This window comes from Boleophthalmus pectinirostris, unplaced genomic scaffold, assembly GCF_026225935.1.
Source record: "Boleophthalmus pectinirostris isolate CB_2022bp ecotype Guang Dong unplaced genomic scaffold, ASM2622593v1 HiC_scaffold_19, whole genome shotgun sequence".
Taxonomy (NCBI): Eukaryota; Metazoa; Chordata; class Actinopteri; order Gobiiformes; family Gobiidae; genus Boleophthalmus; species Boleophthalmus pectinirostris.
In genome coordinates, this window is record NW_026571140.1 from 42,501,992 (window position 1) to 42,574,080 (window position 72,089).

General features: G+C 40.8%; 2 protein-coding genes across 2 annotated transcripts; both read right to left on the reverse strand.

Annotated features, from left to right (window-relative positions):
* Positions 1-8,835: 8,835 nt before the first annotated feature.
* On the reverse strand, positions 8,836-32,883 carry LOC110164024 (casein kinase II subunit alpha'-like). Its single transcript, XM_020929035.2, has 13 exons — positions 32,647-32,883; positions 23,463-23,722; positions 22,097-22,208; positions 19,337-19,438; positions 18,196-18,246; positions 18,036-18,095; positions 16,742-16,825; positions 16,063-16,173; positions 14,910-15,011; positions 14,729-14,829; positions 13,207-13,355; positions 12,916-13,000; positions 8,836-10,364 (listed from the first exon to the last, which is right to left on the reverse strand). Exons 2-12 carry the CDS (start codon positions 23,567-23,569, stop codon positions 12,930-12,932), a joined length of 1,050 nt encoding a protein of 349 aa, XP_020784694.1. The 5' UTR covers positions 23,570-23,722; positions 32,647-32,883; the 3' UTR covers positions 8,836-10,364; positions 12,916-12,929.
* A 10,254-nt stretch (positions 32,884-43,137) lies between these two features.
* Positions 43,138-49,565, reverse strand: LOC110164026 (zinc finger protein 319-like). The gene is made up of 2 exons (XM_055154921.1): positions 49,279-49,565; positions 43,138-47,555 (listed from the first exon to the last, which is right to left on the reverse strand). Exon 2 carries the CDS (start codon positions 47,483-47,485, stop codon positions 45,773-45,775), a length of 1,713 nt encoding a protein of 570 aa, XP_055010896.1. The 5' UTR covers positions 47,486-47,555; positions 49,279-49,565; the 3' UTR covers positions 43,138-45,772.
* Between the last annotated feature and the right edge of the window lie 22,524 nt (positions 49,566-72,089).

Below are 72,089 nucleotides of genomic sequence, written 5' to 3' on the forward strand. Positions count from 1 at the left end.
GATCTACACCTACAAATAATCGTGTCGTCTTTACTATAAAATAATTTCTCACACCTGAAGTTGAAATCAAAATGAGCATTAAACAGAAATAAAACCCCACAGGAGAAGTTTGTGTTTAAATAAAAACATTTATTCTGATATATCTGGTCTCTGAGCTGATCTGAGGTCAGCCGTCACTTCACAAACTCCTCTCTCTCTCTCACACTCTCACACTCACACTCACACACACACACACACACACACACACACACACACACACACACACACACACACACACACACACACACACACACACACACACACACACACACACACACACACACACACACACACACACACACACAGGGGCAGAGCAGGGCTGCACAACGTCACTAAAGTCAAGTTAAAGGTGATAAAAGTCTGAACCACGACTGGAACAAAAGGCTTGAAGCGCACGTGACAGGTTTCCGCGTTTCTCTGATTCTGGCTTGGTTTGGCGAGACGGCACCTGGGGTCAATATTTCTCAGAATGTTGCATAAGTTCTGAGTGAGTTTGAGGAAGTTGCAAAGAAAAGTAGAAAGAGGAGTTCTACAGCACAATCCCTCCACCTGCTGTACCCAAAACTCCATCCAAAACGCCGAGACATTTAATAACATAACATAAAGATACCGACATTTACATTTATTTGTGTTTAATCGTAACTGTTGACAACGAAATTCACCTCTGCTGCCAACGTCCAATTATAACTGCACCAAAAGCAATAAACTAGGTCAGATTTTTAGTAAAGTCTTAAATCTGATGTTACGTTTTAGTGAAATGAGCAGTTTAACCCGTCACGTGCACTTAAAAGTTCCCATATAAAGCTTTATTTTTAGCAAGCCTCTGCATATTTTATGTAACTCTAACAGTTTGAACTTATATAAGTGTGTATGAAAACAGTAGTTTGACTTGAACACATGCATCACGAATCTCAAGACATCCGGTCATCGCGCGATTCAACCTGGGAAGGATCCTCTGAAAAAGTGAGCATCAAACCTCCATGTTTGTTTTCCCAGTGGGATGTGTCTATTGTCAAAGTTGATTTTTTCAAGTCTTTTGAACCATATCACTTTTGTTCCTGGTTCTGATCTTGTCATATTTTAGTTTTGGGATTTGGACATAGTTAATTTGTGGTTGTTGGATCTTAACAGTGGAAAACGAGCTTCAGAAGTTTGTAAACTCCGTAAGTGCAAAAGTGAATCAGATGTGTGTGACTCAAACCTCTGTTCAAACTGTTTCTCTTCCCAACAGAATTGAAAAATAGTGAAAGGTGAAGGTGATGGGCAGGATTGATCCACAGGAAGAACCAAAAAGGAAACATTTGACTGTCTAAATCAGGCAAACTATGGCCCGGGGGCCAAATGCGGCCCTCAGACAAATTTTTCTTGGCCCTCAAGCTTCCAGGTGAATTGGCCCAAATGACCTTGCATCAATTAAAAATTTACTTTTTACTGCAAGTTTTTTGAAAATCTACCTTGAGAAAGCCAATATTTAATATTTAGTGTTTAGTGGTTTTAAGGATCTTAGCGTGAATAAAGACTGATGGCTCATTTTAACATGTTTAAACATGCACATATTTCAGTTATTCACTGTATTGAGCTCCAGTCTATGGCCCTCGATCAGTCCTCTGCTTCATCTGTGTTTAGATATGTGGCCCTTGATAAAAAAAGTTTGGACACCCCTGGTCTAAATCATCCCAAGTTTGCAGAGAACATTTTGTATGTGGAGCGCCGACAAAGCAAAATCCCGATCCTTCGCTCAACCTCAGTTTACAAATTTAAAAAGTCAACACCAAAGTGAAAAGCTCCAACTGTTCACCAAGAAACACCTTCCACTGCAAAGAGACCAAGACGTGATGTTTCTGTAAAACCACAAGAACAAGAAAGTGCAGCTCAGTCTGTTTGTCTTCTGCTCCTCTACATTAACAAACGGGATTTTGTTTTGTCGTCGCTCCACATACAAAATGTTCTCTGTAAACTCGGGATGATTTCTTAAACAGTCAAATGTTTCCTTTTTGGTTCTTCCTGTGGATCAATCCTGCCCATCACCTTCACCTTTCACTATTTTTCAATTCTGTTGGGAAGAGAAACAGTTTGAACGGAGGTTTGAGTCACACACATCTGATTCATTTTTGCACTTATGGAGTTTACAAATTTCTCGAGCCGTTTTCCGCTGTTTGGATCCAACAACTTCACAATTACGATGTCCGAATCCAAAACTAAAATATGACAATATCAGAACCAGAAACAAAAGTGATATGGTTCAAAAGACTTGAAAAGATCCACTTTGTCAATAGACACATCCCACTGGGAAACAAACATGGAGGTTTGATGTTCACTTTTTCAGAGGATCTTTCCCAGTATGAATTGCGCGATGACCGAAGTCCAAAATTTCGAGATGCATGTATTATCTGGGAGCTTAAAAGGTGTAAGTAAATATATTATACAGACGTCTTTTCTTCATTCACCTTTTCAATGTCCAGTGCAAAAAATCACAGAAATCTACACAAATTATTCAAAATATGCAGCTTCATTTGACAAGCTTCAATCTTTTAAATTTTTAATTCTGATTTAACTTAATAATTCTACTATCCTCAAATTTTAATTAAAGCTATTGTAACTTAAAGGTGAACTGTGTAACTTTTCTGGTGGAGGGTCCATCAAACGCTTTTCTCTCTCCATCCATTTTCTTCCACGTGGAGGAGCAGCGGCTCTACTCCGAGCTGCTCCAGTCTGACTGACTTTTCTCCATGGAGATATTGTTGCTTTCTCTGGAATGTTCCAAATTCATGTATCATATCATTCATTTTTCAAAATAAAACCAAAAATAATGAAAAAAAAAGTATATATATAATTTTATATATAAAAAAATTATTATATATATTATATATATATATTTTTTTTTCTTCATTATTTCTCTCCAAAACCAAAACGAAAAAAAAAAAAAAAAAAAAAAAGACCCGTTTACGTGACTTAAACTGCAATGCCGGACTGAACCAGGACTGAACCAGGTTTAAACCAGGACTCAACCAGGACTCAACCGGTCTCACTTCTGGTCTGGTCCCAGCCTGGTCTTGGTTTCAATCCTAGACTGGTCCTAGTCTCAGTCCTAGTTTAGCCCTGGTTTAGTCCTGGTTCAGTCCTAGTTTAGTCCTGGTTCAGTCCGGCATCACAGTTTAAGTCATGTAAAAACAGGAAACCATTTTTCATTTAAACACAAAAATCAGAAAATGAAAAAACAAATTGTTATCAAATTTCATTTTATTTTTTTGGAGACAAATAATGAAGAAAATTGTTGTTGTTTTTTTCATTTTCTTATTTTTGGTTTGACTTTGAAAAACAAATGAACGAATGACACACAAATTGTTCCACAGTACGGCATTAAACCTTTCTGTCGTCACGGAAACCAAACCGGACGAAGTTACAGGTCAGATCTGTGGAGAGGCGACCCAGCTCCGTCGTTTTTGAGCTATAAAATGTGAAGTAGAGACGTTTTAATGTCACACCGTGGAACACTCCAGGAAAAGCAACGACGTCTCCATAGAAACAAGCAGCAGGGGACGGACGAACCTCCACCGGAAAAGTTACACAATGCAGCTTTTTTTTGTTTGTTCTCCAAATTAAGGTAAGAAAAGTGTATAAAAGCATCGTGTCTCCTATTTTTGTACGCAGTTTTAATTAAAAGTTTTTAGTTTAGTCAACACAAAATATCTGATTGGAAAAGGTGACGCAAACTTTTATTTTCAGAGGATTTTTTTTGTTTTGTTTTGTGTTTCAGTGACGATCGTGCAGCCCTGTTCGTGAAAAGGTCTGAAAGCATCGCCCAGTCCCTACGAGTCTAAACACTCAGCGTTTATTCACTTAATTAGAACCATTTTTCAATTAACTCCACGAATATAAGTTTTACACTGAGGTATTTTAAGATAATTTAAATATTCTTGGTAAATAAAATGAATTTTTAATGTAAGAAATCTGATGTTAAAGGGTCAATATTACACCGTTTTCTGATCTTTGTTCTAATGTCGTTTCCTCGTCACAAACAGACCTGGAGTTGTGTTTTTTTTTTGTTTCATTCACGCGTTTAAAACACAAACCTGGAACATTTAAGTTTACGAGATCTTCTCTCCAACGGAAAATAATTCATAAATAATTCATTCAGTTGTTTTTCAAAATAAAACCAAAAATAAAATGAAAAAAAACAACAACTATTTTCTTCATTATTTGTCTCCAAAACCAAACTGTGATGCCGAACTGAACCAGGACTGAACCAGGACTAAACCAGGTCTAAACCAGAACTGAACCAGGACTGAACCAGGACTAAACCAGGTCTAAACCAGAACTGAACCAGAACTGAACCAGGACTAAACCAGGTCTAAACCAGAACTGAACCAGGACTGAACCAGGACTAAACCGGGTCTAAACCGGTCTCAGTCCCAGTCTCAGTTCTGATCATCCGATAGTCTATGCATGTGCACGTCCAGGCCTGTCCCAACACTCTTGGTTTAGTCCTGGTTCATTTCTGGTTCAGTCCTGGTTTATAACTGAAACCAGAACCAGACCAGGCCTGAAACCGGAACCAGACCAGGAAGTGAGACCTGTTTTAGACCTGGTTCAGTTCTGATTTAGTCCTGGTTTATAACTGAGACCAGGACCTATCCAGACCTGAGACCGAAACCAGACCAAGAAGTGAGACCTGTTTTAGACCTGGATTAGACCTGGTTTAGTCCTGCTTTAATCGTGGTTTAGTCCTGGTTTAGACCTGGTTTAGACCTGGTTTAGACCTGGTTTAGACCTGGTTTAGACCTGGTTTAGTCTCTGTTTAGTCCCAGTTTAGTCCCGTTTTAGACCCGGGTTAGACCCGGTTTAGTCCGAAAACTGAAAAAAAACCAAATCATTATCTGTTTTTCATTTTAGTTTTGGCAACAAATAATGAAGAAAATCGTTGTTTTTTTCATTTTCTTATTTTTGGTTTTATTTTGAGAAACCAATGAACGAATGATACAAGGACGTGTCTGATGAGTGTGTGAATGTTTGTTTTGTGTGTTTGTCTTGTCTTGTATAACACACGAGTTTATTAAAGAGCTGAAGTGTCGTCGTGTGACATTTGGGAGGTGATTGGAAATGTCTTCGCTTTGCTTCATCCATCCCCTTTTCAAACCTGGACGTTTATATCTGCGTCTGTACTGTTACGTTTTTATGTGAACTGTGCAGGTTTGAAATAAATAACTAATTAAATATGTGGTAATACAAGTGTCTGTCTGCATCACACTGAAACGTATCATCGTAAACAATTTGCGTCCAGACACGTCATTTCTGTGTCCGCAATCCTTCCCTAACTACTTTTTACAGAAATTGAACTTAAAACCACATCAGACTCATTTGCATAAACTAATCGCTCAAAAAAAAAACTGGTGCGGTTCAGCTTCTGTCGGACATAAAAAGTTCACGACTCAGTGGAATATGAGTGTTGTTTCTGTGACAGAGGGGTTCTGCTGATGGTGAGTCTGTTCTGTGTTTCTGTCGTGTTGGAGATGGTTCATGTGAAACTTTTCAGAGATTATACGTCTGCAGGTCGAACACACAGACACACGTTTATATGAATGGACAAATATTCTAGTCTCTTTGTGTTTTGGAGGTGAATTGCTCCGTGGCTACATCAGAGTATCAGTGTTTTCAGGAGTCCACACGGCGCTGGATCAGATCTGTACTCAGGTGAATTCATGGGAGCTGGAGGCACCAGATCGTTCCGTCTCTGGAGCAGTTTTCAATTGGATTAGTCGTTCCTCGCTATATCACAATCTCGCAGATTTCTTTTTTTTTGTGTGTGCAATTTTGTATGCTTTTTTTTTTTTTTTTTAAACACAGTGTATGAACGTGTGTTGTGTTCGTTAGTGATTACACACGGGCGAGACCAGGACTAAACCAGGACTACACCAGGACTAATCTCGGACTTGAGAGAGAGAACCCCGAGCGGTTTGTCCGCAAAGTGCAATCGGGTAATTGCAGCGATTAGTTCCGTGAGGTGCGGAGCTCTGAGCCGGTCCTTTCTGCGGTCACCTCCGAGCCCGTCCCAACAGTGAGTCCTGGTTTAGTCCTGCAATCAGTCCTAGGTTAGTCCTGGTTTAGTCCTGGTTTAGTCCTCCTTTTCAGTCCTGGAATCAGTCTTGGAATCAGTCCTGGAATCAGTCCTGGGTTAGTCCTGGTTTAGTCCTCCTCTTCAGTCTTGGAATCAGTCCTGGTTTAGTCCTCCTCTTCAGTCCTGGAATCAGTCTTGGAATCAGTCCTGGAATCAGTCCTGGGTTAGTCCTCCTCTTCAGTCCTGGAATCAGTCTTGGAATCAGTCCTGGTTTAGTCCTCCTCTTCAGTCTTGGAATCAGTCCTGGTTTAGTCCTCCTCTTCAGTCCTGGAATCAGTCTTGGAATCAGTCCTGGTTTAATCCTCCTCTTCAGTCCTGGAATCAGTCCTGGAATCAGTCCAGGAATCAGTCCTGGAATCAGTCCTCCTCTTCAGTCTTGGAATCAGTCCTGGTTTAATCCTCCCCTTCAGTCCTGGAATCAGTCCTGGAATCAGTCCTCCTCTTCAGTCCTGGTTTAGTCCTACTCTTCAGTCCTGGTTTTGTCCTGGTTTAGTCCTGGTTCAGTCCTGGTTTAGTCCTACTCTTCAGTCCTGGTTTAGTCCTAGGTTAGTCCTGGTCACTCAAACATGTGAATGAAACAAAACACAACTCCAGGTCTGTTTTCGAGGAGGTAACAACATTAAAACGCGACTAAACGCTCACATGAGTCAGTTTTGCGTAACATCGGACCTTTAACGTTTATCAGCATCAGTGTAACTACATAAATCTCTGCGTAAATTTGTTTAAACTTGTTATAAAAAGGTTGCGGGTTCGACTCCCTGTGCGGCTCGTACTTCAGTCTCCTCTCAAACGTTAAAGCTCGACTCCTGATTTAAAGCTGCACTGTGTCACTTTTCTGGTGGGGGATCGACCGCTCGCTCGTCTTCACTGAGACGCCATTGCTTCGCCCGGAACGTTCCGCAGTACTAAAGGTGCGCAAAAATATCGGAATACTAGTAACGGTGTAACGATATCTAAGTCTCACGGTACGATATTTATTGCTGATATCGTGGGAAAGCTCACAATATGTCGAGGAGGCTCACGATTAGAGATGAGAAAATACCTTGACAAGACTTAATCCAAAGAACTAAGACTTAAAAGTGTTAGAATTGTTATTTAATAAGGATCATGGTCTATGTAGTTCCCTTTGTCTTTTTGAGCTGTTGCTGCACCAAAACTCTTCATTTAAGCAGAGACTTGTAATTCGATATATTGTGATGGTCCAGGATATTATTGTGACTTTGACGATACGATATCACTGTATTTCGATTATTGTTACATCCCTGCAGAACACCAATATATCGCATCATTTAATTTGATGATACAGCATCGATATTGTCGGCTGCTGTATTGATATATCGCCAAGAGTATTTTTAAGATATGCAAGGCTTTGGAGGCAGGAGTGCAACTTGGATATACAAAAAATGTGAAGAAATGTCCTTTTGGTGCTCTTCAGTGTAGGGACCAGTCTCAAATACAAAGTGGGAAAAAAAACTGAGGCACTCAAAAAGTAGGCCTAATATAGGCCTACATGTCCCATCATGCATCTAGGGGACTGTGGACCAGCCCACTGTGAACATGTGACCTACACCTATTACTTTAAATCTGCACTGTGATAACCATCTCGAGTTTGCCCTGATGAAGGCCGAAGGGCCGAAACGCGTTGGCGTATTTTAACTATATCTGCCATGTGGTATTAAAGGCTTTTAATTATTTTGTACTTTTTGAGTGCCTCAGTTTTTTTCCCACTTTATTTTTAAGATATATTTTAGGAAATTATTTTGTTACAGCTACAGTTTTGTTGTTTATTTAGTGGAAGGAAACTCTTTTATGAGACACATTTGACATTTACACTGTTTTGAGGATTAAAATGTTTGTGTTTCATTTGAACTTTGCACAAGACATGGTTTAACAAAGACTTTTAGTATCACAGACATGATTTAGCCCAGGGGTCTCCAACCTGTAGCTCAGGAGTTACCAGCAGCTCTCCACGCCCTTCCAAGTATCTCACCATGTGATTTCTAATTACACGTATTGTGCTGAACAACTAAAACTGGACAGATTGAAGGCTTTTACTTTTTAAAATATATTATTTTGATGACTGATGCTGTGCACGTTGTAAATGTATAAACATCTAACTGTGCCCCATCTGAGGCCGTGAATCTTAAATTTACTCCATTTCTTGTGACCACTAGAGGAGCTCTTTGGCATTTTCATTTTGTAAAAGTAACTCGTTGGAGGAAAAAGGTTGGAAACCCCTGATTTAGCCTTTATTTTTTATTGAACCGTATCAAATCGATTTGAAATATATTGTATCGTTTAATGTGATGATACTGCATCGATATTGTTGGAGTATTTTTTTTACATATATTTTACAAAATTATTTTGTTGTTCCAGCTACAGTTTTGTTGTTTGTTTAGAGGAAAAAAACTCATTTATGAGACACATTTGACATTTTCACTGTTTTGATGATTAAAATGTTTGTGTTTCATATGAATTTTGCGCAAGAAGTGGTTTAACAAAGACTTAGTATCGCAGACGTGATTTAGACTTTATTTTTTATTGAACCTTATCGAATGGATTTGAAATATATCGTATCGTTTAATGTGATGATACAGTATCGATATTGTCGGCTGCTGTATCGATATATCACCAAGAGTATTTTTTTGGTTAATTTTAACTCAATTATTTTGTCACAGCGCTACAGTTTTGTTGTTTTTTATTGAACTGTATCAAATCGATTTGAAATACATCGAATCGAAAGTGCACTGTACCGAGATAAATATCGTATCGTGTCCCATGTATCGAGATTCGTATCGTAACTTCTTCTTAACGACACCCAGCCCTTAAACATTAACGGCATTAAACATCTCTGCTTTTCTTCATTTACAGGTGATTTACAGTTATTGCTACAACATACTTGGAAAAAACGTGGACTCTGCTCTCCACAGATCCGACCTGTAACTCAGCCCGGTGGCTTCTTCTAGTCGTATCCATGCAGGGTTATACTGTACGTTTAATGCCAAACTGTGGGATATTCCGGGCAAAGCAGCGACGCCTTCGTGGAGACGGGACGACAGCGGACCAGCGCCACCAGGAAAGTTACATGTTACAGCTTTAAAAAACGAATCAACTCCTAATCTAAACGCGATGGCGACACTCGTCCGAAGAAAACAAATGAAAAAGGAGGTATTACACTTCTACGTTACACATTTAGAATCACCGTGTTGCTTTTTATCGTTTTGAAAATGCCGCGTTCGCCGAAAACAATGCATTAACATGATTTATAGGTCTCCCCCTCTGTTTGCTCTCTGCGCTAACCCACTCCCCCTTCAGAGCGCCGTCACAACACCGTCAGCGCGCGCCCCTCTAACGAAACTACTCAGGTTTGTGAAGTCGTCGCGAGTAGTTTTTGCATCGCATTTTTTGCATCACATTTTTGTACATTTACAAAAAATTTTACAGAATCTTACAGCTAAGGGGCATGGGAAAGATCGCTAAATGACTCAAACATGCACATACGACTCTAAAAAACACTTCGGACGCAGTTTTTCGATGAGGGAGCGACGTTATAACACGGCGGAAAGCTACGAAAAGTCAAGCTTATGCGTAATACCCCCTCTTTAAATAAAATAGTTCAGCTCTAAACAAGATTTTTCTTTCTTTCTTTCTCTGCTCCTTCTTCAGTAAATAATGACACGCTGCCCCCTAGAGGCACGAGTTCCCGACGCAACAGAATCAGACTCATTTGAATAAAGTCTATTCAACTAAATTTCAACAACGTTTTGCCCTGAATTTCAAGTCCCTGTGACTTTTTGACACTTGTACATGTAAACAATCTGTAAACCTCTGTAACAATACATCTGCTTCTCCTATATAATATAAATATGTAACTACGATCTCATACATAAAGAATAAAACTGGTATACGCCGTTCATTGCATTTGTTAATAACAAATGTACATTGGAATAAGATTATTGCCTAAAAATAAGTCACTCTGTACAGTGTAGAGTTATAAATACGCGGGTTGATAAAGTAGAGGGACTGGGCGTGGTTTCAGACTGGGTCAGGGTCTATGGGGGGGACTTAAAGAGGGTACTCGGGGTACTTTAAGGGGTATATCTGGGGTATATTTGGGGGTATTTGGGGTACAGTCCTGCTCTGTTTATGGCCGTCGAGTTGAACCAGAGGCTGTTGGAAACATCACAAGCTGAGGTAACAAAGATTCATCCTACGGAAAAAAACAAACACATAGAAAACAGAACGGATTTTAGTGAATTAAATTGTGATAAATACATGTTTTACAGTGGGTACATTTACATGGCCAGTATTAATCAATGTCAGTGAAATGTGTCAGTTAAAGGAACTGTAAGACAATCCCATCTGAACCTGTGTCTCTCTGTCTGTGCTTTCACCTGCAGATAAACACGTCCGAGTTTGTCTCATTCTCACTACGGCAGCGTCTCATTTCTCTTTCCTCGCTTCCTTCTCCTTGATTCCTCTCCTCGATTCTGCAGGAAATGGGTGAGGAAGTCCCGCCCACAGAGGAGGCACAGGGAGGAGAGAGGATCTAAACTCCTCACTGTGACCAATAAAGTTTGGTTCTTTCCTCTGGCGTCTGCTCCTGAAGTCTCCCTCAGGTTTACTCCTTCATTCAGTGGTTTTCTTTGGGACAACACTTAAAGTGCCACAAAACAGCAAAATCACTTTTTTTCTTCTGATTCTCTGTGTAAAAGGGTCTAAAATAGAAGTGTATCTCTATCCCTGGCCTTATTTTGGCATTTTAGTGCAGACAGTGTTGGGGAGTAACAGATTACATGTACCAGAGTTAAGTAATCAGAGTACAAATTATGAGTAACTGTATTCAGTTACAGTTACTGTTTCAGTGAGTGGTCAGGACTAAACAAGGGGAGTCAGCGTTTCAGGTTCATGCAGCTAAAACCTGGAACAGTCTGAACATGTGAGACAGACTCTTCTGTGACGCTGTTTAAATCCAGACTCAAAACATTTCTGTTTAACTGTGCAAATAACTGAAAGGTTTTCATTCCACACTCTTCTCTCCAATTTATGTCTCTCTTTTTAATTTTAATCTTCATGATTATTTATGTTTTGATTTGTTTTTATTATGATTTTAATGTATTTCTTATTCTGTAAAGCACTTTGAATTACTTTGTGTACGAATTGTGCTATACAAATAAACTTGCCTTGCCTTGCCTTGCCTAATTGGATTACAGTTACTTTGTTGAAATAAATGGATTACATGGTGGTATTTTCCTGTTTTCACATTTTGGGCTATATCTCTTATTTATTTATTTATTTATTTATTATGGAGTAATTCCACTCATTGCCAGACAGTAAACCAGGATTAAAACGAAGTCTAAATCAGGATTGAACCAGGAGTGAACCCAGGTCTAAACCAGGACTAAAACCAGGTCTAAACTAGATCTAAATCAGGACTAAACCAGGACTAAAACCAGGTCTAAACTAGATCTAAAGCAGGTCTAAACCAGGACTAAAACCAAGTCTAAATCAGGTCTAAACCAGGGCTAAAACCAGGTCTAAATCAGGACTAAACCAGGTCAAAACTAGATCTAAACCAGGTCTAAACCAGGTCTAAACTAGGTCTAACCTAGATCTAAACCAGGACTAAAACAGGATTTAACAGGACGAAACTATTCTATCAACAATATATTTTAATATGGTTAAGGAAAGACTGGGCTTTTTATTGTCTTTTAACAGACAAAATACCTTAAGTGAAGATATACGAGTCTTTGTTTCTCTACAGAAAATCAACTAATCCAAAGTATTCAGATTACATTACTCACTTTAAGTAATTTAATGGATTACGTTACAAACTACATTTTGGGATATGTAATCTGTAATCTGTAGGGGATTACATTTTAAAAGTCACCTTTCCAACACTGAGTGCAGATTTCTTAAAAATAAGACTTTTGGGTGATTGCCGTGTCTGTAACAGCCTCTTTAGGATCAACTACGGCCAGGACGTTAAAGTTTCCAGGTTGGACTAATGAGTCAGATGCAGGTTATTACGTAAGTGCAGCTGCTCATGATCAGCTCACCGTCTATTGGTGGTACGTGAGAAGTCCCTCTTAGCCCTGCCTATACAAAGCTGCGCCCTTTGGCCAATCTAATCTCGCTGTCACCCTCCATTGGCAGTATGCCATTGTTAGCGCTCGCTGTCGGCGTTGTCCCCAGGCTGTCACTCATAGGTCAAGCCCCACCCCACACCATCACCCCACTCGCGCTCCCCAACCCGCTGAGTACTGCCCACTTTGTTGGATTTTTCAAATTTTGACTGTGGGCAGAGTTAACTCTAGCACACACCTTTAACGGGTCTTTAATATGACACATTTGATTGACAGATGAACAATGGAGGCTCGAGGAGAGGAATGACGGAGAAGGAAGTGAGGAAAGAGAATTGAGATGCAGCCCATGCCTGAAAGCTCAGAACCTCCAGAATTCACTCAGTGAGCTAAAAATGGATTGAAATTGATAACAATTATCAGTAAAAGCTGAATTTGATTTGAACATGTTCACTACAGACGCAAATAGATCACGTTTATGACATTTCAAATGATACAGTTACATACAATTCCAATGGACTTTTAGAGTAATGTCTGTATTTGTAGGGCAAAGTACAATTAATTTGATCATTTATCAAATAATCTATATCTATATCTTGTTACATAAGACACTTCCTTGTGCTCTACTGCTGATCCTTTGCAGTTCTTGGTGGGACTTTGACACTGCCCTACATTTACCTGTTGAGTAAGTATCATGTGGCGTTCGAGTTCACTGCCTTGGATCCGTCTGAGTTGGCGTTGGTCTGTTCCTTCACAACAGGAACTGAAAAACACAGACTTTTCATCAGCGCTCGAACACGTCACGACCAGGTTGTAAAAGTGGATGTGACGGTGAACAAACGTAAAACTCCACATCCGAGCAGGTTGAAGTCCCTCTGTACGCGCGTTTGTACAGGGCGTTGGTGGTGCATTCAGGAACTCTGTGTGTGTGTGTGTGTGCATGTGCGTGTGGTGCGTTCAGGGACTCACAGAAGTACGGGTGCTGCATGGCCTCGGCTGCGCTCAGTCTGGTCTGATGGTCGTATCTCAGGAGCTTGTCCAGCAGGTCCAGAGCTTCAGGACTCACCAGGTGCTGGTTCTCCGGCTGCACAAACTGCTCCCAGCGTTTACGGGACTGTCTGAGGGGAGAGAAAACACTGTAAGTGAGTGTGCAGCGTGAGGACAGAAAAGTGCCCCCTGCTGTCCTGGTGTAACACTGACGGACGCCTGACCAAGGACTTTCCTCTCGACAAACTGAGTCAGAACAGGGCCCACAGCGAGCGTGTACAGACGGGACTAAAGAGGCTAAAGCTGCTGCCTGTTCTGCCCCCTACTGCCCTTTTCTACCTTGTCTTTTTTACAAATGTCTAAGGCCCCGTCCGCACTAGTTCATATTCGAGTTGTTTTCGTTGTGGGTGCAGAGTTCATTCACATTAATCCGATTGAAAACGGCTCCAGAGACGGAACGATCTGGTGCCTCCAGCTCCCACGAATTAATCTGAGTACAGATCTGATCCTTGACTGTGTGGACGCCTGAAAACACTGATACTCTCATGTAGGAGCTCTAGTCTCTTCTTTATTGGACCACGTCACTGTGACTCGCTCCTTCCTGATTCTCTGGGTTCGTCACATCGGTCATGTGACGATATTGCGGAAAACAGTTTAAACAAACCACAGACAAGACTGTTTTCATGCTTGACATCTTCCTCGGCTCAAAATCAGCTGCTACAACTTCAGACACAGTTAGGAGAACACCCCTCTGTCACAGAAAGAACACTCAAATTGCACTGAGCCGTGTCCTTTAGTCCGACAGAAGCTGAACCACATTAGCGCAGAAGGAGTGAGATGTTTTTTTGAGCACTTAGTTTTTGCAAATGAATCATGTGGTTTTAATTTTTGTTTCTGTAAAACGTAAACAAATATGCTCAAAGCTGTGTGGACTGAGTGCGGACACAGAAATGACATGTCTGGAGGCAAAATGTTTCCAATACGGTGATACGGTCATTTGTTTCAGTGTAAACGTAACATAAACTACAAACAAAGGTATCCCTCTATTTATATAAACATCACATTTTGAAGTCTTGACAGGTTTTCTATGCGTGCCCTTTTATAAGTCTGAGTTCCTGCCCCCTGATGCACATAGACTGTTTATATAATTGGACATAGCTAACCTGCCGGCTGCCGTGTACCAAACAGGAAGTGAACATGGGCGCACTTCCGGCTCCATCAGATCTGGCTCCAGTTGACTTAATATAGAAAAATTGTCACCCCTCTCTCTGTAACAGCTGTAGTGAGCTTCATCATTTCAGTCTTAATACTACTACTAATAGTAATAATAATAAGTATGCTTGTATTAACCTACTCCATATGATCCTGGTGTCTCCAAAAAAAAAGCACTTGTTCGTCAAATACTTCTCTTGGTCAGTTTTTATATCATTATTTTTATTATTAAAGCGACCTGTATGTTTTATATTCGTATATTTGTGTATATCTGTCTGTAGTCTGGACTCACTGTCCGAGCAGGTCCTTGAAGCGCGTGTCCAGCTCGATGTGGTACTTGTGCAGGTATCCAAACAGCTCATCTGTGCCCAGGACTTTGGCAATGCGCACCAACTACACACAGAACAAACATTCAGTAACAGACAGTCCCAGAATATTCAGTGTGAGCTGGGACCACAGCGCAGTCCCGGTACCTGGTCGTAGTTGTCTTGTCCGTGGAAAAATGGCTCCTTCAGGAAAATCATACTGGCCAACATACAGCCCAGGCTCCACATGTCCAGACTGTAGTCATACATCTGTCACACAGAAACAACAGCGGCTCTCAACAAGTCTCCAGCTCCCGGTGCCTAAAGGTCACCACACACTACAGGATCTTTTGGTCTTAAATGATTGTTAAACATGGGGTCTGATCGTAAAGACTAGAGCCCGACCGATATATATCGGCCGATATCAGGGTCTGGGGTTAGATTGACTATCGGCCGAAATTCTGTTGATCAGGACCGATATTTTTCATTTTGGTCTATTACAGCCCTGTAAAGCCGTGTCCCCACCAAATGTGAATGGTGAGAATAAACTGTGCTGAACGCCCCAAGTTTACCACTTGACTTTTTTGAGTCATTTGCTTCATTTGTGTGTCCTGGTCGCTCGAGTTTGGGAATTTGGTCACGTGAGTAAATCCGCTCTATTCACTCCAGAAAGATCAACTGCAGCTGCGCAGTGTCCTCTGCATCTGGTTTCATTTGGAAAAATGGCGGACTTGGACTACATTGAGATGACCAGACCGGGACCAGACCGGGACCAGACCGGGACCAGACCGGGACCAGACCGGGACCAGACCGGGACCAGAGCTTCTATGCCGAGTCTCTGCAAGCTCTGAGCTCCGCCCTGGAACTAAAAGCCCACGGCCAGAAACTGTACAAACTGGAGATTATTGAAGCAAAAACAAGTGCAGTTATTTTTGTGCCTTATATTTTATATAGAGATATTTATTTTTTGTTATTTTGTTTTCAAAGATTATCATTCTGGTTATTGATCAACATATTTTTATTTAGTATATTCAGTACATACATATTTTATTATTATTTAATTAGATTCTGGTTAAAGTTGTTTCAATACGCTAAAAAGTAAAACATTGAACCTGATTATTATTAATAAAACTTTTTCGAAAAAGGTGAAAGTTTACAGGATTATTAAACTTGCATATCTCATACAAAGCAGTGAATTTTTTTTTTTTTTTAGTTTTAAGAATTACCTGCTATTATATGGGTCGGGCTGTAGTAAAGACTGCCGCAGGATCTGACTGCGGACTAGAGAAGTGTAGATTACAGGCAGAGGTGAGGGTTGTACCTGATAGTCGACTAGCAGCTCGGGGCCTTTGAAATAACGCGATGCGACCCTGACGTTGTACTCTTGAGCAGGATGATAGAACTCCGCCAAACCCCAGTCAATGAGACGCAGCTGAGGACAGAGCACAGGAAAAGATCAAGGTACAATGTGTATGAAAACTTTTCCTTCAGAGTCTCTGGGTTGAGCCTGTCAGGAACCATCTCCAGATCTTGGTCTAGTCTTGGTCAGGACTTTAGCTGGAGGATTTGACGTTTGTTGTACGTTTTGGGATGATTAGGAAACCCCTCAATTTTCCTCCTTTCTTCCCTCAGGTTTACTACTTTCTTACTTCCTTCCTACAAAATTTAAGCTATAAACACTTAAGTCAAATCAGAAAATGAATTAAAGGTGGTGAAATTATCTGTCCATACAGCAAAATCATTTTACTTTAAGTTCTCTTAAAATAAACGACCTCTAGACTAGAATGAAGAGTCTCTGGTCTAGTATGTAGATAATAAACCTGAAAAAAAGATGAATAACATCATATAAGTTTTAAAATCTTGGCCAGATCAGAAAAAGTCGTAGTGTTGAACCTTCCTGGTGTGTGGTGCGAGTGTTTGTAGAGGTCAGGGGTGAGAGGAGAGAGGACGGGGTGTTGATATAAAAAGGAGTTGACAGGGAAGAGAAAATAAAGTTGTACCTTCCTGAGTTGGTGGTCGATCATGACGTTGTGCGGCTTCACGTCTCGATGCATGATGCCCATACTGTGACAGTAGTCCAGGGCCTGGCACAGACACGGCACAGTTACACACCTACACAGAATTCTATACAAACTTTATCCACATTTTACCGTTCGTTTTTACTTTTTACTTTCTTATATTTGTCAGATTATATTTTCCATGTAGATTAGAGAAGTTTTACAGAATTCCCTAGTGTGATGTGATGATTTCCAACCAGGAGGTACAATTTTAAACCTAGAAAATTGCCAAATTGGGAAAATAAGTGTGTAGGTTTTTGCAAAAATATAAAAAAATATAATGATCTTAACTGTATTTTAGTAAAATAAGTATTCTAACCTGTCATATGCCCTTTAAGGCTCATTGAGAAAAACATCGAGAAAAACCCCACGTTTGTTTTTGGTGAGTAAACAAAAGGGTAACGATACTGGACGATATTCAATACCAATATTTTTGCACTTCCCCCGTTCTCTGAGTGCCCTTTTTAATCAGACTAAAGAGTAAAAATGGAAATAGAGTGTTTATAGAGTGTAGAGTGTATTAGGCTGGTCCATCAAAGCACCGTAAAAAATTAAGTTTCAGAAAACCTCGATGAGAACCCTGCATTAGGTTTTAGCTCCAAAAGATGATTTAGGAAGAAATGCGGAAGAAAAAAAGACGTTTTAGAGTTTGCTCGAGCTGCATGAAGTTTTCTGGAAATGTACTAATTTAGTATTTTCAAGTAACTCTTTATTGACTTAATGGATTTTCTAAGCAACTTTCAAGGACTTTCTAATTATTTTTTTTTTTTTGTAAGTTTCACTTTGTGTTTGCAGAATAAAATGACAAATTATTGAAATTTGAATTATTTATTATGTTATAGTACAGAGCCTATAGGGCAATTTCCAAGTGTCTTGAGCAACCTCTAAATATTAATAAATGTGCATAAAATTTGGATCCAGATCCAGATATGGAACCAAATGCAAGGTTCTAAAAACCCTCAAAAAAATTCTGGGTCACCCTAGTGTTGTACAGCTGAATCTTTACACAAACATGGAACTTATAAAGTATAATTTGTTATTATTTTTACAAAAGTGAAAAGGTATTGTTTGGTGATCTTTCTTTCAATTTAAGAAAAAAATTCTAGCATTTGAAATAGATTTTAAAAGCCAGATATGTGTATTGGCAAATATGAGATAAATAATAATAGTAAAAGGACCTATCCCTAGTAAACTACATTATAAGATGATTGACAGCCCGTGTATTTTCCACACTGACCTTTAGCAGCTCAAACATGTAGAAACGAATGTCATAATCTGTCAGCTTCTGGTACAGCTCCTACAGACCACAAGGGGGCAGTGTTACAGACACACAGGTGGATTCACACAGGACGTAAGAGACAGGTGGAGATCGGCAATGTGTTTAGTGGCAAATGTACCTTAAAGTCTGTGTTATTGATGAATTCGAAAACAAGCGCTGGCGTTCGAGACTGCAACAGACACAGGGTTAGAGCGAGATCATGAATCCTCTGCATCGTCTGACCCTCTCTTCTGCAACTTTTACTCCTTCTGACCCTCTCCTCTGCATCTTCTGTTTCATCTGACCCTCTGACCCTCTCCTCTGCATCTTCTGCTCCCTCTGACCTTCTCCTCTGCATCTTCTGCATCCTCTGACCCTCTGCTCTGCTCCTCTGCTGCTTTTACCCTCTCCTCAGCTCTATCTACATCCTCTGACCCTCTCTTCTACATCCTCTGTACCATCAGACCCCCTCCTCTGCATCTTCTCTCCGTCTGATCCTCTCCTCTGCTGCACCATCTGACTGTCTCCTCTGCTACTTCTGCTCCTCTGCACCATCTGACTCTCTCTCTCCTCTGCATCTTTTACTCCATCTGACCCTCTCCTCTGCATCTTCTGTACAATCTGATCTTCTATTCTGCATCCTCTGTTCATCTGACCCTCTCTTCTGCATCTTTTTCTGCATCTGACCCTCTTCTTTGCATATTCTGTACCTTCTGACCCTCTCCGCTGCATCTTTTACTCCATCTGGCCCTCTCCTCTGCATCTTCTGACCCTCTCCTCTGCTCCTTTTACCCTCTCCTCAGCTTTATCTGCTTCATCTGACCCTCTCCTCTGCATCTTCTGCTCCTCTGGCCCTCTCCTCTGCTCCTCTCCTCTCCACCCTCTGCTTCATCTGACCCTCAATTCTCTCCTCTGTGTCTTTTACTCCATCTGACTCTCTCCTCTGCTCCATCTGACCATGTCTGGAGCATCCTCTGTATCCTTTGACCCTCAAATCTGCATCTTTTACTCGATCTGACCCTCTCCTCTGCATTGTCCGCTTCATCTGACCCTCTCCTCTGCATCCTCTGCTCCTTCACTACATGAATCAACCTTTTCGCTTTCCTCTCGGCCTCTTTTTTCCTGGCAGCTCCATCTTCAGCGTCCTTCTACCCACATATTCACTCTCCCTCCTCTGTCCCACTCACTTCTCTCTCCCTCCTCTGTATCTCGTATTGACAGTCATGACACTACGACGCCCTCTAGTGGTTCATGTGGAGCGGTGCACGTCCTGGACTCACCACTGGATCTTTCACTGTATCCACCAGTCGGATGATGTTGGTTCCTCCTTTTAGATTTTCCAATATTTTGATTTCTCTTTTGATTTTCTTCTTTTTCACCGGCTGAAAAACAAAAACGGTTACGGTTCTACAATTACACCACGTAACTTTTCTGAAAGCCCGTCACATTGTCTATGTAGAATGTTCCGCAGTACAGCATTAAAGTCATCTACCTTGCATATTTTTAATTAAATGTGTTGATTTGCTAATAGAATACTTTATAATCATGCATTATTACTGTGGGCAGGGTCACCTCTCCACGGATCTGACCTGTAACTTGACCAGGTGGCGTCAAGTGTATTTCTCCACGGTGATAGAAAAGTTTAATGCCACACTACGGAACAATCCCAACAAACCAGTTAACTTTGAGACAAGCAGATGCAGAAAACTTACACAGTGGATATTTAAAGCCCCAGTGTGTCACTTTTTTGCCAAAATATAGACAATAAAAGCTTGTTTTTACTGCGGTGAAAACACAGGGCTTGCATCTCCACAAACCTGACTCTTATTTACCCTGCAGGAGAAAGGATTTGGCTATAATATTCCACTGTACGGCATAAAAAGTGTATCTCCGTGGAGAATCATTCCCATGGCTGGTTTTAATCTTCTATCTCCATGGAATCATACAGTTTTTTTCAAACGTTTCACCCCAAGAAAGTTACATACTGTATTTTTCGGACTATAAGTTGCATTTTTTTCATGGTTTATGTGTTTCCTGTGACTTATTCTCCGGTGTGACTTCTATATTAAAATGTTTCTGGTGAAGCGGTGAGAGTTTCTAGTCTTGTGTGTGAGTATCTGCTGCTCCTGTTCCTCCTGTGCCACTGTCACTTGGCTCTACTGCGCATGTCTCCTGCAGAAAGAGCCTCTGTCCTGTCTGTGTCATGTCAGTCGATCGCACCGTTACTTCTGCACCACTGAACAATTTAACATTTAAACCAGGCGTCTCCAACCTTTTGTCCTCCGCGAGCTCCTTTACAAAACAAAAATGCCAGAGAGCTGCTCTTTTAGCGGCCGCAAGGAACGGAGTAAGAGCCACGGCCTGAGATCGGAACATTTAGAGGCCTATAAAACCTACACTATTATCCATTTATTAATGCAGAACGGAAAGTTTGGCATGAACATGATACATTTACAATTTTAAGTCATTCTATTCATAAAATTTTTGTTATTCAGAACAAAACTTATAATTCAGAAATTCTTTGGCGAGCTACTTGGAAGGAGGTGGAGAGCTAGTATCTGCTGCTCCTGTTCCTCCTGTGCCACTGTCACTTGGCTCTACTGCGCATGTCTCCTGCAGAAAGAGCCTCCGTCCTGTCTGTGTCATGTCAGTCGATCGCACCGTTACTTCTGCACCACTGAACAATTTAACATTTAAACTTTAAACTTATAAAGATAAAGACTGAGAAGACTGAACACAAATGCAACCAAAAAGAAAATCAGATTCTGCAGATTACAAACTGCAAGTCGTGAAATCTGCAGCTGAAAACGGAAATCGAGCGGCAGAAAGAAAGTTTGGAGTGAGAGAGAAACTTGTGACACCGGGAGCAACTTTCCTGAAGTCACTGGATGGACGGACAAAGCCTGGACTTCAGTGACACCGAAACGTTTCTGTCGGACTAAAGGACACGACTCAGTGGAATATGAGCATTCTCTCTGTGACATAGGTATGTTGATGATGATGATGGGGAGTGTGTTCTGTGTGTGTGTCGGGTTGGCGATGGTTCATGTTTTCAGAGATCAGACGTGTGCAGGTTTAGTGCAGCTTTTTATTTATTTTATTTATTTATTTGAGACAGGGACAGCGCACAGTTTTTGCATTAACCTTAACAGGAGAGATGCACTGTACATCAGGTTGCAGCATCAGTACTAATGTCCACCTGTCGTCCCTGGGCAGGTTCATTGATTGATTGTATTTAACTGACCTTGACTATCAACTGTTCTTGGAGACCTGGAGCATGTTTTGGGTTTATTTATGGTATTTAACATCAGTTCACTCACTTTATGTTGGTCACTTTATTTATTTTGGCTTCTATTGTGGTGAAAAGACTGAAAAGTGCATGCGACTCAACTTTATGTTGCAGTGACCGGGATACTGCGTTAACATGCACCATGACGAAACCGGGACACTCCAAAAACCCGATCGTACCCGGGACACTGATGTACACGGCCATAACTCCAGTGTTTGTGTCAGACGCAGCCTCGTCTCTTTACGCTAGCACGGCACAGCAGCCTAAATTCAGTTTGTCGATTAAAAATGAACGTGATCGATGAAATTCTTAATGATCAATTACCGATTAGTCGAGTAATCACGCCCATCCCCATCAAAAACAGACCTGGAGTTACGTTTTGTTTCTTTCACACATGTTTAACACACAAACCTGCAGATTTAGGCTGAGTTCTTCTCTCAAACTGAAAAAATCTCAACTGAATTAAAGGTAAAAGGAGCTGTTAACCTGAAAACTATTACTTCATGACATCACAAGGAACAGGGCAAGTTGAACTTTGGAGATGTAGACAGACTAATAACTTAATTAAACATGTGTGAATGAAACAAAACACAACTGCAGGTCTGTTTTTGAGGAGGTAACAACATTTTAACCTGACTTAAACCTCACAAGAGTCAGTTTTGTGTAATACAGAACCTTTAAAAAGTCAGTTGAATTTCATGGATGAACAATGGCTCCGTGTTTTAAGGGTCTGTGTCGAGTCCGATCTCACCTTGAGTATTTTGACGACCACTTTGTCGTTGTTGGTGACATTTATGGCTTCGAACACTTCGCTGTATTTCCCTCGGCCCAGTTTCCGCACCAGCTGGTAGTTGTCCTGATTACTGCAAAAAAAGAGAGAGAGCGTGTTTTATATTCACCAGGCGTACTACAAAAATACACTGTTCTCACCTTAACGCTCTAGTCCGTTTACGTTTAGTCCACGTTCAGTCCACCTTTATTCTATGTTTAGACCACCTTTAGTCCACATTTGGACCACCTTTAGACCACCTTTAGACCACCTTTAGTCCACCTTTAGTCCACCTTTAGTCCACGCTTAGACCACGCTTAGTCCACGCTTAGTCCACGCTTAGTCCACGCTTAGTCCACGCTTAGTCCACGCTTAGTCCACGCTTAGTCCAAATTTTGTCCACCTTTAGACCACGCTTAGACCACGCTTAGTCCACGCTTAGTCCACGCTTAGTCCACCTTTAGACCACACTTAGACCACACTTAGACCACACTTAGACCACACTTAGACCACACTTAGACCACATTTAGTCCACCTTTACTCTACGTTTAGTCCATCTTTAGTCCACGTTTAGTCCACGTTTAGTCCACGTTTAGTCCACGTTTAGGCGACGTTTAATCCACGTTTAGACTACGTTTACACCACGTTTAGTCTGTGCTTAGTCCACATTTAGTCCACGTTTAGTCCACGTTTAGTCCACGTTTAGTCCACGTTTAGTCCACGTTTAGACCACGTTTAGACCACGTTTAGTCCACGTTTAGTCCACGTTTAGACCACGTTTATTCCACGTTTATTCCACGTTTAGACCACATCTAGTCCACGTTTAGGCGACGTTTAGTCCACGTTTAGTCCACGTTTAGTCCACGTTTAGTCCACGTTTAGACCACGTTTAGACCACGTTTAGACCACATCTAGTCCACGTTAGGCGACGTTTAATCCACATTTAGACTACGTTTACACCACGTTTAGTCCGCGCTTAGTCCACGTTTAGACCATGTTTAGTCCATCCCAGCTTTAGTCCTGCTTTGACTACAATAGGCCAGACAGGTGTCATAGTTCCAGATTGGTCCTGGTTTAGTCCCGGTTTAGTCCGGGTTTAACCTCCAGTTAGGCAGGTAGTCCCGCCATTTGTAGTTCTTTTGTGTGTTGACATCTGCATAGATGCAGTTTAGACCTGGTTTACACCCAGATCAGTCCTGGGTCTGTAGTCCTGATTCTGTAGTCCTGGTTCTGGTTCTGTAGACCTTTTGTGTGTTGTTGACATCTCCATAGATGCGGCTTAGACCTGGTTTACACCCAGATTAGACCTGGTTTAGAAGTCCTAGTTCAGTCCTGGATCAGTCCTTACCTCCAGTTGGGCGTGTAGGCGTCGTAGTCCCAGTACTCGCGGTTCTTGTGTGTGTTGACGTCTGTGTAGACCCGTGCTTTGCTGGAGGCAGGAGTGGGACCGGGCATCGCTGGCTCTAGAGCGCGGCGCCCCCCGCAGGTCTCATGGGGTTCGTACAGGGCCGGGACACAGCTCGGTCTGGAGGAGAAACACTGGAGCCCCACACGCGACACAGACCAGAGAAGAGCGAGTCCAGGCCGGGACAGGAACAGAGCCGCCAGCTGAAAGACAAGACCGTGTGAGGAAAAAATCAGGGGGTTGGGTTGTGCGATGTCACCTCCGGGTCCATCAGCTGATTGATTTTTCTGCTCTGATACCGATTTCCAGGCACATTGACATAAATTTTGGGGCCTGGAGCAAGAAACCTCACATGGGCCCCCCTCAAATATGAGTTAATAGGAAGAGAGTCCAATTCTGGGTCCCTTAAATCCAGAGAGTCCGGGACAAGACCCAGTTTCCTTGCCGATTTAAGCGTCTACCGATCCCTGAAATCAACTGATACCAGAGCAGAGACTGAAAATATAATGTATTTCTTTACAACACAAATAGCAAAAAGGTAAAAAAAAAATCCAAATTTGTTTAGTAACTTTTTTATCATTTAAATTAATCACAGATGAGCTTTAAGTTTAATGTTATGAGACGTTTTGGGTCAACATTAGGGCCGGTGAATCATCTTTTTACACCAGTTGCTCAATCGATATTTTAAAGCCAATATTCAATTCACCAAAATGTTCAATATCAACGTCAACACTCGATACCAGAACCGTATCGATGCATCCATGTTGAAAACAATGAACATGCTGAAAATGTCCTCTTTTCTTTGCCAACATTAGTGTGGTCCATCAATGCATGGTGAAAAATAAAGTTTCAGATCACCTCGATTAGAACCTGCATTAGGTTTTAAACGCATCAAAAACATGATTTAGGGAGAAATTTGGAAGCAAAAGGAGATGTTTTAGAGGTTGCTCAAGCTGCATAAAGTTTCCTGAAAACTGACTAATTTTGCATTTTCAAGTAACTTTTTATGGACGTTATGGAATTTCTAAGCAACTTTTATGGACTCTCCAAGTATTTTTATGCAAGTTTCAGTTTGTGTTTGCAGAATAACATGACAAATGATTCGAATCTGGCTTATTTATTTGGTTCTCTGTTATAGTATCTCCAGGGGTCTCCAAACTTTTTCCTCCGGTGAGCTACTTTTACAAAACTAAAATGCCAGAGAGCTTTTAGGAGCTGCAAGAAATTGAGACGACTAAGAGAAAGAGAGCGAGTCTTTGGGTACAGTTAGATGCCAACAAAACCATTGTCGATTTATTAGTGCGCAAAGTTCAAAATTGTACATTTACAATAGTAATAGGCATTTAATTAACCAAATTTTTGTTATTCCGCGCAATGATATAATTCAGAAATCCCTACAGGCTACAGGTTGGAGATCCCTGGTATAGGCTCTACAGGGCAATTTCCAAGTGTCTTAAGCAAACTCTAAATATTAATACATTTGTATAAAATCTGGACCCACATATTTTGGCCAGATATGGGACCAAATTGAGAGAATCCAAGTAATATATATATTTTTGGACCACCCGAGCAGCCACAAAGTGTAAAAAGAAGTGGCCTGAGGGAGTGTGACGTCGCCCATCGTGTTTGGCTCCAGTCAAACGAAGCTCACAGAGGCCGGCGTTTATAGCAGCGAATTTGGAGCCAGTTCCATATTAAGAACAGGAATTTATTTACAAGTAAAAACAGCAAAATAAAAATCACCAGGATCATGTAGAGCGGGTTAATATGGACATTTTAAGATCAAAATGACGAGGCTCACGGCAGCAGTTACAGAGAGAGAAACAATTTATCAACGTAAAGTGAATTGGAGCCAGAGTCGATGGAGCCGGAAGTGCGCACATACTCACTTCTTGTTTGGACCGGGGCGGGTAGAGGGATATCTATGTCCATTTACAGTCTACAGAATCAACACATCTCAGGCTAAAAAGACTCGTTTAAAGCTAACAAGATTATAAGCATCTGTGGATCTAGGGTTATCACTGTGTCACAAAGTGTAGGAGGGATTATTTACATATTTTATATAATAATAATTAGAGGTTAATTGTCTTTTGCTTGTATAAGGAACAAAAACAGAGCTAGAAATCAGCTGTAAAGTTTCTGGTTTGACCCGGAAAAGACATCATCATTCAACATCTTTATAAAGAGCTGCAAAGATGAATCGCAATCAAATAAAAATCACAATTTGAAGGGACGCAATTAGCGAATCACAAAGGCTGCAATTTTACCATAATTGACCATAATTTCCTCCACAAGCAACAAAATCTCCTGTTTCATTTGGCATAAAAAAAAAAGCTAATCCTGTAGTTTAGATCTGTACAAGCTACAAAATAAATTAGACAGAAAAATTAGACAGAAATAAGACTCAGATAATCAATTATTCAATACAGAATCATTAGACGTGGGCAGAATATTGAAAAACAGATCTTGTAAACAGGGTTACAGTGATAAGTCGACTGAGTGATAAATCAACTATAAAAAAAAAAAAATACGGTAATCATATTTTGATAATTGAATTTCAATTTATTTGTTTGGAGGATAAGCCCCTTGAGATGTGTCACCATCTCGTTTTCAAGGGGGTCCTCAATTGTAACTAACTAATTTTCTGGACTGTGCAGACTCTAAAAATACATAAAAATTGCTTTTAAAACAAAAACAGCTGCATTATTAAACCAAAATGTAAAAAACAACTGGTTAGTTTTCATTATTAATAAACTTTTTTGTAAATATTCTCTAGAAGTAGGGGTGTGCAAAAATATTGAAACTGATTGCATAGTTTAATTTGATGATAAGGTATCGATATCATGGGCTGCTGTATCGATAAATCGCCAAGAGCTACAGTTTTGTTGCTTGTTTGGAGAAAATTCACTTGTTTATGCAAAAAACATTTTAACATTTTCAAAGTTTTGAGTAAAATAGGCATTTTTCATATTCACTTAGTGGTTTAAAAAAAAGAGTTTTAGTATCACAGACATGATTTAGCCTTTGTTTTTTTACTGAACCGTATCGAATCGTTTTGAAATATATCGTATCGAATTGAAAGTGTGCTGTATCGAAAAGCGTTATCGCATCGTGGCATATTTATCAAGGATTGTATTGTATCATGGCATATTTATTTAGGTAAGGTATCGTATCGTGGCCTACGTATCGAGGTATGCGTCGTATCGTGGCCTATTTATCGAGGCATGTATCGTATCGGCAACTTTTTATTGATACCCAGCTCTATTTAGAAGCCAATTTTTGACCTTTATTTCGGTTATTTGGTTTTAAATATGTTAAAGGTGCATTGCGTAACTTTCCGGTGGAGGTTCCTCTACGTGCTTATGTCTGAAGATGTTATTTATATGCCTGGAATGTTCCACGGTATGGCATTACACTTATTTATTTTGCATTTTCATTACGTGTGTTGTTATTGCTCCAAAACGTGTGTTCTTACAGTGGCCCCGTTTATTTCCATGAGGTTAGGTAAGTGTAATGCTATACTGTGGAACATTTCTGGCAAAGTAATAATAGCTCCATAGTGACAGGCACATGGCGGACGACCTCTACCAGAAAAGTTACACAATGCACCTTTAAATTAAAATTTACAATAGAAATAAAGTTTTGTAATAAAGACTTGTAGTGTATATACTGTCTTTTTTAAATTATGGACCAAATAATATTTTTGTCTGAAATAAAATTAAGATAACATAAAATAATAAAATAAATAAAAAATAAATAAATAAAAAATAATAACATAAAAAAAAATAATAATAGAAAAAATGTAGTTATGGTGGGAGCATGGACCTTCGTGGATCCATTAAGACTAAACAAATTTACGACCTCTGTGCTTTTATTAGTGAAATTGCTGAGGTTGTTTTGCTCGAGTGCAGACAGCGTTAATGGCGCACACTTTCTGTACAACTCCCAGATCGATGCGAGATTGTGTTCTGATTAATCGCCCAAATTAGCAGACAAAACAGAGGGGTAGGCGTGCCATGATAACAAAATTTTGTTTTGCTGAATAAAACAGATGATAAAAGACTCGGTTATTTTGGAAAACGGCTGTGTGGCAAAGTCTAAGTCTAATCCAGTTTCCAATTTGGCCTCACAATTTTTTATTCATTTTCTATCATATTTACGCTTGATTATGAAAAAAAATCATGATCACAATTATTTTGGTCAATATTAAAATCATGAACATTCAAGCGATTATTTTTTAGTTACACAATGCATTTATTCTGCATTTCTCTCTCTCAGGAAAACACTTTGTTATTGATAATTTACACAAAACTTTCAAATTGACAATAAATACAGGCTACAAATATGAACCTTAAAGCAATGTTTAAAACATACTTTGAACATGAAATAAAAAATAAACTATATATCCAGCTGTTCTACAATCTCTACATTTAAAAATAAAATAAATATGCATATTTATATAAAAAATATTTCAAAATAAACTCGATTATATGATTTTGGAGATCGTTTGACACACAAATTGAAATCGCGATCATAATTCAATTAATTGACTAAATAAATCCCACGTTCTTATGCCTTTTGCAAGCTTGTGATTTGCTACTGTTGGGGATGGTACAAGATCTCGTGAGACAAAACTGCCACAAGGTCGTGACGCATGAGAAAAATTATCTTGTGAGATTTTGTTTACAGTTGGATTGAAGAGAAAAGGGTCACGTGCTGGTGAGTGACATCTCTTACAGTTCCAAAAAGCAGAACTAGAATGAAAGCAAAAACAGTAAATCAAATAAACTGTGAGGTCAAAATTGGTAACAGAATCTCGAAATGTATATACTATATTAAGACTTATGTTAAAATCTCGTCTTGTTTCCCAATCTCGCTTCTCGTCTTGTCGAAATTAGGGCTGGGAATCATTCAGAAGTTGCTGATACGATACATATCTCGATACGGTGCACTTTCGATTCAATGAGATTCAAAACGATATTCTTCAAATCGATTCGATACGGTTAAATAAAAAATAAAGGCTAAATCATGTCTCTGATAGTAAAAGTCTGTTAAACCGCTTCTTGTGCAAAGTTCATATGAAACACAAACATTTTAATCATCACAACAGTGAAAATGTCAAATATGACATACTGATATTTTGATATTTCTGTACACCCCTAGTATTCCAGAAAGCAGAACTAGAATGAAAACAAAAATACTGAATCAAATAAATAAAAAACTTGAGGTCAAAATTGGAAACCGAATCTTTAGGAATTATGTTAAAATCTCGTTTTGTCTCGTTCTCGTCAAGCCAATCCCGTGACTCGTCTTGTCGAAATTAGGGCTGACTATCATTTAGAAGTTGCCGATACGATACATATCTTGATACAGTGAGCTTTCGATACGATATATTTCAAATCGACACTAAAACTCTTTGTTAAACCACTTCTTGTGCAAAGTTCACATGAAACCCAAACATTTTAAACAGTGAAAATGTCAAATGTGTCGCAAAAACGAGTTTCCTTCCACTAAACAAGCGAACAAAACTGTAGCTGTAACAAAATAATTTAGTAAAAAATACCAAAAAATTGTCTTGGCGATATATCGATACAGCAGCCCATGATATCGATACTGTATCATCACATTAAACAACATGATACATTAATATTTCGATATTTCTGTACACCCCTAGTGTAACTAGAATGAAAACGAAAATACTGAATCAAATAAATAAAAAACTGTGTGGTCAAAATTGGAAACTGAATTTTAAAATGTACATATTGTATTAGGACTTATGTTAAAATCTCGTTTTGTCTCGTTCTCGTTGAGCCAAACCCATGAATTGTCGTGTCAAAATTAGGACTGAGTATCATTCAAAAGTTGCCGATACGATACATATCTTGATACAGTGAGCTTTCGATTCAGTACGATATATTTCAAATCGATTGATACAGTTCGATAAAAATAAAATCTAAATCATGGCTGTGACACTAAAAGTCTTTGTTTAACCACTTCTTGTGTAAAGTTCAAATGAAACACAAACATTTGAATCCTCAAAACAGTGAAAATGTCAAATGTGTTGCATAAACGAGTTTCCTTCCTCTGAACAAGCAACAAAACTGTAACAAAATAATTTAGCAAAATAAACCAAAAAATACTCTTGGCGATATATCGATACAGCAGCCCACAACACTGATACTGTATCATCATATTAAACGATACGATATATTGATATTTTTGCACACTCCTACAGTTTCAAAAAGCAGAACTAGAATTAAAACAAAAATACTGAATCTTAACATAGTACATACTGTATTAGGAATTATGGATCATTCCACACCAAATCTCCAAATGCCCCGCCCGACCATCTCATATCTGAATGAAAAAATTCTAGGAGGTTCACAAACTTTCCAATAAGAAAAGTCCCAAATTTTAGCTCCCAACTTTTTAATGAGTTTTGTCATTAAAAAATATTTTGTCATTTCCTCCCTGACCTGTTTTGAGCAGTTTTCTGAGGAGCCACTTTCAGGTTGCCGTGTCTAAAAAAAACTTTTTAGGGTCGGTCCTTCAAATTTTCAAGGGTTAAAATTTGTCAGATGTACTTGTAGAATCTGAACTTTTACACATGTGATTTTGGTTTATCACAGATTTCAGGGGCTTGAATTTGCTTGAAAATTCTCCTCTTCAAATATGAGGGCACATTTTCAAAAATTCATTTTGCGAAAATAAGGTGGAGCACCAGCACAAATTTTGGATATGTTAAAGACAGACATATAGTCTTTCTAAAACAGTTCATTTTAAGTTGATGGGTGCTTCATTTTTTGTTATATGGTAAAGATGGCACCAAATTTATTTTTTTCCTTTTTTAACACTTAATATCTTCTAAACCAGGGGTGTCAAACATACGGCCCGGGGGCCAGATCCGGCCCTCCAAGACCTTTAATCTGGTCCTCAGCTGATTTTCTACTAAAATATTTTAATGATATTTTCTATTAAAATATTGTTAATTTTCTGTGGTGTTTATCACAGCAGCGTCTCCAGCGTCTCTGTACGTGGCCCCTCCCACCAGAGCAGCACAAATGAAGACTTGTCTCTTTCCAAACGCTCTTAAAGGACGATCGTTTTGACTGTTGACCGTGACACCCTCATCAGAAAAATGTCCAACATGAGAAAAGTGGAGCCGAGTGCAGGATTTTATAACAAAAATGGAATTTTTCCTGTTTACAAACAAGTTCATGTTAAAACATTGTGTTGAAATTGTATTTTTCTTAAAGTTTCAGGTTGTTCATAATATTATAATATTTTGTAAAAGAAAGAGTTCATCAATTAAAAAAGATTTCTGTAATAGATTTGTGTTATCTGCACAAATATTTGAACTTACTGTTATTTTGGGGTTTATATTACTTTTTTTTTTTTCAGCCCCTTTGGGATCAAAGTAAGTTGGATACGGCCCCCGGACCAAAATGAGTTTGACACCCCTGGTCTAGAGAGTTTTAAAATATAAAGTCTACAGTGGCGTGTGTGTTCATGTGTATGTTTAATATCAAACATCTGTCTTTGAAACTGCACTTTCCACAGTCTTTCGGAGATTTGTTGTGGAATGACCCTTATTAAAAATCTCATCTTGTCTCATTTTCGTCAACCCAATCTCGTATCTCTTCTTGTCGAAATTGTGTCTCGTCCCTTCCCTAGCTACTATAGAGGCTTTGCACCATCACGTGTCCCCATGGCAACGGTACCTACGCCGCCATGACACCGGGCACATTATGCCATTGACTTCAGTAGCATCAGAGAAACATGGGCAGGTTTTGTTGTGTATTTGGTTGTAAATGTGCTTCTTTCATTAAATAAGCAATGAAACTATTTAAATAGCAAATACCTTGATGAAACGTCGTGTGTCTTGATGGTACCATTGGAAATCTCTTCTCAGTTTATGTCCTCTAGCCATAATCCGTGTCTTTTTTTCGATAGTTCCCTTGTTTGAGCTCCTGATGAGTCATTTCCAGAGGAACAGTGAAGAAACGATTCGTTTTATCCCTTTCAGAGCGTCTAGAACAACCAAATACACAACAAAACCTGCCCATGTTTCTCCGATGCCGCTGAAGTCAATGACATAGTGTGCCCGGTGTCATGGCGGCGTAGGTACCGTTGCCATGGGGGACACGTGACGGTGCAAAGTCTCTATAGGTTTATTTATTTTCAGCCAAAAAATCATTAGTTGCAAAAGAATAATAAAAGAAATGAGGGAAAAAAAGAGAAAGGGTCAAAACTCTTACACAGAAAACATACACTGAGAGAACAACATGCACAGAAAGCGTAAAAAAAAAAAAATCAGGATTCGTGTTTGTGTATCGTCTGATCAGATGTCACCGTTTTAAATTTCCGCGTCGTAATCACCGGGAGCCGTCACAGTTACACCTGTTTGTTTCGTCTCGGGGCTCGTTTCCACACCTCCAGCTCCAGATCAACGCTGGTGTGAAAGTAAACAGTGCATTCTTCACTTTGGGTGTAGCCCTTAGAAACCACGGGCGAGCTCCACGTTCAGCTGCACGTCCAAGCATTTCAATCAAACAATCATGGACAGAAATCAACCCCACAAATCATGTCAATTCCAAACATTTTCCAACATTATCCCTATTAATTTTCATATTTTTTTCCTCATTTTGACTCATTCAAACCCTTTTTTCTTCACTACACCTTGATGTTCTTGTCAGAGGTTGCAGGAAACATCAGCCAAACCTGGATCTTTAGAAATATCAACAATTAAACACGTCAAAAATCAGCAAAATTAAAAAATAAACAGGCAAATAACGCAATACTGAGCCATTTCCTCCTATTACTCTGCAGCAAACGCGTGCAACTACGGGTTAAAATTAAACATTAACACGCGTTCTAGCATCAACATGTGACTTCTTTTGCTTTTTGCTGCATATTTGCGATTAAATATCTGCAAAAACCCCGTGCATTTTTATTCCAAACACAATTTTTACATTTATTTTGACAGCGGCAGCATCGAGCTTCGACCCTTCGCCGCTGCAATGACATTTTTACACATAAATACGATTGCAATCTACGTTTTACCTGCACGGGGACAATTTAGAGTTTATTAAGAGTTTGTAAGAGTGAAAAAAAAAAGGTTATTTACCGGTAAAGAGGCGCAGAGGTGAAGGCAGAGACGGAGGAGATGCTAACGGGCTAACGCTAACCTCGGAGCCCCGGAGATTGTGCGGTAAAAAAACGAAGCAGCAGTTCCGATTAAACGGGCGATTCTTAAATTCCACGGGGAAATATCAGAGTTTGGAGGTGAGGTTTTTGTATATTTGTTGTGATTTTGTGGTGTGTTTTAAAGGGTGGGGAGAGGGGGGCTTGTCTCTGCAGAAAACTTCACCCGGAACCGGAAATGCGCCGTTTTAAGACGTAAAGTTTATTTAAGGTGATTTAAGAGTTTTATTTTGATTTATTTTTCATTACATCTAGTTATTTTCCTTATCGTTTACACGCTTTTTATGCTATTTAATTCAGTTTTAATAATTATATTTGCAGTTGTCATATTCAGTACTAGATCTAGAGTGATTGGACGTCTCTGTTTATCCGGGACAGTCCCAGTGTTGAGTCTGTGTCTCCTGTCCCAGCAGATTTATACAAAACCACTGATTTGTCCCAGTTTTATACAGGAAATGTCCCAGGTGTCCCTACTTTTGATCAATTTGATCCCTGCCAACAGTAAAGAGAGACATAAAGTATCATTTGTTTTGGTAAAATACAAAAAATCTGCTCAAAAACAACCAAAACACAAAGAAAATGTGACTATAGTGACTCTGCTCTATGCGTAACAGTTTTCCTTAATTACACACTCATTTCACAATTTTATTATTACCATTAGGCATGTGCAAAAATATTGAAATATCGATATATTGAAACCTTTAATGCAGACATGTCAAACTCAGGCCTGGGGGCCAAATTTGGCCCAAAATATAATTATATTTGGCCCACGGGATCATGTCAAATCTGTATTAGAGCTGCCTGCTGGCTAAAGATCGACTATAGAGACATTATTTATTTAAAATATTGTTATTTTTCTTATATTCTGCTTGTTCTGGATTCAATGCTTAAACTAAACTATAATTAAACATTTACTTTAATAAGAAAATGTTTAACATTACATATCCTGAAAGAAGAGAAAACATGCAGATGTTCTTGAAATTTTTCAGTAAATATATAATTTGAAAAATGTGTGAAGAATCCCTCAGTCATCCAGGTAGAATCCATGGCGAGGAGAAAACTCAGTTTGTCGACTGGACAAAAGTTAGTTTGGTTGAAGACGTTTCGCAGCTCATCCAAGCTGCTTCTTCAGTTCTGGTCTAACTTTTGTCCAGTTGACTAACTGAATTTTCTCCTCGCCAATTCGAAAAATTAAAAAACAGATGACGATTTGTTTTTTCAGTTTTCGATTTTGTGTTTAAATGAATAATGGAAAAAAACTGATCAAACCAGGACTGAACCAGGACTAAACCAGAACTAAACCAGGACTGAACCAGGACTAAACCAGAACTAAACCAGGACTGAACCAGGACTGAACCAGAACTAAACCAGAACTAAACCAGGACTGGACCAGAACTAAACCAGGACTGAACCAGGTCTAAACCACCACTGCTGAGACAAGACCTCGTCCAAATCCGCTCGAGTCCGACATGAGACCAAAACCAAAACTACAACACTACAAAACATCAAAATTAATAATAAAAAATCAAAAAAACAGAAATCGAGTGGAGTTAAAGGTGTTTATTTTATGTTTACAGTATCAACACGAGTCGTCTCCTTCAGGTCGTCCCTTTTTCAAACTCCAAAAACATTTATTTAAATACATACTGCAGAGGTGTCAGAGGAGTACACGCTTATAGTCACGTCATGAGAATCTGGCAGTAACTTTGAGCTGCTTGGAAAATAAACGGTGCTAAAGTTCTACACGGCTGTTTCGATACGACCAAGATGGGACAAAGAAGAAGAAGAAGTACATGTTTGAGTAACAGGAACACACGTGGATTTCACTCTGAGTAAATTGCAGTAACAGAACAGAACAGAGAAACATTTGCAGCAGGTTAAGCAGTTTTCAAATACAAAGAAAACGTAATTATTTGAGGAATATATAAACAATAGACTGGTTGATGAATTGACGATCTTTACATGATTCATGAATTTTGGACTTCAGGTCATCGTGCAATGGACACTGGGAAGGATTTACTGAAAAAGTGAGCATCAAACCTCCATGTTTGTTTTCCCAGTGGGATGTGTCTATTGACAAAGTCGACCTTTTCAAGTCTTTTGAACCATATCACTTTTGTTTCTGGTTCTGATATTGTCATATTTTAGTTTTGGAATTCGGACATCGTAATTGTGTGGTTTTTGGATCCTAACAGCGGAAAACGGCTCGAGAAATTTGTTTGTGAACTCCATAAGTGCAAAAGGGAATCAGATGTGTGTGACTCAAACCTCCGTTCAAACTGTTTCTCTTCCCAACGGAATTGAAAAATAGTGAAAGGTGAAGGTGATGGGCAGGATTGATCCACAGGAAGAACCAAAAAGGAAACATTTGGCTGCCTAAATCATCCAGCGAACATATGTGGAACGCCATCAAAGCAAAATCCCACGAACTGTGAAAGGCTTGTTGTTCTGTTGTTTGTTTCTGCTCCTCTCCATTAACAAACGGGATTTTGCGTTGTTTCGTTCGTAAAAATCCTGTTTGTTAATGGAGAGGAGCAGAAGACAAACAGACTGAGCTGCACTTTCTTGTTCTTGTGGTTTTACAGCAACATTAAATCTTGGTCTCTTTGCAGTGGAAGGTGTTTCTTGGTGAACAGTTGGAGCCTTTCACTTTGGCATTGATTTTTTAAATTTGTAACCGAGGTTGAGCGAAGGATCGGGATTTTACTTTGCTGACGCTCCACATACAAAATGTTCTCTGTAAACACGGGATGATTTGTTAGGCAAATGTTTCCTTTTTGGTTCTTCCTGTGGATCAATCCTGCCCATCACCTTCACCTTTCACTATTTTTCAATTCTGTTGGGAAGAGAAACAGTTTGAACAGAAGTTTGAGTCACACACATCTGAGTCATTTTTGCATTTATGGAGTTTACAAATTTCTCGAGTCGTTTTCCGCTGTTAGGATCCAACAACCACAACAATTACGATGTCCGAATCCCAAAACTAAAATATGACAATATCAGAACCAGAAACAAAAGTGATATGGTTCAAAAGACTTGAAAAAATCAACTTTGACAACAGACGCATCCCACTGGGAAAACAAACATCGCGATTTGACGCTCACTTTTTCTTCGGAAAATCCTTCCTAGTATGGATTGCACAATGACCGGAAGTTCAAAATTCGTGATGCATTTATTGGTGGTTTTTAAATTTGAGAGTGTAGTAATATCACACGACCAGATGGGGGAGCAAGAGCTAGAAGGGATGGAACAAGACGAGACAAGATTTTAAAAATAATTCCTAATATATAAAGTTTCCAGTTTTTCAATTTTTTTTTTAATTTATGTGATTTCATATTTTGTGACATGATGCTTTTTTTGTCTGATCCAATGTGAACAAAACCTCAAGAGGTAATTTTTCTCACGTGTGCATGATCTTTTAACAATTTTGTCCCGTGAGATCTTGTGAAATTAAATCTTGTCCCATCCCAAGAGCCAGTTTTTGCCCTGAAATATCCAAAAGTTAAATTCACAAATATTGAACCTGATCATTTCTATTAGTGACCAAACCCAAGAACTCACCGCATTACAACAAAAAAAATCTACATCCACATTTGTATTAAACATGACCAGCATAAAAAATGTAACACAGCAAAAAGTGGAGTGTTTAAATTCACTCTTACAGAAACAATTTGAATATTTTCCAATCTGTTCAAGAGTTAATTTAACATGTTTGGAAATGTTAAGTTCCTGTTTAACCTGAAATCAAGAGTTGTATTAACGTTTTGAGAGTAAACGGATAACACTTTGAAGGTTATCCTGTTTTATTTTTACACTTTATTTTCGGTAATTTAAGATGAAATTCTGCACACAGGGTTCCCACTGTTTTTCACTGACAAAATTTTTAAACTTTTCCATGACTTTTTTGAATCGAGCGTACTTTTAGGGTTACTTTTACTCACACAAAGCTGTTTAGTTGTGAATTAAAGAATAAATAACAGTTTTGTAACACAGTTTGTGTAATAATTTATCTGCGTTTTAAGAAAATAAGTCCAATTTTCAGTCACGACACTGGCATCGGTTAAAATCAAGTATCAGCTGATAATTATACCTGTACACAGGGTTCCTACTGTTTTTGACTGACAAAATTTTAAAAACTTTTCCATGACTTTTTCATGACCTAAAGTGAATTTTCCATGACTTTACGGCTCCTACATGTGTAGAATCAAGCGTACTTTTAGGGCTACTTTTACTCTTTTTTTAATTTAAGCGGTTCAGTCGTGATTTAAAGGATAAATAACAGTTTTGTAACACAGTTGGATCTTTTGTATAATAAGTTAACTGTGTTTTAAGGAAATAAATCAAATTTTAAGTCCAATTTTCAGTCACTACACTGGCATCAGTTCAAATCAGGTACCGGCTGATAATTACACCGGTACACAGGGTTCCTGCTGTTTTTGACTGACAAAATTCCAAAATTTTTCCAGGACATTTTCATGACCTAAAGTGAATTTTCCATGACTTTACAGCACCTACATGTACAGAATTGACCCGACTTTTAGGGTTACTTTTGCTCACACAAAACTGTTCAGTCGTGATTTAAAGAATAAATAAGAGTTTCTTAACACAGTTGGATCTTTTGTGTGATAATTTAACTGTGTTTTAAGGGAATAAGTCCAATTTTAAGTCAAATTTTAAGTCACTGCACTGGCATCAATTAAAATCAAGTATCAACTGATAATTTATACCAGTATGCAGGGTTCCCACTCTTCAAAACTTTTCCATGGCTTTTTCAAGACCTAAAGTGAATTTTCCATGACTTCACAACACCTACCTACAACTAAATATGAAATTTTAACTCTTTTCACTCACCTTATGGTTTGGGATTATAGTTTTTTAACGTTTAAAATCCTGTTAGAGCATTTATTGTCGTCTCTTTTAAACAAAAGGCTCAAATGTTGAGAAATAATCAAAATAGCCTCATGAAAACTGAACAGAACACTGGAGTTGTGTGAAAGAGATACTAAAATTCCATGACTTTTCCAGGCCCGGGAAATGACATTTTCAATTTCTATAAGGTTTCCAGAATTTCCATGACCGTGGGAACCATGTGAACAAAACTGGTTCATCCTGGTCTTGAATTAACTTCAACCATATCAACCCCAACTCGAACACTGATTTAACTTTCAAATAGTTAAAATAAAACTTGTAGTGTTGAAAACAACTCTTGACATTTTAACCCTCCAGTTTTTGCTGTGTACGATGACATTAGAAACACAGTAATTTAAATAAAAATCGGCGTTGTCCCACATGAGTCGTATCTTTCCAGCAGCTAAACGTGAATCTGTGAGGATCTGTCTAACCCTGGTGAAGTTTCCTTATTTGTTCAGAAAATACAAAACAAACACGTAAAGGTCCTATATTCTGCGTTCGACAGGGAGTTCGAGCTGTTTTCAGACGCTTAAACCTCGCTGTTTCATTTTTATTTGATAGCTACATTAGAAAACTGTAAACGTACGGAAGTGAGTTATTTCCGACGTGATTTCTGCGAGAGTCACGAGTTTAAATGAGGTAAAAACAAAGTTGCGAGGTTCGAAGCTGAGACGTGCCATTATGAAGGTGATTTGAGCGCTTAGAATTGAAAATATGGGCTTTAAAAACACAGAGGAACACATCTAGATAGCCACCAGATGATGTCACAAGGTGGGTCCAAGTGTTTTGCGCTCAGAATGAGGGACACCGAATGACAATTTGAGTTTTTGGCGCAGTTACTCTGTCTTAAAGGTGCACTGTGGAACTTTACGGGCAGAAGATCCACCACTTGCTTGACTGTTTTGACATTTTTTTCCCAAAATATTCCACAGTATGGCTTTTATTCGAGCTATATCCATGGAAACGAGCGGGCCACGTGACAGGTCAGATCTGTGGATAAGTAGTTTTTTGTGAAATGATAAGTGGTTTGAGAAATAAAAAACACCTGTAATTGAACGAAAGCCAGATATATTTGCTTAACGCCATACTGTTTTTTTCCTGAAATGTTGCACAGTACGGCTGTTATTTAGCTGTCTCCATGGAAACGAGCAGGCCACGTGACAGGCCAGATCCGTGGATAAGTGTTTTTTTGAAATGATAAGTGTTTTGAGAAATAAAAACGCCTGAAATTGAATGAAAATCAAATGAAAACAAGATATATTTGTTTAATGCCGCACTGTTTTTTTTCCTGAAATGTTCCACAGTATGGCTTTTAATTGAACTGTCTCCATGGAAACGAGCAGGCCGCATCGCCAGGCCAAGTGACAGGTCAGATCTGTGCATTTTTGCGGTAGTTTTGAGAAATAAAAACACCTGAAACTGAACGACAATGAAACGAAAACAAGATATATTCGTTGAAATAATGCCGTACTGCGGAACATCCCAGGCAAAGCGATAACATCACCATGGAGACAAGCAGATGGCGGACCCTGCACCGGAAAAGTTACACAGTGCACCTTTAATCGGCAACCAGTTTAAAAGTATGATATTTTTGTTCGTAAAATCAATACTGAAACCGTTTTTGTTTGTTTTTGGAAAAGAAAAAAAAACGAAAATACTGAAAATAAAAATACTGTTTACTTAAGGAAAAAAACACAACTCCAAGTGTATTTTTGATTATTTTGACGGTTTAAATCTCCAGAAAGTTGAAATTTGCAGAATGTAGGACCTTTCAAAACAAACTTGAACTTAACTAGAAGCACTTTTACATTTTCGCCACACAACTCTAGAACAGAACAGACTAGGTTCAGTAGTCCAATAATACACTGTGCACCTTCTATTGCACCGAGTCGAGTCTCCAGGTCCCAGAACCGAGACTCGAAATCAACTCCGTCGCGTCAAGTTTCGGTTTTTAAACACAAACGACAGAAACATGGAAGTGACGCAGAAAAACCTGTCGTGTTTATATCAAGAAAGTTTGAAAAAGAACGGCAAGGTTTAAGGAAATTATGACTGAAATAAACGTACAGATAAAAAGTCGGTGTCACGATACTCAAATATCGATATCGATACTAGGGAAGCACAAATATCGATACTGGAACTGGAAGATTAGCTGGATCGGTATCGGTTCCATGATATCGGTTAAGTCGATATCCTGCATGGAACTTTAATTCCGATCATAAGAATGCACAGATATCGATACTGGCACTGGAAGATTAGTTGGATCAGGTATCAGTTCCTTGATATCGGTGAAGTCGATATCCTGAATGGACCTTTAATTTCAATAATAAAGATGCACAGATATCGACAGATCGATTAGTTGGATCAGGTATGGGAACTGTACAAGTACCAGTAGTTTCAGTACCAGTATCGGATATCGATACTGTTGCTGGAAGATTGGCTGGATCGAGCATCGGTTCCATATCAGTTAAATCGAGATCCTGAATGGACTTTTAATTTCGATATTAAGGATGCACAGATATCGATACTGGAACTGGAAGACTGGCTGGATCGGGTATCGGTTCCTTGATATCGGTTAAGTCAATATCATGGATGGACCTTTAATTTCGATAACAAGAATGCACAGATATTGATACTGGCAAATATTAAATGCTGGATCGGGTATCAATCCCATGATATCGGTTGATCAGTTGATATTGTGGATCGGCCTTTAATTTCGATACTATGGATGCACAGATATCGTTACTGGAACTGGAAGAGTTGCTGGATCGGGTATCGGAACTGTAGCAGAACCAGTAGTTTCAGTACCAGTATCAGGTATCAGTTTCTTGATATCGGTTAAGTCGATATCCTGAATGGACCTTTAATTTCGATACTGAGAATGCACAGATATAATAGAACTGTAAGATTAGTTGGATCGGATAGCGGTTCCATATCAGTTGAATCGATATCCTGAATGGATCTTTAATTTCAATACTAAGAATGCACAAATATCGATATTGGAACCGGAAGATTTGCTGGATCAGGTATCGGTTCTATGATTTCAGTTAAATCGGTATCCTGAATGGATTTTTACTTTTGATAATAAGGATGCAGATATCGATACTGATATTGGAAGATTAGCTGGATCGAGCATCGGTTCTTTGATATCGGTTATGTCGATATCCCAGACCAGCCTTTACTTTTGATAATAAGGATGCAGATATCAATACTGGCACTGAAAGATTAGCTGGATCAGGTATCGGAACTGTACCAGTATCAGAAGTATCAGATATCGATATCGGATATTGTACTTGTAGATGAGTCGGATTAGGTATTGGTTCCATAACAGTTTAATCGATATCCTGAATAGGCCTTTATTTTCGATACCAAGGATGCAGATATCGATACTGATATTGGAAGATTAGCTGGATTGAGCATCAGTTCTTTGACATTGGTTAAGTCGATATCCCGAATGGATCTTTAATTTTGATACTAAAGATATTCAGTATCGCAGATATCGATACTGAAACTGAAAGATTAGTTGGTTCAGGTATCGGAACTGTACCAGTACCAGTAGTTTCAGTACCTGTATCGGATATCGATACTGGAACTGGAAGATTAGTTGGATCAGGTATCGGTTCCACGATATCGGTTAGGTCAATATCCTGAATGGACCTTTAATTTCAATACTATGGATGTACAGATATTGATACCGGAAGATTAACTAGATCAGATATCGGTTAAGTCGATATCCCGTATCGGCGTTTAATTTCAGGATTAAGGATGAACAGAGATCGATATTGGTTCTGAAAGATTAGTTGGACCGGGTATCGGTTCCATTATATCAGTTAAATCAATATCCCGGATCGGCATTTAATTTCAGTACTAAGGATGCAGATATCGATACTGGTTCTGGAAGATTAGCTGGATCAGGTATCGGTTAAGTCGATATTGTAGACGGACCTTTATTTGAATGTAAAACGATTATTTATGAGCTGATTTTGGCCTAGAAAGTCTCAGGATGTTTGAACTTTTACTCAAACAAAACTGTTCAGTCATGATTTAAAGTTTAAATAACAGTTACAAAACACAGCTGGATTTCTTGTCTAATAATTTAACTGCGTTTTAAGGAAATAAGACAAATTTTAAATCCAGTTTTCAGTCACTGCACTGGCATGGGTTAAAAATTATACCAGCACGCAGGTTTCCCACTGTTTTTCACTGACAAAATTTCTAAACTTTTTCAGGACTTTTTCAGGACCTAAAGTGAATCTTTTTAAACAATAAAATCGAAACATAATCATAATAGACTAATGAGAACTTAACAGAACGCTGGAGTTGAGTGAAAGAGATATTAAAATTCCATCACTTTTTAAAAAAAATGTTCATTGAATTTCCATGACCATGGGAACCCTGGGTATAAGAACCGCAAAAGCTGGATTGGTGAATCTTTACGAAGGAATACAGATGTAACGATATCAAACCTCACGATACGATATTTATTCAATATCATGGGAAAGCTCACGATTAGAGATGTAAAAATATCCAAATCTCTCAGTACGATATTTTCACGATATACATCTTACTTCACGATATTTATTGCCATATTTTGTGGTACTAACAAAACTGAATATGTGACTTTTTCCTGTTAAAAGGCCTTGACAAGACTTAATCCAAAGAACTAAGACTTAAAAGTGTTAGAACTGTAATTTCTTCTTGTCGTCTGCACTGAAATGGAGCAAAGGATCATGGTCTATGTAGTTCCCTCTCTTTTTTTTTAGCTTTTGCTGCACCATAACTCTTCATTTACTTATAATTTGATATATTGTGATGGTCCACGATATTATTGTGAGAACTTTGACAATACGATATCTCGATATTTCAGTTACTGTTTAATCCCTAGTAAGGAATACACCCGATACCGATACCAATGCCATGATATTTTTTTAAAAAGCACAGTGATTTTCAGCATTAAATAAGTGTTTTCTTTTTTTTATGCCCATGTATTCTTATATCTGTGTAATCCCTCAGTGGTCCAGGTCGAAACCAGGTTTAAACCAAGTCAAAACCAGGTCAAAACCAGGTCAAAACCAAGTCTAAACCAAGTCTAAACCAGATGGAAACCAAGTCGAAACCAGATGGAAACAAGGTCTAAACCGAGTCAAAACCAAATTGAAACCAGGTCTAAACCGAGTCAAAACCAAATCGAAACCAGGTCGAAACCAGGTCGAAACCAGGTCGAAACCAGGTCGAAACCAGATCGAAACAAGGTCGAAACCAGGTCGAAACCAAGTCTAAACTAAGTCGAAACAAGGTCCAAACCAGGTCAAGATCAGGTCCGTGTGCTCTTATACTTCTTCCGATTCAGCTCGAGATCTTTCTAAAGCTGTTCGGGAACAGTTCTAGTTTTAGTATCGATTCTTTGCTTTTTTCCGATACTTTTAAAATCCCGCGCGTCCGTCGAGTTTGTATTTAATTTAACCGTCAACTTGCAGCGACAGAATTGGCCAATACAAAGATGCAACAACACGTTTTTTAATAGGACACAGGCTATACAAGGTTCACGAATCCACACGTATTTTAACTTTTCGTAGGATGTTTTCTAAAATAACAAAACTATATTACAACAGTGATTAAAGAGTGATAAATATTCATGCACAAACATATGACGCTAACTAGGAATACTATTTGGAAAAAGCCAGCCATTTTTAAACGCTTCGCAAAAAGGGAGGGTTGAATATATAATAATAATATTAATAATAATAATAATAAAGATACAAACTTAAAAACAACGAAACACAACATTGAAAAAAAGGCACATCAAATTCCGTGTTTCAGTTTTTCCGGAAAGTTCTGGCCGTTTCGTGGGGACAAAATAGATTTACTCACATGCAAAATTTCCACAAAAATGAAATGGTAGGGTACATCTTTAAAGAGGGATGGTGGGGAAAGAAAGGGGGGTCCCACTTTCAAAAGTTCAATGTTTCGCTTTGAGTCTTTTCAAAATTCTGAAAATGGTGGACAACACAAATAATTAACCGTTATAATGGGAGGAGGAGGGCGCGAGAGGCTGGCGAGAATTCAGCTTAAGCAAGTTTTGGGCGGCTACGGTGAACAGAAATAGGTTTTTGTTGTGTTAAGTTACTCGAGATTTACGTGAAATGTTTTAGACGCACCGGAAATACGCGCACGTGTCTCCGGTTTTGTTAGGAAATTCACAATATCTTAACAAAGACAGTCAAAATTCAGCTTTTGTTTGTCCGTAATATGAAAAAAAATGTAATAATGTACACAAAAATACTCACTGTGTCTAAAAATGACAAATTCTTGGAAAACCTTCATTTTGTTCTCCAAAATTTGACAGCTGCTTTAGCCGTTTGACAGGATTCGTACTGGCCACGTTATCGTAGAACTAACATTACAACACACTTAAAAAACGTCCATTCAAATACGTTATGCAAAGTTTTATCATTGTTTACATTTACCAAAAAAAGTAGTTTTGTTACTCAAGTTTAGTAATCCGAACTGAACTTGTATTTTGAAAAGCACATTTTCAAAAACATCGTATTTCACCAAGTAGCAACAGTTTAAACGTGTAATTTTGCAATACCTTAATTTTAAAATGTTTGTGTTATTTAACGTTTGATGTGACAGTGTTAAGCAGAAAATCATGATTGTTTTTGTTCACGTTTTAGCCTTCACATTTAAGATTAGTTTTATCTTGATTTAATGTTTTTGAGTTTGATATTTTTACTTGTCTTGGCACAGGGTCCAGTACAAAGAGCGGATAAGAACTGTATAAATAGTTTTTGTTCAACTTATTTTCGAAAATCTTTAACAGGGTTGAACGAATGGTGGTAATTTATTTTTCGGACTATAAGTGGAACTTTTTTTCATGGTTTGGGTGTTTCCTGCGACTTATACTCCAATGTGACTTCTATATTAAAATGTTTGAGTGAAGTGTGGAGAGGTTCTAGTCTTGTGTGTGAGTATCTGCTGCTCCTGTTCCTCCTGCACCACTGTCACTTGGCTCTACTGCGCATGTCTCCTGTAGAAAGAGCCTCTGTCCTGTCTGTGTCATGACAGTCGCTCGCACCATTACTTAAAATTTAAACAAACGACAACTGACAAAAGACGACTGAGAAGACTGAACACAAATGCGCCCAAAAAGAAAATCAGATTCTGTAGATTTACAAACTGCAAGTCGTGAAATCTGCAGCTGAAAATGATAATCGAGCAGCAGAAAGAAAGTTTGGAGTGAGAGAGAAACTTGTGACACCGGGAGGAACTTTCCTGGAAGTCACTGGATGGATGGACAAAGCCTGGACTTCAGTGACACCGAAACCCTCCTGTCGGGATTCAGAAAGGCCCGAATAATTCTACGCAGAAGAGGAATCGACTGGAATCCGTTTACCTCCGGAGGTCGAGTTGATGAAGAATTGAATGAATTTACTGATTTGGAGTGAGATGGAGAGTTTGGTAAACTTGTTCTGTTCTGTTGTTTATGCTATATTTATCTGAAGAACTGTGAAATATGTGACGTTAACAGTCTGTTGTTCTCTCTTGTATTGTTTTTACTAGAACTTGACTTTACACACTGATTTTATAAAACAAATTTCCCCCAAAAAGTGCGACTTGTATATGTTTTTTCTTCTTCATTACACATTTTTTGGCTGGTGTGATTTATACTCCGGAGTAACTTATAGTCCGAAAAATACAGTAATAGTTTTCGTTCAACTCATTTTCGAAAATCCTTTATAGGCCTGAACAAATCAGGGGATATCTAAGTGCGGTTTATCGTTTTGATATTAGGATTCGGTTCAAAGTTCACGTTCTAAAACACGTCCAGAACTGACAAAAAGAAATGACAAACTAATACAAGAAACACATTTCGTAAGATGTTTGTACAGATCTAAACTACGGGTTTTTATGCAGAATAAAACGGAAGACTTTGTCGTTTGCCAATTCCATAAATTTAAATTCATGTTTCAGGTTTAATCCTTGTTGTATTAATTAATCTAGCCCATTTCTGTTCACCGTAACCCACAGGACAATAAGAGCACAATATGTTTCTCTATTACAGTTAAAGTCCTTGCTTAAACCCTAATATTGAACGTAGATGCTAGTTTTCCATATTTTTCTCGTAGTTTTTATCTTTACGAGATGCACTGTTCTTCACCGGGGAAGTTCTCTGCCTCTCCGGTGTGCTGGACCGTGTGTTCCTGAAGAGCGGCCAGATCCATAAACCTCTCCCCGCACCACACGCACTTAAACTGGGTCTCCCTAGAGTGCACGCTTTGGTGTTTCGCCAAATGCTCGCGTTGTTTGAAACTTTTATCGCAGCTCGCGCATTTGAACGGCTTCTCTCCGGTGTGGACCCGGCGGTGGCGCTGGAGCTCGGAGGAATACCGGAAACGCTTCTCGCAGTCGGGGCATTTGAGGGGTTTTTCGCGGGTCGGGTCGCACCGGTGCTGGACGAACTCCGAGGAGGAGACGAAGCGCTTGTCGCAAAGGGAGCACTTTAGAGGTTTCTCGGTGCAGTGCGAGTTCTGGTGGCGCTGCAGAGTGGAGTTCTTCTTGTAGCCTTTCCCGCAAACGTCGCATTTGTACGGTTTTTCCACTTCGCCGCCGCATTTGTGCCTCAGCAGCTCCCCCGACTGGCTGAAGGACTTCTGGCAAGACGCGCACTTGAACAGGCTCTCCATCCCGTGCACTTGTTGGTGGTAGAGGAGATGCGAGGGCTGGAGGAATCCTTTGTCGCAGAGGTTGCATTTAAACGGTCGATCCGCCGGGTTTTTGTGCGTGCGGCGATGGCGGACGAGCGCGTACTGCTGTTTGAAACTCATCTGGCATTCCTCGCACTGAAACGGCCGCTCTTCCGAATGCGTGCGCTCATGCTGTCTCAAATCCGAAGGGCGTTTGAAGCTTTTCCCGCACGACCCGCAGCTGAAAGGACGCTCCCCCTCTGGCTGACACTGGTGGTGCAGGAGCTCTGAGGACTCTTTGAAATGCATCTCACACAGGTTGCACTTAAACAAATGCTCGCCGGAATGCGCGTACATGTGGCGTACGAGGTGGGAGCGGTGTTTGAAGCTCTTTTCGCAGACGGCGCATTTGTACGGCCGTTCTGAGCTGTGCGTTCTCTGGTGGTGCGCCAAATGCGACGACTGGCTGAAGCTTTTGTCGCACTGGTCGCATTTGTACGGTTTCTCGCCGGTGTGAACTCTCTCGTGGCGCGTTAGCTCGGAAAGATGCCGGAAACCTTTGTGGCACACGGAACACTTGTACGGTCGGTCTGGCGAGTTAGCTTCGAACGCGGGGGGAGAGGATTCGTCGATGGAAGCTACTCCGCCGGACGCTTCGCCGCTCGACGGTTGCTGCGGGTTGGCTGCGGAGGAAGTGGGCGTGACGTTGCCGGATCCAGGGCGGTAGGTTTTCTCACAGATGGAACACTTCATCGGATTGTTTCCATTGCCGTGCGAGTTGTGATGCTGCGCCAGCGACGTCAACAGAGAGAAGCCCATTTTGCAAACGCCGCATACGAACGGTTTCTGCTCCACCTGGACGCACTGATGCTCCAAGAGGTCCGTGGCTTGGCTGAATATCTTCATACACTGCGTACACTGGAAGGAGCGATCCTGGGTGACCATACACTGATGCTCGTGAGGGTTGGCGAGGTGGGAGATGTCCTGACCGCAGGCGTTGCATTTGGTCACCTGCATCTGCGTCTGCTGCGCTTGGACCTGCTGGAGGGTGGAGGCGTCGGGCTGGAGGACCACTCCGTACACGGTGCAGCCCAGAGCGTTCTCCGCCCCCTGGGGAAGAGTGTGCACCACGGCCGGGGCAGACTGCTGCCACGCCTCCGTCATTTTGACCTTTTGAAGGATTCACACAGAGAGAAATCAGCAGAGAGGCAGAGGCAGGAACTCACAAAAGGATCTGCAAAGACAAAGACAAAAATACAACTGTTTATTTAATGTTTCACGAGTTTAAAGGTGCACTATTCATGGCTTTCAGCTTCATGTTTTATGTAATATATAAATATATATATTTATATATTACATAAAACATTTTTAAGTATTATATATATATATATATATATTATATACATATACAAATATATAATATACATACATACATACGTACATATACATATATGTATAATATATATGTATATATGTATATTTGATTCAACTGTTTATCACTATGGTAATGCTCCTAACTTTTCATCGTTTTCATCCATGGAAAACTTTCGTGCTGAGAAGTGCAGCTGCTTGTCTCTGTTAAGTTATTACTTTACATTAAATGTTCCACAGTATGGCATTGCATCATTCTTGCATTATGCAATGTGTTTATTTGATTTAAAAATACCTTGAAAAACATACATTGTCATGTTGAGTGGGGTCACCTCTTCACAAGGCTCATCTTTAATATGGCATCACCTGCTTGTCTCCACGGAGACAGATTAGTGTAATGCAATACTGAGGAACATTTCAAATAAAGCAGTAACATCTCCATGGAGACAGAGTCAACATCTATTAGTGTAAACTACACTACTATAAATAATGTTCTAAACACCACATTGTGTTGAATGAGGTAAAAGGTTTAGACTTTAACTCTTCATTACAGTTCAATAACTCACATTTACCTGAAGCAGTTTTTATACATTCTATTTGTTTGTCAATTTTTCCCAAAATTAAATCACTACAAAATTACGGGCTGTGACTGAGCTGTAATTCTGAGCCACACATTTGTAAAATTGCGTGTAATTGTTAACAATTACCTTCAAAGAGAGAGACTCCTGCTTATGAATAACGAGGCAAACACCTACTTAGTGAAACAATGGCTCTATGTGCGCCGTTTCACGACAAATCCATCAATAAATCTTTAGCAGCGATCGATCGCAGCGGATCGATCCTGATCCTGAATGATAATCTGTGTTTAGGACGCGGAGGACAGGAAACTGATTTTGTTTGTTCATTTGACAGGGATGCAGAGAGAGGAGCCTCAGCATCCGACAGAGCCGCGGATCACAGGCCCAAAACAAATCAATGTTTAATTCATCCACAAAAACATCACATTTGTGTGATTCCACGGAGCGGGTTTATTGGAGCTGCGCAGGATCCAGCGGTGTCCGCAGATCAGCCCGAGGGGGGTTGGTCTATTTCCTGGCGACAAATTAAATAGCGGTTCATTTTGATGCATTTTATTCGTTCATTTGCGCATTTTATCGACATGTGCGCACGAACACGAATGACACTCCTTTATCTGATATTTAGAGGTGAAACACGGGTTAAAACACGCAATAAACTCTTGTTTGGCGCAGAAATTGAATTTAGCGTCAAAAATGACGTTAGCACTGTGGCTAATGCTAACGATGCTAACTAGTTAAACAAACGGAGGGTCGGAAATCAAAGGAAAAGATGAGAAAATCACAAAACAGCAAAACTACTGAATGCACACATCAGAGCGCGGGGATTCAAGTATAAAACGCATTTGCTCTCTGCAGACAGAGGCTGTTTCTCGGGGAAAGCGGAGCCCCAGCGGCCGAGGCCTGAGAGCGGGGTGTCGTGAAGCCTTCAGCGGGAGGAGGGACGCCTCCAGCCCGCCGAGCGGAGCCGCACCGCCGGGAGACGAACACCGACAGCACCGGGGCACTTACCGCGGGTTTATGGGAGCTTGTGCGCGCCGTGTGCAGCCTGCTCTCGGGGGCTCTCCGGGTGCGCGGGTCTGGGGCCGGGGCTGGTGCAGGGGATGCGGCTGGAGCCGGACGCCATCCTCCGGAGCACGGACACCGGAAACCGCAGCCGAGCGCCGCTGCAGGGGGAGGGGACGGACCGGGCACGGGGCACAGGGGGCAGAAAACCTCAGGGAAAACGGACTAAAGGCAAAGACAGTCCCGCTCAGAGGGAAATAAAACCACCGCACAAAGAGTCCGTGAACAGGACACTGGAGGGCCCCATTTCTGCCGCCAGGGGGCGCTGTGTGAATAGGCCTGCAGACGGATCTGTGTCAGGGGCGTGACTACAGACACAGGCTCAGAGGAGGCAGGGAGGGCACTAATAATCATAGTAATAATGCCCCGGACTTCTCTCGAAGCTCTTTACATTCATGCATCCAAACTCTAACCTCAGACTTTAGCCACAGCTGCCCTGGGGCAGACTGACAGAAGAGGCTGCCAATCTGCACCATAGGCTCCATCACCCAACACTTACTCAGACCCCACATTCATGTTAGGGGGAACTGTCTTGCCTAAGGACACAACAACAGAACATGGTCCAATTCCCCAAACTTCAGATGGACTCAGACTGTGACTCTGAGCTTCAGTCAAACACACAAACACGATTACTTCAGTGAAGTTCAGCAGAAGCAGCAGATACTTGAGTATTTCTGACACACGTGTAGATTATGTTAGATTATTTATGTTTTACCTCAAATTACAGTAAAAGTGACACAAGTCACGTCTGGTGTGGTGGATGGACATTATGAAGAGAAACTGCTATAAAATCTTATAATTTATAAAATATAATACATTTTAACAACCATAAAACTTTTGAACTGGAACAGGCCACACAATATGTTAATATTCAGAAGTCAGAATGTCAAAAAGTGACTTTTGAGGATTATTTTTGTGTAATTCTCAGTTTATATAAAGTGTGTAAATATAGATACATGTAGCACAGATGTAAAAGTGGGACAGGGGAGATCGGTCTGTGCAGGACCAGAGGAGGACAGGTTGGTTTTACAATTGTAATGTAACGTTGATATAATACATTAAACATTAAAGTCCTGAGTGAGTGAGTGAAAAAGACGACACGGAGGCGGTTTAGTTTGAAACAGTAGATATTTTCTCCACATTAAGTTGGAAACAACCTCATAAACCAAAGAGTAGAAAGAGCATGCTGTGCATGCAATGATCACAACATGGAGCGTCAGTGCCGTACAAAACAGACTCGTATCAATCAGCCTCGAGCCACAGAACCACAGCCACAAGAACTCAGTCTCCCAGAGCGCACTGGGGCAGCCGGAGCAGGGCATCAGGAGGGGGAGGCTGTGTTCAGAGTTCACATTTACATCGTACTTCTGGTTTATAGATTTAAGTTGTACATTTAAAGTCCTAATTAGTCACTTTTCTTGTGCTCATCTCCTTTAGTCCTAAAAATCAGTGTTTACATTTAAAGATCCACTGCGTAACTTTTCTCGTGGAGAGAACACCATCTGCTCATCTCCAGATGTTGTTGCTTTGCCTTGAATGCTCCACAGTGTGACAGGCGGCGCTACCAAGCCAAGTTACATGTCAGGTCTATGCAGAGGCGAGCCCACTCACAGTAAAAATGCATGTTCAAAGTCTGTTTGAGCAATAAAACAACCTGTAATGAAATTAATGCAAGTTAGAGGTGTTTAATGCTGTACTGACGAACATTCCAGGCAAAACAGTAAGTTACATCACCACGGAGACAACCAGGCTCCAGAAAAGTTCCGCAGTGCACCTTTAACCTCTCTAGTCCTGTTAAGTCTTAAGTTTGTCTTTGCTCGGTCCAGGTTGAACTTCTATGTATAATTATTCACATTGTTTATCATATTTCTCAGTAAACAGCTGCTCCGATGCCGTGGTCTGGTGGCGTGGAGAGCATGTGTTTGTGGCCGTACATGGATTCGTTAAAGTGGGGACTCCAAACGAACATGCGCAGAAACCCCAGTGACGTGACGTATTTTAGTGGAACCTGTTAAAGACAAACAGTGCATGCCATTTCAGTCCCAGGGCTCTCGTCCAGGACCACGCAGCTCGCAAAAACCGCAGGCAGACCAACAGTGTGACGCCAACTCAAGCTTAAACTGCCTATTTTAGTCAGAAAATAAAACGCTTTAAGAGTCTCGACCTGTTTTTTTAAGTTACTTGTCAGATCTGTGGAGAGGCGGCCCTGCTCACTGTAAGAATGTGTGTTTTTCAAGGAATTTTTGAACAAGAAAACAATAAAGGGTTAATGCCAGACTGCGGAATATTCCCAGTACAGCACAGAGACAAGTAGAAAGCGAATTCTCCACCATAAATGTTACAAAGAGCACCTTTAAAAAGCAGAAAAGCTCACTCAGTTTATTGAAAAGCAAAAAGTAGAAAGTGTTTACCGTATTTTTCGGACTATAAGTGGCACTTTTTTTCATGGTTTGTGTGTTTCCTGCGACTTATTCTCCGGTGCGATTTATAAATTAAAATGTTTGAGTGAAGTGTGGAGAGGTTCTAGTCTTGTGTGTGAGTATCTGCTGCTCCTGTTCCTCCTGTGCCACTGTCACTTGGCTCTACTGCGCATGTCTCCTGCAGAAAGAGCCTCCGTCCTGTCTGTATCATGTCAGTCGATCGCACCGTTACTTCTGCACCACTGAACAATTTAACATTTAAACCAGGCGTCTCCAACCTTTTGTCCTCCGCGAGCTCCTTTACAAAACAAAAATGCCAGAGAGCTGCTCTTTTAGCGGCCGCAAGGAACAGAGTAAGAGCCACGGCTTCAGATCGGAACATTTAGAGGCCTATAAAACCTACACTATTATCCTTTTATTAATGCAGAAAGGAAAGTTTGGCATGAACATGATACATTTACAATTTTAACCGTCATTCTATTCATCAAATTTTTGTTATTCAGAACAAAACTTATAACTCAGAAAATCTTTGGCGAGCTACTTGGAAGGAGGTGGAGATCCCCGATTTAAACAAACTTATAAAGACGACTGAGAAGACTGAACACAAACGCCCCCAGAAACAAAATCAGATTCTGTAGATTACAAACTGCAAGTCGTGAAATCTGCAGCTGAAAATGGAAATCGAGCAGCAGAAAGAAAGTTTGGAGTGAGAGAGAAACTCCGGGAGGATGAACCATGAAACTTTCCTGAAGTCACTGGATGGATGGACAAAGTCTGGACTTCAGTGACACCGAAACCAACCATGTCGGGATTGAGAAAGAATCCGTGTATCATTAGTTTTCCAAAATAAAACCAAAAATAAGAAAACGAAAAAACAATTTTCTTCATTATTTGTCTCCAAAACCAAAATGAAAAAAAAAAAAACAGATAATTATTTTTTTCAGTGTTTGATTTTGTGTTTAAATATCTGTTTATCTGTTTGGAAAAAAACAGATAACGTCCGTTTACGTGACTTAAACTGCGATGCGGGACTTTTGCGCCACATATGGACTGAACCAGGTCCGGGACCAGACCAGGACTGACACCAGGACTTAGACTGGGACAAGACCGGAACTGAAAAAGGTTCAGTCCTGGTTCAGTCCGGCATATAGGACTAAATAGGTTATCTGTTTTTTCATTTTGGTTTTGGAGACAAATAATGAAGAAAATAGTTGTTTTTTTCGTTTTCTTATTTTTGGTTTTATTTTGAAAAACAAATGAACGAATGAAACACGGATTCAGAAAGGCCTGAATAATTCTGACTGGAATTCTAACGTTTACCTCCAGAGGTCGTGGAGTTGTTCAGAAGTGACACCGAGGATGAAGAATTGAATGGATTTAGTGATTTGGAGTGAGACGGAGAGTTTGTTAAACTTGTTCTGTTGTTTATGTTATAGTTTATCTGAAGAACTGTTCATATGTGACGTTAACAGTCTGTTGTTCTTCTCTTCTATTGTTTTTACTACAACTTGACTTTACACAGGAAATGTCGGTTCCTGGTCTCTGATTTTATAAAATACATTTACCCCAAAAAGCGCTGGTGCAACTTCTACTCCGGAGCGATTTATAGTCCAAAAAATACGGTATGTGTTTTTGTTCAGCTTATTTTCCTTAATCTTTAATAAGGCTGAACGAATGAGGGTATATCTAATTGCGGTTTATGTTTTTTTCTTCTGCATTACATATTTTTTGGCTGGTGCGACTTATAGTCCGAAAAATATGGTACTTCTGTTAATTAGTTTTAACAAGGTAAAAAATCAGGTGCAGCACTTTTAATTCGGGAAATCATCAGGCAAAACTGTAACACTGAGCACTTTCTGTCCTCACAAATGACCTTTTCAGTAAAAACAGCTAAAAATACAGAATTTTGTCACATTATGCAACTTTTACGAAATTACTTTAGTCAAAAGGAGCAGGCTGACTCATGAGGACTTTTAGGAACTGAAATTTGGAGGATTTTGTTTTGTACTACCTAAAATGCACACTAAAACTTGTGATAAAATTGTGATCTGGCAGTCCGTAACTCCAGCAGGTTTGATTTTGAAGGCAAAAACAGGATCAGAACGTGAGTTTCATCACGATTACCGGCGGTCACACTGTTAAAATGCCCCGTGCGGTTTCGGAGCAGGCCTTCGTGGGCCCCTCAGCGGGCTTTATATAGTCTTAAAAGGGTTTTTTTCTTTTTTAAACTGAGATAAAAATGATACGAGGCACTCAGCAGCATTCGTTCAAACAGAAACACGTCGGAGTATAGAGTTTAACAGTCTCAGGCGATACACCGGGCCGAGGAGAGGAGGAGGAGGAGGAGAAAAGGAACCAACCAAAACGGTAAATCTCTGTGAAAAAAAAAAAAACGCAGACGGCAACAACAATGGACCAACGGATCGTTTTTTAAAAGTGCACTGCGTAACTTTTCTGGTTTCCGTGGAGATGTACGTTTTCGTTTTGCCTGCAGCGTCGCGTTAAAAGCTCCGTACCTGTTTTTTGCCCAAGTATTTCAGTAAAACGTGACGTGTCCAGTATAAATATATTGTATAAGCACGTATATATATATATATATGTCAGGTAATCAGGAAGTGCGCAGTTAGCTTGCTGGGACCACTGCAAACTGTTAAAAATGAAGTAGTTAAGTAGTTTTTTTATGTTTTTAAGAGAGTAAAAATCAGGTACAGCGCTTTTAATCATCAGTTCGTGGTTATTTTGAGAACCTTTTCCCGTTCAAACGACGTGATATTCCGTCTCCATCATTTTTTCTACAGGAACGAGCTCGATCTGCGGAGAGGCGTCCCCGCGCTCGCCTTCAGAGCAACCGTTTTTCAAGGCGTTTCTGAACAAAAAAAACGCGTGTAAGTGAAGGATTTTTCGAGGTTAAGTTAAAAGCCACACTGCGGGACATTCCAGGTACAGCGGCAACATCTCCACGGAGACGAGCAGACAGCAGAACTTCCTCCGAAAATGTTACGTAGTGCACATTTAAAGCGGAAAAACGAAAAATAAAGAGTTTAATCGAGTCATTATTATCGTTTTTTGTTAATTTGTCGTTACGTCGAGTTTGGTCGTGAATTAATTTCTGATAATCTGAAGGTTGGGGGTTCAATAGCAGCGCCGACTTGTACATTCTTCCGTTGTGTCCTTTGGCAAGACACCTGCTCTCTGCTCTCCGTGAGAAGCCACATTTTTCCAAGTTATTTGAGCAGTAAGACAGCACTAATTGTAAAGCCATACTGCGGAACATTCCAGGCAAAACGCCGACGCCTCCGTGGAGACGAGCAGGTGGCAGGCGCTCCGTGAGAAAAATGACGTAGTGCAGCTTTACCTTCACCTTCCAGATTGGTCCATTATTGTTTTCAAAGCCGTTTTGATGTCGAACAAAGACGGTGACGTGACGTGACGACGTGAAGCCGACGTTACTCCAGAATTTGACTTTACGGGAGTCGAGGAGTTAAAGGTTTAGGGCGTGGTTAGGAGGTAGGAGGTAGGAGTTAGGAGTTAGGAGTTAGCGTTGGGAGTTAAAGGTTATGAGTTCGGGTTAGGGGTTTTGGGTTCGGAGTGAGAGGTTAGGAGTTAGGGTGTAGGAGTTAGGGTTAGGTGTTAGGAGTTAGATGTTAAGGGTTAAGAGTTGGAGGTTAGGAGCTAGAGGTTAGGAGTTAGGAATTAGGGGTTAGGAGTTATTGGTTAGGGGTAAGAAATTAAGGGTTAGGGTTTAGAAGAAAGAGTTAGGGGTTAGGAGTTAGAGGTTAGGAGCTAGAGGTTAGGAGTTAGATGTTAAGGGTTAGGAGTTATTGGTTAGGGGTAAGAAATTAAGAGTTAGGGGTTAGGAGGTAGGAGTTAGAGGTTAGGGGTTAGAGTAGGAGTTAGGGTTAGGGATTAGGAGTTAAGGATTAGGAGTTAGGGGTTAGGAGTTTTTGGTTAGGGGTAAGAAATTAAGGGTTAGGGTTTAGAAGTTTGGAGTTAGAAGTTCGGAGTTAGAGGTTAGGAGTTAGGAGTTAGGGGTTACGAAGTAGGGTTAGGGGTTAGGAGCTAGAGTTAGGAGTAAGGGGTTAGGAGCTAGAGTTAGGAGTAAGGGGTTAGGAGTTATTGGTTAGGAATTAAGGGTTGGAGGTTAGGAGTTAGGGATAGGGGTTAGGAGTAAGTGTTAGGAGGTACGGGTTAGAGATTAGGAGTTAGGGTTAGGAGTTAGGAGGTACAGTTAGGGGTTAGCAGGTAGGGTTAGGAGTTAGGGGTTAGGAGCTAGAGTTAGGAGGTAGAGGTTATTGGTTAGGGTTTAGGGGTTAGGGTTACAGGTTAGGAGGTAGGAGTTAGGGATAGGGGTTAGGAGATAAGGGTTAGGAGGTAGGGGTTAGAGTTTAGGGTTAGTTTGGTAAATTTAGGTAAGTTTTATCGTTAACTTAACATTTTGTAATTACCTTTAATTTTACCTTTTCAAATTTTAAACAAACAAGAACTGATGAAATAATCCTAACCAGATTTATTGAACGTTCTGTTGACAGGTTTTCATGTTTTTCTCATTCTGACCTGTTTCAGTGGGACGTTGCCCGTGTCTGTGGTTTATGTTTCTATATTTATCATCGTTTCACATCAGTTCAGTGACAGTTTGCAGGAAAAACGGAGAAGAAAAGCACAAAAAATACAGGAAGTCGCGCTAAAACAGAAGCCCTCAACTGTCATGAGCTCAATTTACGCACAAGGAACACGTTTTTCCGACAGTTTGAACTTTAATTTAACCAAATAAAGGCGTTGTGTTTCATTTTTATTACTATTATCATGATTATTGTGTAATTTTGTTTAGTTTTGGCTGACGTCTGACACCAATATCCAACCAGGAATTCAAATTATATTAAAACTTTCCAAATAAACAGCTAATTACAAGTTTTTCAATGTATAAAGAACTTAAATTATCACTCCGAATCAATTAATTCCCCCTATATTTTGTCATCTTTTTAAAATAATTGTAGATACGCAACAAATTTAATGAAAAAAAAGGAAGTAAAATGATAAACTTCTCCAAACAACTAGAAGAACCTCGACAAGATTCTAAATAAAATGAAATATAATAAAATGTGGGTAGTCTAAACTGTTTAAAAGCTGCACTGTGTAACTTTTTTGGCAGGGGGGTACGTCAAATGCGTCGTCTGGAATGTCTCGCCGTACGGCATTAAACCTTTTTATCCAAACAAAACAAGTTACGGGCCAGATCTGCGAAGAGGCGACGCCGCTCACAGTCAGAACGAATGATTTTCCTGGGTACTTTTGAGCTGTTTAATGTCACACTGTGGAACATTCCAAATGACGTATCCATGGAAACAAGCAGTTGACGGACGCCCAATACACACATCAAGAATCTCGGCGTTCCGGTCATCGCGTAATCCATACTGGGAAGGATTTTGTGAAAAAGTGAGCATCAAACCTCGATCTTTTCAAGTCTTTTGAACCATATCACTTTTGTTTCTGGTTCTGATATTGTCATATTTTAGTTTTTTGGATTCGGACATCGTAATTGTGCGGTTGTTGGATCCTAACAGCGGAAAACGGCTCGAGAAATTTGTTTGCGAACTCCATAAATGCAAAAGTGAATCAGATGTGTGTGACTCAAACCTCCGTTCAAACTGTTTCTCTTCCCAACGGAATTGAAAAATAGTGAAAGGTGAAGGTGATGGGCAGGATTGATCCACAGGAAGAACCAAAAAGGAAACATTTGTCTGACTAAATCATCCCGAGTTTACAGAGAACATTTTGTATGTGGAGCGACGACAAAACAAAATCCGGTTTGTTAATGTAGAGGAGCAGAAGACAAACAGACTGAGCTGCACTTTCTTGTTCTTGTGGTTTTACAGAAACATCATGTCTTGGTCTCTTTGCAGTGGAAGGTGTTTCTTGGTGAACAGTTGGTGCTTTTCACTTTGGCGTTGACTTTTTAAATTCGTAAATGAGGTTGAGTGAAGGATCGGGATTTTGCTTTGTCGGCGCTCCACATACAAAATGTTCTCTGCAAACTTGGGATGATTTAGACCAGGGGTGTCCAAACTTTTTTCATCAAGGGCCACATATCTAAACACAGATGAAGCAGAGGGCCGATCGAGGGCCATAGACTGGAGCTCAATACAGTGAATAACTGAAATATGTGCATGTTTAAACATGTTAAAATGAGCCACCAGTCTTTATTCACGCTAAGATCCTTAAAACCACTAAACACTAAATATTAAATATTGGCTTTCTCAAGGTAGATTTTCAAAAAACTTGCAGTAAAAAGTAAATTTTTAATTGATGCAAGGTCATTTGGACCAATTCACCTGGAAGCCTGAGGGCCAAGAAAAATTTGTCTGAGGGCCGCATTTGGCCCCCGGGCCATAGTTTGGACATGCCTGATTTAGACAGTCAAATGTTTCCTTTTTGGTTCTTCCTGTGGATCAATCCTGCCCATCACCTTCACCTTTCACTATTTTTCAATTCTGTTGTGAAGAGAAACAGTTTGAACGGAGGTTTGAGTCACACACATCTGATTCACTTTTGCACTTTATGGAGTTCACAAACAAATTTCTCGAGTCGTTTTCCGTTGTTAGGATCCAACAACCACACAATTACGATGTCCGAATCCCAAAACTAAAATATGACAATATCAGAACCAGAAACAAAAGTGATATGGTTCAAAAGACTTGAAAAGATCGTGGTTTGATGCTCACTTTTTCGCAAAATCCTTCCCAGTATGAATTGCGCGATGACCGGAAGTCCAAAATTCTTCATGCATGTATTGGGTGTCCTTCAGCTGCTTGTTTCTATGGATACGTCATTGGAATGTTCCGCAGTGGGACATTAAACAGCTCAAAAACACCAGGAAAATCATTCGTTCTGACTGTGAGCGGCGTCGCCTCTCCGCAGATCTGACCCGTAATTTGTTTTGTTTGGATAGAAAGGTTTAACGCCGTACTGCGAAACATTCCAGACGACGCATTTGACGTATTTCGAAAAACCCTTCCCAGTTTGCATCGCGCCATGACCGGAAGTCGGAGATTCTTGACGCAAAAATTACCGTTTTTTTTAGTTGAAGTCAAGTTCTGGAGTAACTTTTGCCGTGAAGTTGAACATAAAACCGCGTCTCGAAGTGTGAAAATGTTAAAGGGATTCAGGTTTGAAACGGCCTCATGCAAACTGGCCGCCGCGAAACCGAACGACGAAACGAGAGAGAAGAAGAAGAAGAAGAAGAAGAAGAGGAAAGAGCCCTTTAAATGGATCTACTCTTGCAGCATAGTTCTGAATATAGCGCATAGTTAATAATAATAATAATAATAATAATAATCAATATAATCGGAAAGACAAGATCGGGCCCCAAACGCAAAAAGGCAGAAATACACTGTGCCATGCTCAAGTCGGCATGTTTACATCGAAGGGCACCAGCTCTCTGCGAAAACTACAATCGTCCCGTCCATCACAAACAAAGGCAGTGTAAGGCTTCGGACTGTCGGGTGCTTAAAGTGCAACGGACGTTTTTTATCGCGTGTGAAAAGTTTCGGAAATCAGATACTAATATTTCGATGCTTATTTTCGCAAGTGTCGATACTAAAGAAGTCATATTTACAAGCCCGACGAAGTTCATTTCGACTTCCGATAATTTGTGATTCGGTTCATTTGTTTGTTTTAATCCGTGTGTCGTTCGTTCATTTGTTTTTCAAAATAAAACTGAAAATAAGAAAACGGAAAAAAACAACAATTTTCTTCGTTATTTGTCGCCAAAACCAAAATGAAAAAACAGATAACGATTCGTTTTTTTAGTTTTCGATTTTGGGTTTAAATGAAAAATGGAAAAAACGGACTGAGCTGGACTAAACCGTTTTCAGTCCTGGTCTCAGTCCTGGTCCTCGTTCCAGTCTGGTTCCGGTCTGGTCCTGGTTTAGTCCTGGTTTAGTCCTGGTTCAGTCCGTTATCCATTTTTTCCATTTTTCATTTAAACACAAAATCGAAAACCGAAAAATCATTTTGGTTTTGGAGACAAATAATGAAGAAAACTGTTGTTTTTTCGTTTTCTTATTTCTAGTTTTATTTTGAAAACTAATGAACAAATGAAACACGGATTTGTTTTCATTCTTGACAGTTTCAGAAACCCTGAAGCTCTCCTTTTGTCTGAGCTTTAGAATGATCTTGAGCTGTATCAGAGCACACAGAACCTGGATGAGTGAGATTGATTTATTTAAAGATACACTGTGTAACCTGTTTCCATGGAGATATTATTCCATTGACAACATTGTTCCTCAGTATGGCATTAAACTCACAAATAGAAATGAAAACGATGACACCACAGCGCCATGCACCTTTTCCCAGTAATAACAACACCTGTAATTATCTAAGGGCCTGTCCACATGACAACGTTTTTTGGTCGAAACGGTGAAGTTTGTTTTTGTTTTGGTCTTTCATTCACACGGAGCCGGTGTTTCGGATGGTGGAGAAAATGGTGTTTTTTGAGAACAGGCTCCAGAGTGGAGAAATCTGAGGGGCCGTCCACACGACAACGTTTTTTGGTTGAAACAGAGAAGTTCGTATTCGTTTTGGCCTTTTGCCCGCACTGAGCCAGCGTTTTGGGCGAAAACTGAGTTTTTTGAGAACAGGGTCCAGAGTGGAGAAATCTGAAAACGCCGGCGTCGCGTTCTCATGTGGACAAACAAACTGCAGCTTTTGGAAAACGATGACATCACAATCCCGTCATCGCCAGACTCCTCTGATGCAGCGAAGCCCGCAGCCCTCGAACTGATCTCCATGGACCATAAGACCGTTGCCGAAATGTGACAGGTGTGGCCCACGTACCGCAGATTACACACACGGATCAATAACAAAGATCACACACGGGTAATTAAACTGTTGGATTTTGAGACCAAGTTATTCTAATAATTCTCAACCTGATTTTATGGCTAAAAACAAAAACATATGTTTAACTTTTGCAGCCATATTTCTGGGATACATCTAAAACAGACTAAATTACCTTAAAGTTAAAAAAAAACGGTGATGAGATCTGCATTATTAAATATTATTATCATTGTTAACAGCGCCACATACAGGTGTGGAAGGTGTATTACATCGTTTTCACTCCGTTGTCATGTGAATATTTATTGATCTGACACGTGTGTGGTCGTGAATTTTTTTTTCAACCCGCAAAAAAACCCCAAAAAGTCCAGGAGCGTTGTCATGTGGACGTAGCCTAAATGGAAGATACAGTAGATATGTTTAATGCCATACTGTGGAACATGCCGGGCAAAGGTACACATCGCCATGGAGACAAGCAGTTACTAGGCAGATTTTATTCCCAGACACTGTAATTACAGATGTTCAATAATAATACGCACTGTTAAATTAAATTAAATGCTCTTGAGGTCAAAATGAGTCCGCTGTGAACTGTCTGCGTCTAATTATGAACCGTTTTATCAGGAAGTGCGCGTTAGAAAGCTAGTTGTTGTTAGAATTGGTCCGCTGCGGCCTCTAAAAGTCGTGAAAAGCGTTTATAAACTGAGTGACGAGGACGCTGTGAACGCTTAAGGGAAGCGAGGAAGAACTTTCAAACCGTTTCAAGAGAACTCGATCTGTTTTTCGCGTTTTTAAAAAGTAAAAATCTGGCGTCTTTAGCGTGGGCGGGGTGACAGTTTGAAAGCCTTAGCGTCTGCCTTGGTTTAAGATGGACGTCTGTGTGGTTGAGGTCGGACCCGCTCGGGGGGGGGCCGCTCTCCTCTGTGCAGAGCTGGTGCGTCGTGTGACTCCTGGAAAAGTGTACAAACAAAGGTCGAACCGTCTCAGTTTTTTTGGGTACTTCATGCTCTCTGCCTCCCCCTGCAGGCCGCGTCAAGGAGTCCTGTAAGAGGGTCCTAGTCCTGGTTTAGACCTGGTTTAGATCCGGGCAGAGCCTCTGTCCCTTTGCACCAGGAGGAAGAGGAGGAGGAGGAGGAGGAAGAGTTTTTACCGTATTTTAACCGTAAAAGTCTGTAGGCGTTACCTGCAGAGGCCTAAATAAAGAAGTGAATGAAAAGAATGGCTACTCCGATATTGAGTAAAATCACCATGACGACCAGGAACGAGCTGGAGCCCTGCAGAGGAGAGACACGAGAGTTAGAGCACGAAGGTGAAATGTTAATCTGTGTGTTGTTCGTACATTCATTTTTCAAAATAAAACCAAAAATAAGAAAATGATAAAAAACTATTTTCTTAATTATTTGTCTCCAAAACTAAAATAAAAAACGGATAATGATTTGTTTTTTTCTGGGTCTAAAACAGGACTAAACCATTTTCAGTCCTGGTTTCAGCCCTGGTCTTAGTCCTGGTCTGGTCCCGGTATGGTCCCAATCTCAGTCCCAGTCTCAGTCCAGGTCCCGGACTCAGTCCTGGTCTGGTCCCGGTCTCAGTCCCAGTCTCGGTCTGGTCCCAGTCTCAGTCTCAGTCCCGGTCTTAGTCCCAGTCTCAGTCACAGTCCTGGGGTCCCAGTCCCGGTCTGGTCCCACCCAGTCTCAGTCCCGGTCTTGGTTTGGTCCCAGTCTCAGTCCCGGTCCCGATCTCAGTCTCGGTCTGGTGCCGGTCTCACTCCAGGTGTCTGTCCTGGTCTCAGTCACGGTCTGGTCCCGGTCTCAATCAGGGTCTGGTCCTGGGCTGGTCCCGGCCTCAGTCCTGGCCTGGTGCCGGTCTGGTCCCAGTCTCATTTCCAGTCTCGGTCCCGGTCTCAGTCCCGGTCTCGGTCCCGGTCTCGGTCCTGGTCTCATTCATGGTCTGGTCCTGGGCTGGTCCTGGCCTCAGTCTTGGTCTAGTCCCGGTCTCGGTCCCGGTCTGGTCCCGGTCTGGTACTGGTCTCGGTCCTGGTCTCAGCCCCGGTCTCAGTCACAGTCCTGGTCCAGGTCTAAGTCCTGGGGTCAGTCCTGGTCCTGGTTCTGGTCCCGGACCTGGTTTAGTCCTGGTTCAGTCCAGCATCACAATTTCAGTCACATAAACAGGAAACATCTGTTATCTGTTGTTTTTTTGTTGTTTTTTTTTCATTTAAACACAAAATCAAAAACTGAAAAAACGAATCATTATCTGTTTTTTCATTTTGGTTTTGGAGACAAATAATGAAGAAAATTGTTTTTTAGTTGAAAAACTAATGAACAAATGACACATGAATTAAATGATCTTAACTCAACTTTATATTGGGTTTTAGATTTGAAAAATACTTAAAGATACAGTATGTAACTTTCTGGAGGTTTCACATCAGCTGCATGATTCCACAGAAAAAGAAAGTTAAAAGAAATAATTTAGAACAAACAATTATGGCTAAAAGAACAAAATTTCCACGGAAAACAAGCAGGACAATGTCTTCGTTCAGGCCAGGTCACGTTTGTGGAGATGCGAGCCCACTCACAATAAGGACGCTTTTTTACAAAAATGTTTTTAGTGCAAAAAACAAACCAAAAAATAAATAAATAAACAGGCTTTTATTTTAGGCTGTTATTTGGTGAAAAGTTACATACTGTGGCTTTAATTTCAAGTAGAAGGACATAATAATATTGGTTCTGTTCTCATGTTTTTCTAATCTTCAGTGATCAACTTTATTTAATGAGATCAAACTTCTTTCATGCTCTAGTCCAGTCAAGATCAAGACCAAGTCAAGATTTAGTCCTGGTTGAGTTTGACTTTAGTCTTGGTCTAGTTCTGGGACCAGAGAACTGTTGCTGAAAAAAAAAAATCATAGACCAAGAGGAGTCTTCATCAGTGAACTCCTTCAGACCGGACCTGGGCCTTGTCCTGCTCCGGGGCCACATACGCCACTTTGTTCGACTCTGACCGGCCCGTTTAAGATCATTTAGAATTACAACATTAACATATTTTATCATTTTACCTCATGCCTGGACTAAAGCTGCAGTGCTTTTATTTTGGAGGTGTTTTTTTAAATGTTATTCTTTGTAAGGCAACCTCATTTTTTCATTGTTTAGTCAGAACATAAACTCAATCTGAGAAGCTCGTCAAAACAATGATATTTACTGACTGATTTACTGTATTTTCCAGGTTATTAGGCTCTCTGGATTATAAGACGTCATTAAATGGTCTATTTTTGAACTTTTTTCACAAATAAACCGCACTGGACTTTAAAGGAAACCCAACAGTGTGATGGGTGAGTGGTTTTGTTTGTTTGTTCGTTCACGGTGACTCTGGGCTTTGTTCAGTTGTGGCGTGTAGGGAGGGTGCTGTCTGTCGCTGGGTTGTCGGCGTGTTCGCAGTGACTCAGTTGTTCAGTCGTGTCTAGAAGCGGCACGTCACGGTCTCTTTTCCGGTTCGTTCCTCTGTTCCGTTCCTCGTCGGCGTGGAGTGATGAGTGTGTCTGTGTGTGTGTTTCGCTGCGCGGTCGCTGTCTGCTCCGTGTGTGTTTGCGGCTTTGTAGTTTACTGAAGTCGTGCTGGGACTCCCGAGTGGATTCGTGTATGGGGCGCTCCGGATTGTGGTGCGTGGTGGTTTTTTGATGCGGTTAGAGGCTTAAGAGCGCAGCTAATACCCCAGAAAATACGGTACTGATTTAATATTTTGCAGAATTTATTTAAGACTTAAGAGAATTGAGTTAAGTATTTTGGCCTCTACAAAATGTTCTGTTTCTTATGTGGCCCCATAGAAAAAATAATTGCCCAATTCTGAGTAAGACTTAAATTTGTTCAGTTTATGTTACAGGAGTAAGATGAGAGAGACTGACTGAGTGCGTCTTGAGGCTGCTCTCCGGCTCCACCTCCAGGTCGATGATGGGCGGTGACCGCAGCGGTGTCGACAGAGTGAGGTCTCTGTTCATCGGCCACGGCTCCGGCTCCTCCCCCTCCGCCGCGTACGACCCCGCCCCTCTGTCCTCGGGCTCCGCCCCCAGAGCCAGGCGGTCCAGTCTCTGCACAGAGTCCACGGAGCCCTCTCTGACCGGGCGCAGCCGCGGTCGGGGCCGCGAGGGGCAGGGCGAGTGTGAGTCGGACAGACGCATGTCCACCGTGTAGTGGTCCTGAGGAGGAGGCACACGGTCAACACAAACATCAATGTCATATAAAAAAACAATAGTCCTGAAACATAAAAGAAACATCGTCATGAGGTTCATTTGGTCTTCTGATAATTTATGTTATTAGTTTTTTTTTCAGACCAAGAGTTTGTTTTCATACCTGACAGTTTTGACTGTTCACTCTCGCTCTTCCTCAGAGTCTCGTGATGTTGCTGTGCTCCTGCTCTTGGTTTAGTCCTTGTTCAGTTCTGGTTTAGTCCTGGTTTAGACCTTGTTTAGTCCCAGTTTAGTCCTTGTTCAGTTCTAGTTTAGACCTGGTTCAGTCCTCGGTTCAATCCTGATTTAGACCTGGTTTAGACCTTGTTTAGTCCTGGTTCAGAACTGGTTTAGGCCTAGTTTAGACCTTGTTTAGTCCTGGTTTAGTCCTGGTTTAGACCTTGTTTAGTCCCAGTTTAGTCCTGGTTTAGACCTGGTTTAGTCCTTGTTCAGTTCTAGTTTAGACCTGGTTCAGTCCTCGGTTCAGTCCTGATTTAGACCTGGTTTAGACCTTGTTTAGTCCTGGTTCAGAACTGGTTTAGGCCTAGTTTAGACCTTGTTTAGTCTTGGTTTAGACCTGGTTTAGTCCTGGTTTAGACCTTGTTTAGTCCTGGTTTAGACTTGGTTTAGACCTGGTTTAGTCCTGGTTCAGTCCTGGTTTAGACCTGGTTTAGTCCTGGTTCAGTCCTGGTTTAGTCCTGGTTTAGACCTGGTTTAATCCTGGTTTAGACCTGGTTTAGTCCTCGTTCAGCCCTGGTTTAGTCCTGGTTTAGACCTGGTTTAGACCTGGTTTAGACCTGGTTTAGTCCTGGTTTAGACCTGGTTTAGTCCTGGTTTAGTCCTGGTAACTTTTTGTCCCTTAAATCGTGATATAATACCAGACCAATCAGGCGCCTTCTTTCCCTGAGGTTCAGAAATCGACACTTTCTCTGCCGCCCTCGATCGGCTTCATTTGACTGGTGCTGTGGGTGATAAATAAGCCCCGCCCCCTCTCACCTTGTAGTCGCCGCCGGAGCGCTCGTCCGTCAGGCGTGAGTGGGCGGGGCTCCAGTGGTGGGTGTGGCCCGCGCTCGTCCTGTGGTTGTGCTGTTTGTGGTTCCCGTAGCCGATCGCGTGCTCCTTTACGCTGTGATTGGTCAAGGCAAAGTCCTGGGGCTTGTGGTGATTGGACGAAACGTGCTCCGCCGCCGCTTTGTGATTGGACGCCGCGTGGTCCGGGCCTTTGTGATTGGTCAGAACGTGCAGCTGAGGCTTGTAGCTGTGATTGGCCGATGAGTGATCCCATGTTTTGTGATTGGACGAGGAGTACTCCCGCGTCTTGTGATTGGACGAGCCGTGTTTTGAGGGCTTCTGATTGGATAACGAGTGCTCCCAGGTTTTATAATGGGAGTTCGTGTCTCGGGGCTTGTGATTGGTCAATGGGGTTTTGTCTCGTGGTTTGTGATTGGCGACGACCACGACGGGCTCGTGGCCGTTGATCTGCCCCTCGGTCTCCTCCAGCAGCGAGGGCGTGGTCGACCGGCTGCTGTACCTGTCCTCCGCCCAGGTGTGGTTAGCCCCGCCCCTCTGCAGATCCAGGCCCCGCCCCTCCACCAGCACCTGAAGAAAAGGTCAAATAAAATACTGTTTACTGTGAAGAGTTTCATTTGTTACTACATATGGACGATACAGCAAATAATCGTTAAATATACATATACAGATTTCAAATTCATCACAATTCTTGAACACAGCAAAAACTGGAGGGTTAAAATTTCTAGGTAAAATATTTCAGAGTTGTTTTTAACACAAAAAGTGTAATTTTAATTATTTGAAAGTTAAATCGGGGCTCGAGTTGGAATCAGTGTGTCATTCGTTCATTTGTTTTTCAAAATAAAACCAAAACAAGAAAAAGAAAAAACTAAAATTGTCTTCCTTATTTGTCTCCAAAACCAAAATGAAAAAACAAATAATGATAAATTTTTTGATTTTTCGATTTTGTGTTTAAATGAAAAATGGAAAAAAACAGACAAAGACCGTTTCCTGTTTACATGACTTAAACTGTGATGCCAAACTGAACCAGGACTGAACTGTTTTCAGTCCTGGTCTGGTCCCGGTCTCAGTCCCGGTCTCAGTCCTAGTCTGATCCTGGTCTCAGTCCCGGTCTCAGTGCAGGTCCTGGTCCCGGTCTCAATCACAGTATAGTCCTGGTCTGGTCCCGGTCTCAGTCCAGGTTCTGGTCCCGGTCTCAATCACAGTATAGTCCTGGTCTGGTCCTGGTCTCAGTCCCGGTCTAGTCCTGGTCTCAGTCCCGGTTTGATCCTGGTCTCAGTTCCAGTCTCAGTCCAGGTCCTGGTCCCGGTCTCAATCACAGTATAGTCCTGGTCTGGTCCCGGTCTCAGTCCTAGTCTGGTCCCGATTTCAGTCCCGATCTAGTCCTGGTCTCCGTCCCGGTCTGTTTCCGGTTTGGTCCCGGACCTGGTTCAGTCCTGGTTCAGTCCGTTATCCGTTTTTTTCCATTTTTCATTAAACAGGTTAAACAGGAACTTTGGTCCAGTGTTAATTAATTAACATTTCCAAAAATGTTAATTTAAACCTTGAGAAATTTGATCCCGGTCTCAGTTCCAGTCTCAATCATGGTCTTGTCCTGGTCCCGGTCTTAGTCCTGGTCCTGGTCCCGGTCTCAGTCCAGGTCCTGGTCCCAATCTCAGTCCAGGTTCTGGTCCCAGTCTACGTCCTGGTCTCAGTCCCGGTCTGTTTCCGGTTTGGTCCCGGACCTGGTTCAGTCCTGGTTCAGACTTCATGAGCCGGTTTCACTTTGAGGAAACCGTGTGACCTCACAGCATTAGGATTCATTCACTCGATGGTAGGCGGGTACTTTTTTAATTTAACCAATCGCTGCTGTTTGGTCGTGACGTTTGTAATGCTCCAAATCCCGTAGGAAGAAGAACAATAACGTCTTTCCCCTTGATAAAATTCATCAAACATTCTCTTTGTTCTGGCTTTAAATCCTCGATCTCGGGAATCGTCGCCAACACAGAATGTCTGTCTTCATCTACATCCATCTCGACGCTTTGTTTTCTGTTGTGCTGTTCCACAAAACAGACACAGACAGAAGCGACGAGTTTGACGTCATGGCCTCACAGCTCACAGCTGATTGGTCGGTGTGCGGTCACAACTTCCGGGGTTCTTGTAAACCGTCTAGTGCACAGGTGTCAAACATATGGCCCCGGGCCAGATCCGGCCCTCAAGACCTTTAATCCATGGCCAAGCTGGGCTGATTTTCTACTAAAAAAGGTATTTGAATTATATTTTCTAGCAATAAACATCAAAATGTTAAAAATTTTTCTGTGGTGTATTATCACAGCAGCGTCTCCAGCGTCTCTGTACGTGGCCCCTCCAGTCCACCAGAGCAGCAGCACAAATGAAGACTTGTCTCTTTCCAAACGCTCTTAAAGGACGATGGGGTTTTGACTGTTGACCGTGACCCCCTCATCAGAAAAATGTCCAACATGAGAAAAGTGGAGCCGAGTGCAGGATTTTACAACAAAAACTGACTTATTCCTATTTACATACAAGTTCATGTTAAAATATTGTGTTGAAATTGTATTTTTCTTAAAGTTTTCAGGTTGTTCATAATATTTATAATATTTTGTAAATAAAATAGTTCATCAATTAAAAACAGATTTCTGTAATAGATTTGTATTTCTCTGCACAAATATTTGAACTTATTATTATTATACTTGTTATTTTTGGGGTTTATATGACATGAGTTTTCTGATCCAGCCACGGAAGGTTATGAACACTAGAGTATCCAAAGGAAACGTACACAAAAGAACATGCAACCTCTACACAGAGAGATCCTGTGAATAAGGTGACCCAGGACCGTGTTGCTGTGAGGTGAGTCTAACCTGTATCTCAGCGTGGTCGTCCAGGGCGCTCTGGCGGTGGAAGCAGGTCTTTCGTGAGCGTTGTTTGGGGGGTGAGGCGGGCGCGATGGGGCTGCAGTCGGGGGTGAGGGCGGACGGGGTGGTGTCGGGGGTGCACAGGGGGCTCTCGCTGCCCGACGACGCAGCGGGTTTGTCCTTTCCGTCCGCGCGCTTCGGCCGTTCACTCTCCAGACCTGCACAATCGCACGGGAAACGGATTCATCAACATCGAAATGTCACGAAAGACTGGAGGAAATTCTGTAACTGTATCAACGATTATAAGTTGCACCGATCGATGTATTTAAATTTCCTGTCAATTTAACCCATAAAAGTGCTCTAATCTGCATTCATCAGGCTTTGAAAACGTACTTAGAACATCTTAGCCTTGATATTTATTGTAGTATTTCAGAAAATGTGGAGATACAGAGCGGGAAACAACACAACTCTCGATCATTTTTTGTGTTTGAAAAGCAGATTTTGTGTGCTAGACGGACCGTTCTCGTAGATGTGGAAGGAGGGAGACAGCTCTTTGGCCGTGATTCGAGCCAGACGACTTTCCTCCAGAGCTTTCTGCGCCACCGACTCTGCAGCCTCAGCTTTACCACGAGCGTGACTCATCCTGGGCACAACAACAACAACAATCACCACACAAATAAACAAATGGAAACCTCAAACACGGACAACAACAGGCGAAATCCTCCAGCTAAGGACCAAACCAAGCCTGTGCTGCCCCCTGCTCCTGACAGGTTTCCCCAAAGACTGTATACTGTATTTTTTGGACTATAAGTTGCACTTTTTTCATGGTTTGGGTCTGTTCTACGACTTATAAATGTTGAGAGTGAAGTGTGGAGAGGCTCTAGTCTTGTGTGTCAGTATCTGCTGCTCCTGTTCCTCCTGTACCACTGTCACTTTGCTCTACTGCGCATGTCTCCTGCAGAAAGAGCCTCTGTCCTGCTGGGTCAGTCCGTAAGAAATCGGCTGTTTTCAAGGAATCTCCCCTATGAGACATCTCAGATTTGGCTGAAAAAATTTCAAAAAATTTCTAAAATTACCAAATGAAAGAATCTCAAATTTTAACTGAATCCCTTGAGTTTTTCCTGAGTTATGGCTCGTTGAAATTTTGGGGTTATGCTCACTTTTTTTGGAAGCCTTAATTTATAAACATGTTTGAGAGACCATAACTTCATAAAAAATAGAGCTAGGAAGCTGAAAGTTTACATTTTTGTAGATTTTTGGTAATAGATTCTGAATCTTTTGTTGGATGTCTTTATTAAGTGGGGCGCTGTGGGCTCCCAAAATCTCACATTTGGTTGCCGCTCAATTTTTTTTTTCAATTTTTGAGGTCCAAGATCTATTTACTTCAAGCAGATATTTACAAACTAACTGTTAAACCTGAATATTTGAGAGAATGACCATTTCTGACAACAATCTCACACTTTTTTGAGCTTTCATGTGGACGGTGTAGAGTCCCAAATATGGACACAGACCAAATGTGATCTTTTTGGCTCCTTCTTTGGACCCTCGGCTCCCCATGTGGCCACAGTTAGATGTTACTAAAATTTTTACCAGAGAAACTTTGGCAAATTCTGATTAGTTTAAGGTAATAAAAACATCTACTGTTAACCTTCATTTCAAACGGAATTTTTGAAAATGAGCTCTCACAGGTCATTTTTGGTACTTTTCCAATTAGGGCGGCTGATTTCATATGGACTGACCCTGCTGCAAGTCATGAAATCTGCACCTGAAAACTGTAATCGAGCAGCAGAAAGAAAGTTTGGAGTGAGAAACTTGTGAGCGACTGGGGGAAATCGGGGATGGAGAACACAGCTTTACGGTAACCAGGAGGATGCACCATGAAACTTTCCTGAAGTCACTGGATGGATGGACAAAGCCTGGACTTCAGTGACACCGAAACCATCCTGTCGGGATTCAGAAAGACCCCAATAATTCTAACTGGAACTGATGCTGAATCTGACGACAGCGACACAGAAGAGGAAGCGTCGCTCTGTTTACCTCTGGAGGTCGAGGAGTTGTTCAGAAGTGACACCGAGGATGAAGAATTAAATGGATTTAGTGATTTGGAGTGAGATGAGAGTTTGTTAAACTTGTTCTGTTCTGTTGTTTATGTTATATTTATCTGAAGAACTGTTCATATGTGACGTTAACAGTCTGTTCTTCTCTCTTCTATTGTTTTTACTACAACTTCACTTTAAACAGGAAATGTCAGTCCCTGGTCTCTGATTTAATACAATAAATTTCCCCCAAAAAGTGCGACTTATATATGTTTTTTCTTCTTCATTGCGCATTTTTTGGCTGGTGTGACTTATACTACGGAGCGACGTATTGTCCGAAAAATACGGTAAGTGTTGCCTCGCGATCCTAATCAGCACTAAACAGGAAATCCAAAGCTCTTCTATATCATTTCAAACAAACAAACTCCATGATGACTCGACCTCGGTGAAGTTTTCTTATAATGGATGGAAGTCTGGGAAAAATCAAGCAAATAATGACAATGTCACATTTGTCTTTGCACCACTGCTTATTTTTGGCTCGTGATACAAAGGCAGAGAACAGGAACTGACAAATAAGGGTCAAACGTCAATTTTGAGTCCAATATTTTTCGCATACAAATATATCTTCATTATAGCAACTAGCTGTTAAATTTTGGGAGCCTGACTTTTGTCTAGACAAAACAGAAACTTTGAAGTCATTTCTCTCAGTTTCACACTCTGGAGAGTTAAGCTCTTTTGCCTTTGTAGGACAGAGTTGATGGCGTCACACTCTCTTAGTCCACTTCTATCACTCACTCTATCTACGCTCTCACCTGGACAGTGCGATCTCGGCCTTCTGCTTGGCCATGTCTGAAGCCTTCTCCGCCGCCTCCACCGACCGGTCGACCTTCTCGCGGATCTTGCTGGCCCTCAGGGGGATCAGGTTCTTGCGTTTGCCGCTGACCAGGACGTTCTGTTTGTACTTGCCCTCCTCTTTGGTGCCGTCGGGGAACGTGGTGCAGCCGTAGCCGTGCCGTTTGTTGCCGAGCCACTCTCCGGAGTAGGTGAGTCCGTCGGAGCGCCGCCCGATGCCCAGGCCGGTCCTCTGGTCCGTCCTCCACTCGCCCGCGTACATCTCTGTGACCGTGGCGTCGATGGGAGCTCCCTGACACACAGGAGGATATGAAGAGGTTAAGCTCTGATGAAGAGTTCAGGTTAGTTCAGGTTAGACAGTTTTCATTCTAGGTCTGATTTAAGGATGCAAATAATCTGAATAATCATTAGTTGATATTAAAATAACTGTAAACTGCAGCAGTCTGATAACACGGCCGGTTGTTAGGCCCCTCCCACTGCACAGAAAGACAATGTACAAGCTTTAAATCTTTCACAAATGGAGTTGAAA

Bases quoted from the DNA above. Each gene is read 5' to 3' on its own strand.
- LOC110164024 (XM_020929035.2), bottom strand. From the start codon at position 23,569: ATGCCCGGTCCCACTCCTGCCTCCAGCAAAGCACGGGTCTACACAGAC. The intron at 16,826-18,035 runs GTCAGTGTGGAA...TGTCTGTGCCAG, and splicing joins ACATGTTTGAGCTGCTAAAG to GCCCTGGACTACTGTCACAG. The intron at 13,001-13,206 runs GTGAGTCCCTGA...TGTGTTTTTCAG, and splicing joins CATGCAGCACCCGTACTTCT to TTCCTGTTGTGAAGGAACAG.
- LOC110164026 (XM_055154921.1), bottom strand. From the start codon at position 47,485: ATGACGGAGGCGTGGCAGCAGTCTGCCCCGGCCGTGGTGCACACTCTT.